The sequence below is a fragment of the Lygodium microphyllum genome, chromosome 21 (assembly GCF_053477565.2).
Source record: "Lygodium microphyllum isolate KBCC chromosome 21, Lygodium_microphyllum_v1.1.10, whole genome shotgun sequence".
NCBI classification, from domain to species: Eukaryota; Viridiplantae; Streptophyta; class Polypodiopsida; order Schizaeales; family Lygodiaceae; genus Lygodium; species Lygodium microphyllum.
Window position 1 is genome coordinate 114,697,876 of NC_141155.1, and position 60,948 is coordinate 114,758,823.

The 60,948-nt window shown below is 41.4% G+C and overlaps 1 protein-coding gene and 1 pseudogene across 1 annotated transcript; both read right to left on the bottom strand.

The window, feature by feature from the left end:
* Window positions 1-13,427: 13,427 nt before the first annotated feature.
* CAS (calcium sensing receptor) lies at window positions 13,428-39,197 on the bottom strand. The gene is made up of 6 exons (XM_087661611.1): window positions 38,667-39,197; window positions 38,293-38,538; window positions 37,560-37,764; window positions 37,297-37,438; window positions 37,025-37,156; window positions 13,428-13,891 (listed from the first exon to the last, which is right to left on the bottom strand). The coding sequence occupies exons 1-6, from the start codon at window positions 39,090-39,092 to the stop codon at window positions 13,618-13,620; spliced, it is 1,425 nt and encodes a 474-aa protein (XP_087517737.1). The 5' UTR covers window positions 39,093-39,197; the 3' UTR covers window positions 13,428-13,617.
* Window positions 24,681-26,433, bottom strand: LOC148018459 (MFS-type transporter clz9-like; annotated as a pseudogene).
* Window positions 39,198-60,948: the final 21,751 nt, after the last annotated feature.

Consider the following 60,948-nt stretch of genomic DNA (forward strand, 5'->3'; position numbering starts at 1 on the left):
TCAAAGAGCATAGACATAACTCAACAAAGTCCCATGGTCTCATTGAAGTAAGCTCAACTACATAAACCCAAAGATTTGCTCAAATGCAAAATATCCAAGTGGCACAAGTTACTCCCACTGGAACAAAATTGAATGCCAAATTAGCAATGCAAGCTCAATAGTTCCTAGGCATGATATCCAAGCATCCAAGATACATGAAGCATAATCTCCGAGCATAAAACCCAATAGAATCTTCAACCACATAACTACATAAGGCACTGAAGTAATAAAGGCATGTAACATATCCAAAATGAATATCACCAAGCTCAAAATCAAATATATAGCCCTCACAAATGTATTTTATAAGTGCCTCAAGAATACAAAATAAAGACATCATAACAAATTTTTGTAGATATAGTAAAATAGCAAAATTTAGACGACCAAAACATGCATGCCAAAGTTTTGCATCCAAAATGGCTTAAAAATCTGAAATTGCACATTCCATGGCTTCCATACATTTACCATAATTATTGAGCTTCTACAACCCATGATATAGTGAACTAGTGCAACAATTATATCAACATATGAGAGATCATGAACTGCTAATATGTCATCAATAAACTTGACAATCAAGCCAATCTTGTTAAGTGCAAAAATCGACAATAAATTCTACTTGATCCCTAGTAATATTCTTATAAAAAATTCCTAGAAAATGAGAGAGAGAGAGAGAGAGAGAGAGAGAAAGGGGGGAGAGTTATGTTATAAGGTTTGCAAAAGTTATGGCCTTCTTATATAATAAAAATATTTTATCAAATACAACAAGACTATTTGGTGTATGATATTGTCAATGTGGATGTGTTAGGGTACTAAATTTTGAGCATCTTCAGGCTTCATCAATACAAAGCATCTATATGTGTGAAAATATTGCCATTAGCATTAGTCAACACAATCTAGCCAACTCCTTTAATAGGATAAGAAGAGTTATTGGCCCATGTGATAGTAATCCCTTTGGGATAGGCTAAAGAGAAGTGTACAAATTGAGTTGAGAAGTAATATGTTTAGTGCACCACTATCAAAGTACCATACATTTGAATCCATAATAAACGTGTAAGAACCATGTAAAATTACAAAGGTCCTAAGCAAACATGGTATAGCTTATAATATTCTTACAACCATGGTGCTTCCGACAATTCATGATGGTATTGAATGTAGTGGTAATAGTAGCTTTATGGAAGAGTCATAGGGACTTTCTTGAGGCTTACACCCAATGGGATGACATGTGAAGAGGACGAGTCTAAATGGCCAATTTGTGGTAAATTAAAAGCCTAATGTTCAAGCCACAATGCCCATGGTCTTAGTAACATGAGCATGCCATTATTAGGGTTGAGTTGGTAGGATCCAATGCCCAAAAGGTCAAAGTGTTGATAATTGCGACCTATATAAATTACTGATAATGGCCATGACTCATTATCAATAAGTTGGAAGACCTCATCATGTATTCGCAATACATATGCTCTTAAGGACTTTTTACCCCAAAGCTCTTGTAGTCCAATTTGAATCCATATGGCCAATTGTTCACATGTGATGCCCAAGTGTTGGGTTGTTGGTGGGCGAGTAGGGGTTAAGGTAGGTTGTTTGAGCTTATGCTACTAGGGCTATAAGCTCACATGCCAATTAAGTACATGTTCTTTGTAGCCACATCACTAGCTCCCTGCACTTTGTGATCAAATTGGGTTGTCACTCTATTCATGTCAACATCTAGGGTGATTGAGGGCTTCATGGATTTGATTGCAGGGATTGAAGGCTCAAAGAGCCAAGCATAGCCCAATGATGAGAATCAAGGCAAAGAAAATGTATAGGAGATAGAAAGCTCAATAGTCAAAGCATAATACTTTACTAGATCAATTGTGAAAGTCAAAGCCCTAAAGGTCAACCTTCTATTGTGCTTGGTCAATCATGGCCATTTGATCAAGTTCAAGGGCAAAGGGCTCTGAGTCAAATTTTTTTTGTTGGGGGTAAAGGTGCATGTGTCTAATCACTCATGTATTCATTACATTGATAGTAATCACACAACTATATACTACTATAGGTGGCAGGTGCCCATCATTGTCACTTCATTCTTTATTATTTCAATGGCATTTGAATAAGGGAAGGCCGGTCATACATTGTGATTGTTGGAGTTTTCACATCTTGTGTCTCTTGCTCTTACTCTCTTGCTTTTTCCACCATAGCTCTCGCTTCTCTTTAGTTTGTTTTGACCCGTATCAATACCTACATTAGTTCATTTGCAGGGCAGCCATGGCTTCTTCCCTCAAGATACATGCTTGATGCTTAGCCTCTTTCTAGCTTGTTAGGATTCTTCCAAGCCTTGAGTAGTCTTATCTGAGCATTATTGAGTGCTCTCCCCACCCCATCTACTTTAGCAAATACACCAGCAACAATGTGATTTGTGGCTAATATTGTTGCCCCATTAATGCTCCATTTTACCTCATCTCTAGCTTGTCACACTCGCTCTTGGCCTTAGGCAATCAATTGGCATCATATTTGGCACCTTTGTGGCATGATATTGATGGAGCTTCTAAACCTCTGATGTTATTTGTTATATATGAGTAAACTTGTTGTTCACAGGTTTGGAACAACTTGCTCTCAGTGTTTAACACATATACATGCTCAGTTTGATGCCACTCTGGTGTTGGGATTCTTCAGAATACTTAAGTGATGTCTTGAGGTGCTATTGGATTGGATTTGAGCTTGCATTGGTTCAGATTTAGCAAATATTTCACTATTGTAATATAGCGGTAGCAAGCACTTGTCTACGAAGTTTTATGCCTATTGTTCTTGGATGTCATTCAGATGCTCCATTCAGTATGTTGATGTATGCCATTGATGGTCTACACTCGGATATGATATTGAAAGCTTTTGAACATATGATATTTTTCCTTTCTAAAAGATGGTTTAATTAGAGATATTTGCAAATTATAATTTGTAGATAGTGATGTTTATGGTCTAATTACAAACATTGTCTTTTGGTAACTACCTACACTTTGTGACTTTCATTGATGATTAATCCAAGCATACATGGATATATGCTTTGAAAGCTAAGCCTTAAGTGTTTTTTTTTCTTGAAGCATTTTATAAGCATGGCTGAAAATTTGCCAAGATGTAAAGTGGGCATTCTCTGCTTTGCTTAAGGGGGGGAGTATATGTCTAAGGAGTTTGATACATATCTGGCTAGATGTGGGATAAAACACCAATGTACAATGCTATACACCAAAACAAAATGGTGTTGTTGAGAGAAAGAATAGATCTCTTGTGGAGATGGCACAATACATGATAATAGGTAAAGCTATACTGCTACATACTTTCTAGTTTGGGACATAGTTTTGCGTGTAGATTGTGTACTTAAGAAGTCCCACCAAGGCATTGTAGTCTATCACTCCAAATGAGGCTTAGCATGGTACAAGGCTATATGTTGCTCACTTACATGTTTTTCATTGCCTGGCTTATACATTAGTACTAGTGCAACAATACAAAAGTTCAATGACAATGTTGTAAAATGTATCTTAGTTAGTTAAAATACTAAAAGCAAAGGTTATAAGTTATAACACTCACAAACTAAGTATATTTTAGTTAATTGTGATGTTGTCTTTGTGAATTCTTATAGATTGGCAAATGCCAGCAACCTCCATCTTCAATACAACCTATAATGCTTGTGATAAGGCTTCTTTTGACAAGTATAATCTTGTTTATGAAACTTCCAAATGCAATGGCAAGGCATTAGAGCTCAAAGGCCCAATGCAATGGTTGATGTCTGCAACCATATTGTTGTTTATAGTCTTCCCTCCTATCATAACCTTATTGTAGCCATGTTGTCTATCCTATTTTTCCATAATGGTTAATGTAAAGAAGGGAGAATGGCCTGAAGATGCTTATTGGCCACAATAGTAGCTAAAAGCTCGTAGAAATGGTTATTACCATGACTCTTCCCAATAGAAGCTATCAACAAGTCATGATCTTCTTCAAGTTGTAACATGGATGGTCCTCATTATTGCCCCAGGAAAGCACAGATTTCATTGGCTACTACAGGCTACGTGGATGCTTCTTCCACTCCTCCATGGTTATTGGAATGCTCCATAGGTTGCTAGGAAGCAAGATCAAGTGACCATTGGAGTGATGGAGGCCATGGTAGGGATATAGGCATGTAAGTCTCTCATAGATGCTTAAATAGAAGTCTAAGAAAGATGAGAAAGAAGAAGATGAAAGTCTACCTCCAAAAAGTAGTAAGACTTTTGGAATTCTTCAACCTCTTGTAGCCCCATTTTGTTAAATGTCTTTCAAATTTGCTTTGAATTTTGATCTTGACTTTCTAAAATGGAAGCGAGAATGACATTTTTGCCAAGTTTTTCTTGAAATGGTCTCAAATTTGACCATAGTCAATTGCAGAAGTCTACCCAACCCAAACTAGTCATTGTAACCAAGAATGTAACTTTGCTTACCTATCCTAACTAGTACCACCATATCTAAAGCTTGAAAATGACAATACACTTGGATTGTTGCTCTGATACCAATGTAATAAAGGGAGCATCAAACCATACAATACTTGCAAATAAACCAAAAAAGGATATATGGAACCATAATTAGATATCATTGACACATGACTAAGAAAAAAACCATAGCCATGAATCAAAAGGTACATAGGGATGTGAGATGGAAGATCAGCAACAATAAAGTCACCTCTTGCCATGGTGGGTTTAGATACTCACCTCTAGGTGGGACATGAACACACCCATGTTTTGGTGCAAGGAACCATGAAAGGTCCTTGAATCTTGAAAATGATCAAAATAATAAGAGATCCATATATTTGGCACACTTGCCCCTTTTATAGAAAACCCTAAATGATAACCCTACTTTTAAAGACTAAGGCTAATTATCCTTACATTACAATGAACCTCAAATGGGAATCCACAAGTCCTTGAAGAATCATGGAGCAGTTGGCTTTTGCGATCATACCAACTTGTTGATAGTTCATGAGCCGGCCTTTCTATACAAATGTGTGCACAATCTAGTGCCCCTTCGCAACAGTTAGGTAGTCCTTGTGCTACTGCATGCCTACCTTTAGAAGAGCCATCTTGTCAAGTGTGATCAGTCACCTAATGAAGTGATTCTAGAAAGGAAGTAATGTGTCAATAAAATAGTTGATTATTTTTTAGTTGGTTGAAATGTGACAACCAAACTGCTCAAAAATGACCTTGTACAAGCATCATGTTGCAAGATACATCAATGCAATTGCAACCTTTTGCTCAACTAGGAATTAGTGATCTCAAACTTTAAGGAAAATGGAATATTTCTTTCACAAAGGAATGGATGTAGCAATTGACATAGATGGTAGAATAATCCAAGTAGCAATTAGAATAAATATTGAAATTGAACATCCTCGTCAGCACACCAATTGGTGTAGTTGGGCCATCAATCCTACTCAAGGTTTAGTCCATCACATTCAAGGAATGGTGGTGACAATGTGGCACATGATTGACAAGAAGGAAGCAATAATCATTGTCGTGGAGTCCATGTCATCATTGGTTAGGAATAGGATTGTGTATGTGGAGAGGGGATTGTTTGCAAGCAGATAAGATCTTGAATACCTTGTAGCAACAACTGGAAATAATAAGGAATTGCATGACCTCAAATCCATTCAACTATACTGAATGAAGGGTGCCATAAAGTCAGAGGCATGCAACAAGACCAACTAGATTCGATCAAAGTTCTCATCAAGAGAGTGCACTTCAAAACAAGCATATGAAAAATCATGTTTAACTGTTTGAATCCTTTGTAGGAAATTCAAAGGGGATATTTGACCTTTGATTCCAATAGGAACAAAAATGCAATATAGAATGGTGAGAGGGACAGGGAGCATTCATGCTTGAAAATAGAGTATAACACTAGAAATACCATTTTAGAAGACGAGAGGAAGGTACATAAATGGTGTGCATGCATATGTTGCCCCTAGGCAACGAACACTATTTTTAAAAGAGGATGGTTCTAATAGGTAAATTTTGGGCCCTTTCATTGGCGCGATTTGTGGCATGTGAATCTTAAAAAATCATCCAAGCCACCTTTCTCCAAACTTTGCCCCATTTATTGTTGCAAAAGTGGCATAGCCTATGTCCAAAAGCACTCTTATATGTATGTGCAATGAAGTAGAGTTTTCACAACATTTAACACCTTTTGATCCACCACAATTCAGTCCTTGAGCTCATGTGCATAGCATATCAATCATCATTTGCAAATGGAGGCTTAGTTTTTACAAATTTCACTACAAACATTAGACTCAGGTATATGTGAATCCTTGTCATTCTCTCTCTCTCTCTCTCTCTCTCTCTCTCTCTCTCTCTCTCTCTCTCTCTCTCTCTCTCTCTCTCTCTCTCTCTCTCTCTCTCTCTATATATATATATATATATATATATATATATATATATATATATATATATATATATATATACACACACACACACACATATGGGTCTTGTATTGAAATTTGAAACCACCCCTAAAATCATTCAAGAAAGCTTGATATGGAGAATTATGTAGTGCCGTGTCTTATCCATTGATAGCGTCCATGTCTTTATATTCATATGCTATGTATCATTGTCTCTCACCTCTAATCATGGCTACAACGGTAGAGGAAGTCTCAAGAACTCTGTCTCATGTTCTAAGAGATGTAACAACAAGGTCGTCCCATACCATACCCCTTTGGCTTGTGCACCTGCGGCCTCGAGCTAGCCTTCAAGCACTCTTGCGCCCCAATTCAAGCTCAATATCAATAGTACTAATTCACCATCCTTTAGAATCCTCTCACTTACCCCCCCACCTAGTCTTCATTGACCCCTAGCCAGCTCCCAATAGGCAGACAAGAACTACCCCATCTTCCCTTCCCCTAACTCTCAAAATGATCTGACTAGCTACTCCATCCTAGGTAGCCCCTTCTCCATCTCCCACAGCAATGTGGCATCAAGTGGGAGTTCTCCGATGCCTTGGTCTTGAGCAGCCCTTTCACTATTGAGAAACACAGATCTTGAGCAAGGTTAGCTATGGCAGTTGGAATTCATGGACAAGAAGCATGATGACAAATGACTACACAAGACTCTTACGCAAGTGAATTAGGTTCCAAGATAGATTAGCTTGGACTCATAAACACAATATTGAGTAGACATGGGAAAGATTGAAAATACAAAGTACAAGAGCATTGCATTCAAATGATAGTCAAGTACATTGCTTTATAGTTGCGTGATTATAGTACTTTCCTTGCAACTTCTCCCAGGCTATTTCATGTCCCTTGCCCTATTGCTCCATACAAAGAGGCTATCATAGGAGTGTGATTGCATAAATCTCAACATCCACTACCCCGACTTCTATTGTTGTGGCCTCCTATAGTTGTCCTCCTTGTAGAGCTCAATAAAGAACAATGGTTCATGCATGAACTTCATCAACTAGGCCGTTTATCTGCTGGGTCAGCCCCATGATCTTGCCAATGTGTGTCAGTCTGGTATGGGAGCTTGAAGCTTGGGTTTCAGGGCCTTTTTCATGTCATCCAAATACCTCATGTGTAAAGGATAGTGGTGCTTATGATGGAGGCATTAGGCATACCTGCTCTTGTAATCACAACTTTACTTGTAATGGCTTTGCAAACAGGACTAGCCACTATCGAAAGGACACTAATTGCACAATATCTGACAAAAAGACCACAAGTGCAAACTTGTCACTATTTAGCTCTATATGACTAGTTAATCTTACGTTACATGATCTACCTCTATAGCTTGCTTGCAAGTAAAGCTCCACTTTCACACATGTTCTTCCAAGATAGCTTGCATGTGTGATGGGTATACATGTAGAAGGGTGGTTTGCCAACTTGAGTACCATTTATGCATTAATGATGGGAAAGCTATACACATGTCCTTTTTGCAGGAACTTCTTGCAAGCATGCATCATTTGTGGGTTGCTCAAGGAACATTATTCTACTTATAATTGGTTAGTTCTTTCTTTTGTGGGCACTGGTTGTTTGATTGGACATCTATTGCTTGCATCAAGTCGGTGTTAAGCACTAAAGGAAACCATAGTCCAATTGTATACTTGTAGTTTTTGTTGCACTTTGTCTTATAGCTAACACATTACCCTAATGGCATTCATGATGCATGAAGTGACTCTTTTACCCTAAAGTATAGGTGTGATTATTGGAACTTTTGTCATAATGCTTTGTGTTATTGATGGGACCTATTTATGATGAAGTGGTGCCAATGGTGAGAATCGGACCAAAAATAACTTAGATCATATTTTGGGGCTTCTATCTAGCCATAAAATCACAAAAGTCCTTACATACAAGGAGTTAGAGAAGGCCACCAAGCATTTTTCTTATAAACAGATTTTATGCAATGGAGCCTTTGTCACAATATATACATGGAAGCTTAATGATGGCTCACTAGTTGCTATGAAACAGATAAATTATTCGTATATGCAAGGGATTCTGTAGGTGGTCAATGCAATGAAGGTTTTGACAACAGTCAAGCATCCAAACTTAATGCACTTGTTGGCACGTTGCCTAGAGTATCAAGGCCCTCTTCTTGTGTATCAATTTGTGCCCAATGGTACACTATGTGACCATCTTCAAGAAAGAGGAGGAATTTCCTTGTCATGGGCTAGGGGAGGAGACTACCCAAGCCCTTGCTTACCTCCATTCATTTGGCCCTCCTATATTTCACAAGGATGTGAAGTCTAGTAACATACTTCTAGATCATGCTTTTACAGCAAAAGTTGCAAATTGTGGTCTATCTCAACTTATTCTAAGGTACCCCAAGATATTTGCACTGTAATTATCATTGGAACTTTCACCTTTTGATAAGAGTGATATGTATAGATTTGGAGTAGTGCTAGTGGAGCTAATCATTACCATTAAGCCAATTGTTTTCTCACGTGAAAAAGGTGAGATCAATTTGTCAACCCTTGCTCTCACAATGATAGGCCATGCGACTCTTGATTATATCATTGATGAGACTATAGGAGTTGGTAGCACACTCCAAATTAGGATCATGATTCAAGTGGTACCAAAGATTGCATTTCTGTCTTTCTTTGGATAAGAATGCATGACTACCATGAAAGAAGTTGCACATGTGTTGGAGAGTGTGAAAAATGGACTTTTGAACATCATAAGCAGTCTGTAAGAAAGATTTTGAGAAAGAAAAACTGGAGCTCAAGAAGGAAGAGTTCTATGTGAAGGTCCAGCTTGTATCATGTTCTTCAATGGAAGATGCATATGAAAGCAATGATAGTTTCGCATCTTTAACATGATTCAGATGGTTGTTGCACCCTAATGCTTTGGCTAGTGCGAAATGGCTTCCCCTAAATTATGTCAATTGTGCTTGAGAACTAGCATGGCATGTTAGCTCATCAAGATCTTCAAGACCAACAATTGCATACTCGGAATTGATTTTAGGCAAAGATCTTAAATTTTAATGCACTACAGCATAAATCATATGGGTCCCTCCATATCAGCCATGACAACCACACAAGTTTTGTTATGTGTGAGTTTTTATTTACTGATGTATATATAGTGTACTTTTTTGGTATTTACTTTTGTCATTCATTTTCAATCCAAGCCATACATGTGTATTTAGAATGAGTGTTGCCCACAGTTCTCAATGGAACCCTTCACACTTTTCTAGAGACCTTTTCTAGTACTACACAAGAAACTAACTTTTGTCAAAATTCACAAGGTGAAAGTGTTGCTCCCACATAGCCAAGTGTATCAAATTAATAAGGTTCCTACTAGTATGCTAACTGTGTGAATTTTGATTCAAGAAACTAGGTTTACAACTTGGTGGTAGGTTGAAATGGATTTAAAAATTAGAGAATCTCTACTATAGTTTGAAATAGGAGAGCAATCAAACAGAGGTGTTTATAATTTTCAATACAAGGCCTTAGAGCGACCTTCCTCGTAGAATGCAGACAAGGCCTTTAAAGTCCATTGAGACATCTTATTAAATTTTGATCAAGGGCTCATTTTTCTTCTTGAGAGACTTTAACTTTGAAAGATGCCTCGAGCATGTATCTTCCAACACACCAAGCAAGGGCTTCCTACAATCCATGATGCACAACCTTAAGGCTATTTGAGTCCTTGCTTCTTCCCAAATAGTGTGTAGTAAAAGGCTCAAAAAAACTCTTTTAGAACTTGCTAATACATCTATTTATGTTGCAGCAGTAATGCCATTCACAAAAAGATGGTTTCTTGAGACCCATCTACATTTTATTGACACATATTGGGCTACAATTAGTTCGTGTCTTTGCTTCGAGTTAGTGGAGTATGTAGATTTATTTATTGGTTCAATATGCAATTATTATAGCTCTGTTGGGTACACTCTACTCTTTAAAAAGACAAAGGCCATCATTGTTGATCCAGAGTGTGTTACCATAGGGAGTAGTCTAGCATTTGGTTGCATTTGCATGAAGGATTTCTTGAGCTCCCTCTCAAAGAAGGTGAGGCAAAACACAACAATGTATGATAACTTTGCACGCATACATGTTCCACTTGGGGTTCCATTGAGGGGCTCTCTAAAGGATCTATTGAGAGTAAACATTCTATTCACTCACATCCAGATGAATAGAATTTCATGTAAGTGAGGCATAAGGTTATCCCTTCTTAATTTGATTATGATGTTCATATTTGTCTCAGAAAATGATGAGTGGGGACACAACCATGATATCTAAAACTAGACTCTTTGTTTAACTATTAGATTTTGAAGCTACTAGATGGAGGTGGTTGGGTCAAGTTCTTACACCTTTGTGTAGTGTGTGGCTATAAGTATACTTGATAAGATTGTCTATTTGTGATTCAAATAAGAAGCATTAGGAATGGGAATGTTAAGCTCTTCTCAAATTTCTAACATCAAGATTTTTATATTACTGGGTAATTACATCTCATAGGGTGTGGAAGGGAACCAAACAAGCACCACTTGCTAGACGTGTAAGAAAATTGAATGCTTAAGAAGTCTCAATCACAAAACTCCAACCATTGGTTAAGATTTTGGTTCTATGTGAATCCTCTATTGAGCATTAAGTTTTACTACATGAGTTTGGTTAATTAGAGCTAGAGAGTTTTGCCAATGCAATTTAGAATATGTTTTCCTATTTTAACTATGGTGCTTGTGATTTTCACCATGTCACTATATGCATGAGTTCCAAATGCAATATGGATCCATAAGTTGGTTTGTAGGCATTGTATTAGGGTATGCCTAAACAACACCAAAGAATCACATCATAGCATGCATTGGAGATGGCAATTTCTAGGTAATCAATGTGCTCTCATGATTGAAATTGCGCATATTGGAAAACTCATTGTCCATCTTGATTGTAAAAATATTTGGGTAGGTCACATCGCAATATGTGTCATGGATGATTGGGTGGGGGGAGAAGAATATCGTCTTTCTCATTAATAATGGAGGGTATACTATTAAACTAGAAACTCATTATGGACCATATAATCTAATAAAGATTTGGGATTACACTACTACTCTATTGTTCCACATGCCTAGATAGCCCAATTTGACAAAAGGAGCAATTTGTTAAAACAAGGGCAAAAAACAAATTGATACTAATGCCTTTATACCACCTTCTCTACTTGCCTTCTCGTATGCTTTGTAGGGAGAAAATGCTTGCAAATGAGAGCTGTATTGATTGGCATGAATGTTACATATTTTTCATGATTTGCATGCTTCACAATATGTGTCTACCATATGATAGTGAGGATGATGAAGTATAGGAAGGCACTCAACTGATCTCAATGATCCTCTAGTTGAGAAACTCCTTGTACACTTTCCAAATGTAAGGTGGACATGCATCTTTCTCCCCAATAGCATGTGGAAAGACTATGCATGTCCCTTGGGCAATATGTAATTGTCCACGATTCTTATCATGTGGACTATGTAATTGTTCATCATTCTTATTGTACTTGAGTCTCAACAGCTTTATGTTGCATGTTGTTGTTACTTTCCTTGATAATTGACCTTCAGCTTAATAGTGGAATTAATTTTGATACCCACGTTGAATGAATTCAAAATGAGTGCTTCAATACTCATGCATTTTACATTTCTTGGGTGATGATACAAAATGGATTCCAATCCTTTCAACTTACACAACATAACATTGACTATCTTTTAGCTTTTTTGTTTCTTAGGTAGTGATACAACATTGCATGACACATTAAAATCGATTAGAACCATATACGCATCAACATTCACATGCTCCCATTCATGTCCTCAAAAACTATGCTTCATTGCCTTTTCCCCCCCTTAAAACAATTCCATGCTTTGGGAACAAATATGTCTACACATGGATGCTCTGTAATAATGCATGCTTTGCAAACATGAACCACTGGCAAAGATTTACAATTCCTAGCAACATTTCTGATAGTGCAGAATTCATCATCTTGCATACATTTTCCTCAACAACATACTACATGAGCGCTCGATATTAGAAAGTAGAAACAAATAAAAAGTCAAGTTTCTATTTGTAGTATGGTGCAATGGGCCCTTCTCATTAAAAGAAGAAGCTTTCTTTCTAAGGGTTAGCAACTTAGTGTTCTAAGGTACTTTGCGTTAGAGATAGAAATACTCATTTCCATCATTAGATAAACAATCCAAAGACAAATAGTTGAAGCACATGGGTCATCTTATGTAACATTTATCATGAATGCTATGTTTCCACACGGTGTATGACTGACAATTTTCTACAAGATGTGAATGATAGGGGGACAATAACAAATGTAATTGGGTTTGGGGTTACTGATTTGTCACGCATCATCTGTGTGTGTGTGTGTGTGTGTGTGTGTGTGTGTGTGTGTGTGTGTGTGTGTGTGCGCACACGTGTGCATGCACGTGCGGCGTGCGTGCGTGCGTGCGTGTGTGTGCGTGTGCGTGTGCGTGTGCGTGTGCGTGTGCGGTAATCTCATTTGTTTCCTACCATCATTATCAAGGGAAAAAATATTGGTAGACTTGAGTTATTTCAACAAGTAAACTACCTAAAGCTTTGTGTAATAGTCTCATTTGCTCTTGCACTTTGCACATCATTTCAAATGTGATAATGCCAAATCGAGTAATTATGGATAATACTTGTATTGACCTACACACTATAGCTTTCATGTAGTTTGAAGGCTTGTGCAAATACACTTTGTTGCCAATGAAGGTAAGATTCATAATTACTGTGAAAGCATCTTGTGCTTTAGACAATATATATATATTCAACATGCTATGCTAGGATAGTGATAAACATAAGCAAGCAAGCAAAATCAAACTACCTTGATATCTTTTGAACTAGGGAAAAAAGATCAAAAAGGTAATAATCGTGCATGCTAAAAAACTGAAAAACAACAAGGGAAAGCTCTTGTACGCACTAGTGTGGCCTGATTCACTACATGATGAATCAAATTAAATTAGAAAACTTGAAGGAACAAGAGAGGAAGAAGAAGAGAGTTTCTACAAAATTCATGGTGAGAGTGAGTTTTCAAGTTTCCAAATTACCTCAAAAAATTTGCAACCATTTTGTTGATGTGTCAGCAGAAAAGTAACTAAGAATAATGTTGTTGGAATGGATTCCTCAATCCCCACCTGGGAGTAGCCTATTGAATTTGGGTGTGATGTCTACTACATCTGAAGAAGAAGAAGACACGGTCTTGAAGAGTTTCTTGGTTCCGACGGGAATGATGCGAGAGGGTGAGAGAACCTCAGCTATCCCTGAGGCAAAGGAATCGGTCCCAAGGCGACTTTGTGTCCATCCTGTGGCTCCATCAAAGCCATCCTTCGCCACCCACGCCCGCTTCAAACCCAGACTCGACAAGGTCTTTGCCACCATCTTTGCCACGTCTCCATAACTGTTGGTTAATATCATAATAAGCACATGTTCTCAAAATAACCTCTCTCTCCCTCTCTCTCTCTCTCTCTCTCTCTCTCTCTCTCTCTCTCTCAATGGAGTAGACTAAAAGAAATGAGTGGCCATCAAGGTGTGCACCTATAAAATCTCAATGGAGCAGACTAAAAGAAATGAGTGGCCATCAAGGTGTGCACCTATAAAATTGATCCATCTAAGCAGTCTACCATACTCCTCTCTTTTTCATTTAAACTAACAAAGTGTGCCCCCCCCCTAAAGTGCACATCAAGGTGCACGTAAAAATTAATGCACATGAGTAGTCCCTGCAAGCACGCACATAGAGAGAGAGTATGATAGATAAAAGAGTGCAATCATTTTTTATGTTCAAATTCTATATGAAATATTGATTTTTATACCTAAAATAGAACGTACTGGAACTTTCAAGGCATAACAAAATTCCAACCAATATTTGAGAATTTCAACTAGTGCAAATACACTAAAATACCATATCTTGTTAGCATTAAAACGCAGCTCAAAAAAGAAATTTGGAAATCGGCAACTGGCTTTTCACATTGAAGAATAGTTCAAACACCAAATAAACAAGGTACCAAGCTAAGCTTTATTTTTAAACCACTTGATATGGATAATAGTGCCACAAAGAGCCATTTTCAAGGGGAAACCTAAGAACTTCTTCATAAAAGACCTTGAAGGCTTTCTCCTTACTAGGAAAGGCTCTAAGAAAAGCCAAAATATCACTATGAAAGAGTAGTCACTTACCCATCAAGGCAAAAAACTAAGGGGTCCTCCCAAAAAGTTTATCATTCTTGAATTTCCAAATCCCACAAATGATTGTTGCTAGAGACGTCCCATATATAACTTCATGGTCGTTTCAACCTTCTAGGCCTTCTCTCCAAAAATCACAAGCTTACAATCTAAACCTTCATCAAAGCCCGCTTCGCCTATCCATTTTTTAAGCTTCCTCTATACGTTATGGACTACATGACACTCCTAACATGTATCTTACAAACTCCACTTCTCTTTGATATAATAGGCACATTGCGAGGTTCCCATGACTTTAGGGAGCCTTTCTCCGGTCAACACTTTTTCATGATTACCCACCACAAAAGAAAATTAAGCTTTTAGGATGGAGTAGACTTTCAAACTCTCCTTGCTCTCCTAGCCCAAGTTCCAATTCTAGACCTAGGATGCCAAGCTCTCAAGAATGCACCTACACACTGAAAATGCTCCTGCGATCTCACACTAAAATCCTTATGTCCAAGAAATCTCAAAGTAAACCTCTAGTAGATTAGATACTAATTGCTTCTCAATTTAACTAATGGAAGAAGTGTTATCGATGGAGAACCACATTGTCACCTATTAACCATTGGAAAGGGGAAGGTCATTGATAATTTCTTTCTAAATAGGAAGATCAATTGTGTGCAGGAGCAAATTGATGATCAAGGCAAAGAGGAGAAGGGAAAGTGAACGCCCCTATTTAATTGGTTGCCTTAGATCAAAAGGACTAAGAGATGGAGCCATTGATGTTTATTACAACACAAGTGTTACTAAAAAGGGAGGCAATTATGTTGATGAAGACATGCCCAAATTTCATGAGCGCCATTAAGGAACTTACTATTACTATCAATATTTGTTATCTAGAAACAAACCAATTAGGCTTAAGTTTGCTAAGTATATGCCTATTGAAGAGAATCAACTTCTCCATAATTCAGGTTGAAGAGGACCTTCACATTTTCCACGTCAAGGAAGATATGGCTCATGTAGTCCCATAAATTCTTCCACTTGAGTATCCTCTATGATGACATACTGTGAATCAAGATTGGCTTTTCATCTACAGTCTCAGGAGAGGGTCAAAGGCAAATTTACTCGTCCATGTGATCTACATAAGAGAGGAATCACCCCTCCTTTCTTGGGGCCCCTTCCAAGAGCCTCCAAGATAATCTAATGCCATGCCATGGCAATCCTCTATGCCACATCTCATCATTGTATTCTAATCTTTTGACCTGAATCCAAGAGCCTCCAAGATAATCTATTGCCATGCCATGGCAATCCTCTATGCCACATCTCATCATTGTATTCTAATCTTTTAACCTAAAAAGATTATATCCATGTAAAACATGTTCCCTAGATCAATAACTTTCATCTTGACCTAGGATAGCCATCCTCTTAGTAGAATCGTCACGAGGTGGATAACTGCCATTCTTTTGAAGAGATTGAAGATCACAACTTTAGCCCTACATGCCAATTGGGAACACCCAATCCTCCATCTATCTTTAGAGAAGTGAGGGATAAAGCATGGTTAATAGAGAAGATTCCATTGAGAATAGCTCCTCAAATTTTCTTTCACAGACAAAAGCATATTGGTGAGGATGAATGAGTGTCCCCAAAAAAAACTTTATCATTGTGTCTAGGGCTTTAGCCATTATTTTATGACCTACAATAAGCATAGTTGGGACTACTTTGTAGGAGATCATGCTAAAGCTCCAGTACTAAAGGAAAAGGCCACACCTAAATAGGCAAAGGTATTTAAGGAATGGAACTAGACTACTCAAAAAGTTACATATTAGCTTTCCATCATTATTTTAAATTATATGATTGGGCATATGTAAGATGCAGATAGTCGTACATAAGCAAGGAATATGGTCCAACTAGTTGGTACAAATATTAGAGCTAAAAAGTTGGAATTGAAGTTTGAGCTAAATAATGTCAAGCATGGCAATTTATTTATTAATGATTATGCATTGAATATTAAGAGCATTGTTGAAGCTCTTAGATCTATTAGAGTGCATATTGATGATGATGATATAGTGTCTACATGTTTGAATGGCTTGGGTAAGCTTCTCATGATAACCTTCTAAAATCAGGGTTGCATCACCAACCAAAGATGATAGGTTTTTGGTGAAGGCTCTAGCAACATCATCATCATCTCTCAATAATCCCCCTCCTCATCTTCAATCATTAAGATAGTCTCTCGATCTTGGTTAACCTACAAGGACTTGATAACATAGAATTGTGCATGTCTCCCATTACGCCAAAAACCCTTTAGCTATACCTACAAAGCTTCAATTTTATATTTTCCAAATTGTCAAGGAAATGCTCCACTCCTTTGAGTAGCAAATGCAGATGCTCATCAATAGAAGAAATAGCAAGAGCAAGCATAAAACATTCTCTAAACTATAGGTTGAAGTAAAGCAACGCTCCCCTACTTCAAGATTGTTTCTTCCCATAGTTCTAAGCAGCTTTAGTGATTTCTAAAACATAGTTCATCTCGTTAGAGATGGGGTTACAATCTAATTATCTCACACTCAGTGGAGGGTCACAAAGCATTTGGTGATAGCTCTCCTTGGAAAAAGAGATATGAAACCTAAAGAGAGGTAGGCCATTATGATTAGAGTTACCTCCTAAAAGCCATAGGTACAAAGTATTGTCATATGTTCAAGACTATCAACCCAAAAAGTGGTCTCCATTGTACATTAGGAAGGATCCACCAAGCCCCGTTATTAAGATAGATTTTGTCTAGCCTAACAACTTTCCAAGCATTGTCTACATGCTTATTATGCCATGTAATTTGTGCCAATTCTCCCTTTCTTGCATAATTGTAGATCCTTCCTTATGAGAATAGCCTTGATCTAGCAAAGTCACATTCCAATCACCCACAAGGACAATGTTGACGTTTTAGAAGTCTGCTTCACAATATCTCTAGATCTTTTGGGGAATCTGGACCATAAACTAAAACTATAATTAATTAATGTGCCCATGTATTAATCATGATTGTAATGGTACTCCCATCACCTTTTACCAGCTATACATTTGGGCACATGTGTTCCTTCACTAGAAGCATTAAGGCCCTCCTTCCGCGTGTGCACTAGCCAAATAGCAAGCTTCAAGCTTTGATCACATTAAGCTTAACTACTTAAAGAGCAACTACATCAAGTTTCCTTGTCTGAACTATGTGTCTTCATGCACTTCTTCTAGCTTCTCCATCAAGCCCTCCTAACATTCCAACTAACTAGTGTGAGTTTGATCGTGAGTGTTTTATTTATAAATTTTAATCTTTTCTTCCTGACCATCATCTTCATTTAGAAAAGCAAGTAAATCTCCATTGATAAGTGGCTTATGAGAAAGCTTTCTAAACAATATCTTCTTCTTCTTTTCCCCTTGTGGCAAATTTAGGGCGAATGTTTTCTTTGTTGAGGTTATCTTGCTTTGCTAACCCTAAGCTTGCAAGCTTTGCCTTTGCTTTGATTTTGTGCATTGACAAGTCGTTCTTTGGGCTTAGGTGCATGATATTTTCTCTCACCATTAAATAAGGTATGTTGAATCCCATATTGAGGTTTCTCCTCTTTGTTTCCTTCTTCAACCTATTTAGCCTCCCTTTGAGTGTCCATCTATGGACAATCTCATGCAAAGTGGCCTCCTTTGAATGTGAAGCAAGTATTAGTGAAGGTAAAAAGTTTGACATCCACTAGGAGTTAGATCCCATTTGGGTCAAAGAGCTCCACCATATCTCAAATCCGTTCTCTTTTGTCCCATAGCACATAAATCTTCTTTTTGGCTCTAACAAGGCCATTGGGGCCTCCGATAAAAGAAATATAAAACGGTTTTCCTAAGGCCTCTTAAAGGATTCCCCATCCATTTCCATAAGAAGTCTTGAAAAGATAGCCCAAATCGAGCACTTTTCGGATTGCAATACTTATCCAACGTCGAAATTAGTATGCTATGTCATAGAACATACCAATTTCCCCTTAAAGCCAACATAAGAGCCATGAACAACATATTTTTCATCTTGGATAAAGGAGACAAATGTATATTGCATAACAGAGGTCTTCATACCATATATGGCCCAAAGCCACCAAGAAAATTCCTTGGCTGGAGGTTTTTCCCTGAAGTACATGAAGAGACTACAATGAGCATACTCAACATAACTTTGAAAGACATGATAGAGAGAAGGCAACCCATACCCAATCCACGCTCTAAGCACAATCTTACCATTGCTAGCTACAACTTTCTTCTTTTGAGTGAAGGCCTTTTGGTAAACACATAGAGATTTTTCCAACTCATGTGGATCATTAGAAGAGAACACCATAGTAGCATTGTCAAGTTCCATGTCCTTGTCATTCTTTGCTTCACTAAAGCTCTCTTGCACATCAATGCCATGAACACCATCATGGCCTCTCTCCCCCTTCCCCTCCACATATATGCATGAAATCATGGTGCCACATGTTAGGGTCGAGTTCATGGGGTTTAATACCCCTTGTATGGTAATCAAACACCAATTAGAACAAGTTGTGCAAGACATCTCCACTCTTCCACTAGTTCCAACTCTCACGGCATCAAGCTAAACTTAGGATCCTCTACTTAGGTGCCACTATGAAGAGGACTTATGGAATACTCCAATAGAAATGAGTACAAATCACACCAAAAGACTATTACATACAAGTGAACAACCTAGTGATGCAACCAAAACTTGAACCCACAACCTTGCAGTATGGTCGCAACCCCTAACTACTAAGACCTTACTATTAGAAAATTAGGTCTAATTCTTCATCTTGAACCTTTAGCATTATCTCACAACCCCTAACTACTATGACATTACTATTAGAAAATTAGGTCTAATTCTTCATATCGAACCTTTGGCATTATCTCATCTAAAGACTAATGCTCAATACTAAACCAATTTAATTGTGAAAATGAGGCTATCACCTCTAGGACATGAACCCTAATTCCTTCTACTTAAACTTCAACATCAATTCATCTAATGTGTACTACTCAACACAAAAGCTTAAACCATTGGCAATTGTGAACATTGCATAATATTTTTTTAAGTTCTATTAGGCAACAAATGTGGCTTTGCCCACACACATAGCCCATTTAACTAGATTTATGTGAGTAGAGAGAGAGAGAGAGAGAGAGAGAGAGAGTGTGTGTGTGTGTGTGTGTGTGTGTGTGTGAGTGCGCGCGCGCGTGCACTTACGTGCACCCTCTTTATCTCTCGCCAAGTGGGGCAGAGAAAGACTAAAGGGCAAATGCTATGATTAAATTAATGGCTAGCCTCCTTGAAACATTAGCAAGGCATTTGATATGTAACATGAGTTTACAAAAACAAGGTGCACCAAAAAGAGGATCATCAACATAAGTTGAGAAGGGTGTATATGCACAATGTCCAAGTAGCCCTTTTCAAAAGCCAATGAGCCTCTAGTTGTAATAAGTCAGATGGACCAACATCTTTTGTAGTAGGTTGAGAATTTTGTTAACAAAAAAAATGGATTTATAGGTCTTATGTCCCCATAGAGGTATTTATTATTGCATGTCAATTTGTGAACTTGTTCATTATGCTTCAAACAACCATGTTGTGTGTTGTATAGGCTATTTTTAGTACAGTTTCAAAAAGTTTCGATTTTGTTGAATGCGATAATTAGTGATGCTTGTTTCCAATTTGTGAATCTAAAATCTAAGTAGGGTAATAATGTCTCTTTGCATCTTGATACTTGTTGGTATTTCAAATGTTTTCAAGTCCTTATATGATGGAGATACCTATAAAATTTGTGGCTTACTCGCTCCAATGTGTAGTTCATGTCAAGCACTAGGAAAAATCATTGATTTGAACAAAAAAAAAAAGCAAAGACATGTTGCCTTGTTAGAACAACACACATGTACACTTAATGTGCACACACACACACACACATATTCATGGACTCAACATACCATCAATAGAATAAGCAATAACACTCGAGAAACTTTTCCTACCATCAAAAAGAAACATTATGCTCAATGTGCAGTAAATGTAAGATGTCTAGGATTATGTGAGATAAAGTACATTAAAGCTTAAAGCAATGAATATCGACTACAGTCAACATTATTGATAAATAGATAAATATGGATGTATCAAAAAAACATGTAGCTAAAAGTGGGTCAATATAGAATTATATGAGGATTTATGGGGGACCAACATCACATCATTCGGGATGAGTGTGTCCAAGAGGTTGGACTAGGAGATCTCAAAAAGCTAAACATGAAGGATAATAAGGTGAGTACAATTAGGGCTACTCCTTGCCATATCAATAAGGAGGCTAACATCTAATATGAGATGTTTTAGTAAAGGGCTCAAAAATCATAAAAGTGGCTTTACATTACAAGATTAGAATCTTCTTATATAGTAATAAAAGCTTTTAAGAAGGTTGCCATGTGGCAATTGTATAGGAATCCCTGAACCTCGAGGGAGCTATAACACATGGCACCCTCAATACCCCTTTTTTTGAAAATTTAACTTCATCAAATTTCTTCTAGAAAATTTTACTTCATCAAATTTCTTCTTTCTACCTATTTCTCAAAGTCTTGAATTGTAGGTAAAACCATAGGATATTCTTGGCAAGAACACAATGCATACACACTCTACCTCTACACATGCGATGTGTGCGTGTGCATGTGCACGTGCGTGCGTGCGTGCGTGCGTGCGTGCGTGCGTGCGTGCGTGCGTGCGTGCGTGCGTGCGTGTGTGTGTGTGTGTGTGTGTGTGTGTGTGTGTGTGTGCTTGCATTTATAGCCCACCCACATGGAGGCTAGACCTCACCATGGTACTTTTGACATGTCATTAGAATATTCCTAACCATTAGGTAACCAAATTTATTCCTAAAAACCATGGCGAAATTTTGTGTCAGAGACCCTTACTATAGTTTGACCTCCATGTATCCAACAATGTTTGGTGTCCCCTCACAAAAAGGCATTCTATTAACTATGTTTTGTTGCTTACATATGCACAAGTCATCCTCCCACATTTGCTTTTTGAGATCACTATGGTAAGCTCTTCGAAAGCTCATGTAAGGGCGGGTGTGATGGTGGATGGTGCCGTCCGGTGGCAGGGTGTGTGTGCTGGTGAGTGTGTGGTGAGGGTGGGGGGGGGGGGGGGTGTGTGTGTGTGTGTGTGTGTGTGTGTGTGTGTGTGTGTGTGTGTGTGTGTGTACTGGTAGGTAGGTTGGGTACGTGAATGGTGCGTGTGTGTCGTAGGTAGCCTGTGTGTGTGATGTTTGGGTGCTGGTGGTGGTTGGTCGCGTGTGTGTGTGTGTGTATGTTGTGTGTGTGTGTGTGTGTGTGTGTGTGGGTACGTGTGGGTAGGTGGTGGTTGATGTTTTCAGAGTTAGACTAGCATTATGATGTGCATGTAAGATTTTAATTTGGTATGGATAATGGACACTTACCTTTTTGCTTGACTCTCTCAAACTACATGTGCACAAACTCTCTTTGTTGATTTACTTACTATGGTTCATCCTCTCTCTTGTACCATGGTTGATCAGGAAGTTCATGTGTGAGCCTTATGAGTGATGGTAGCCAGCATGCTCGGCCAAGTGTGATGGTCGGTAGGAAGATGCAAACAATCCTATAGATCCGTGTCTCTTCCAAGAACACGATTATCTTTGAACAACGCATGGAGACATGCACATTCTCTCTCTTGCATTCCTCCTACAAGCTCCAATAGGCCAAGTATACCTCTCTCTCTCTCTCTCTCTCTCTCTCTCTCTCTCTCTCTCTCTCTCTCTCTCTCTCTCTCTCTCTCTCTCTCTCTCTCTCTCTCTCTCTCTCTCTCTCTCTCTCTCGCCCCCTGCTACACTGTGCCATTGGAAAGCCCCCACATACAAACGCCCTTGATTCCTCCACTTTACATGTAGTGCTGACAAAACTGTCGACTCACACTTGAGTGGCATCAATGTTGGAAGAAGGTGCCGCAAAGGAATGTCCGATGCGCAGTTTTTTTAGGAGAAGCAATTTTGATGACTTGCATGCAAGGAATCGAGAGGGGAGCTCTGAGGTGCCATCTTCAAGTGACACTACGAAAAGCTTAGCTTGGTAATGTCAAGGGTGTTGCAATGGGGCTCAACACTAATAGCATGGGCAATGTCACATGCATGGAGGTTTGAGACCATTTGCAATGAGAATCGTCTTGCAATAGGTATGGAGAATTGTGCCTTGAGCAGCAAGTCATGGCGCCTTGTTGACATATTGCTCTTCACGATTGGCAATATGAGGCTTCCCCCAATTTGCACATTGCTCCCCACATTGCTTTCTTCATGTTGTTCTCATTGTTTTAACCTTTGCTTGCCTGTGTTTGCCAATCTTTGAGCAAGCCCAATGGATTCAAACGAGCATCTCTCTGACAAAGTAGGTAATTTTGTGTTCTTTTTTGCCGTCCAGACAAGCAAAGGTGTTCCATTTAATGCTTTGATAACATTACTTAATATAGCAATCAATTCTGGGGATTAAATTGACTTAGTGAAGAAGTAAGCTTTCAACTTACCAAGCTCTAATAGAGAATTGGATGGGCATACGGAAATCTAATGTTAGTCATGGCAAGCTAATTACATTGAAAATGAAGAAAAAGCCCTGCTTGGAGGGGCTTAATCGTTTTTTATAAGATTCACAAACTTGCTTTGACAAGTTCAATTATTTGCCTTTCCCTGTGGGGTTTATGGTTAAGATTGTGGGTACGTGGATCCATCCTTTGGTTGATGCTGTTGAAAGGACAACATTGGAATTTCTATTTGTAGTTGATGACTAGGTCGACCCTTCAAGATGAAACATTCATTAATCATTACTTTATAAGACATATTTTAAGATTATGCATTGTAATTGGGGTGCACATATTATGCATTGTAATTATTGTGGACATATTTTGGGATCATTATGTGTACAACAGATTTACTTCAAGTTGGTGGTTAAGATCTCCAACTCTGTTTACTTTCTGTTGATCCTAATCAATTCAAAAAAGAAGTGTGACTTTGGAACAAGCCTAACCAGACCACTATGAAGGGGTGAAGGTGGTTTGTATGGGTGTTTTATTAGCATTGTTTGCCAATAATGGTTCATGTGAGATGACTCAATATGTGCCAGATGTCACACATAGTCATGGCTCTTCGTCCAAAATTGATCATCTGTACATCTATTTTGGTTTGTCATACCCTATTTGATGTCTTTGTTGTGATTTATGCTCAAGCCTTTTAACAATGAATTGGGTCATTGGGAATTGAAAGTAATTACGTGATAATCAAGGGGGATTTTTGTGTCAAACATGCCCATCTATTCCTACATTATAATGTTCACAGCTTGGTGTGCTGCAAGTGTGAAAATGTTCTGCAAACTTGAAGTGCCTTATATTCTATACTTTAGCATGTGGTGAATTCATTAAAGTATGAAGTATATGAAGTATGAAGCAATTAAGCAAATGGTGGACCACGTGATCCAACTGTTGCATCTAATACAAATGTGGAAGAAACAAATAACAAGTAAGACATGAGTCTGTACATGCTACCTCTTTATCATGTGGCCCTTTAATTTGGAAAGATGAGGTGTTGTATTAGCACTGATTGGATAGTAGATACAAAATGGGGGAGTTTTTGGGAGCTAGTGTAATATAAGATAGGATAGTCAATCCAGAAAGAGGGAAGAAGCTTCATGGATGCTACCTGTAGCAATGCTACACTTGCTATCTAGGAAGCCACATTGCATCAATTGTTAGCTCTTCGGTGGCGCATTGTTTTTGAGCTTCTCTAGGCACACTCTTCGAGCCATCTGATACTGAGGACCATCAATATGTAGCTACAAAGGGTCATCATCTAAACCTCCTGCAATGCCCCAACTACCAATTCTTCTACTTCCCATGCTCTTCTTACGAGTTTTGCCTCTCGTTGTGCCTCTCTTTGTCGTTTCCGTACCTCAGTTTGCTGCTACTACCAAGTTCTCTTTCTTCTTGCGCTCTCTCTCTCGAGTCTTTTCTTCTCCTTGGCCTTGGCAATATCTTCCTTTTTAGCAGTCTTTGCCTTCAAGCTCTCAATGTAATGATCTAATGTTAGAATAAGGCTATTGGTATAGTTCGCAAAATGCCTCCCTCGGCGCACGACTAACTAAAACCTATATTAGAGGCAATCGCAATATTTCTGGAATCCTTGTGGCATCATCTAAAGGACTTGGATCTCCTGGTTGTGTAGACTCATCTTCATTAGGCAACACTTCATTAGCCCCCAACCATGTCAATGCCTCTATATGGCTTGACCTTCTACATGCTCTTCCATTGGGGTGTTGGGAACTTGTGATGCAAGTTCCTCTGGCATCCCTTCTTCACTTAAAATAACATTCATGTGTTGGGAGGGCATCCCATTGAATTGTAGAGCTCTTGGAGTAAGAGGCCATATCCCAGTGGCCCTAAAACTAGCTATGATATTGCTTTCATTCCATGAAAGTTAGAAAGCCTTGGCTGCTATTGAAGCTAGGCCAACCTCAGATGCTTGAACACTTTGTGTCCTATGCTACCAAACTGCCCTTTCTTTACGAAAATGAGTCTTCAATGATTTGAACATAGTCATATCTAATGGTTGAAGCTTATGAGAAGTGTGGGCTCGCAACGAGATGATGTCAATACCCCATGAAGTAGCCTTCTCAACAACTGAAATAGAAACATGGCTGCCATTGCCATCAAGAATCAGCAAGTGCCTTTTTGCAAAGCCCATAGACTCATCAATACAATTGTGGAAATGATCCAACTATGCATGGAACAACTCCCCAATCATCCATACTTTCCTTTGCATGGCCATGACAGCTTCCTCTTCACATTCTTGGATATAATTACCACCAACCCTTTGTCCTTTGAAGATGTAGTATCCATGAATGGCATTACCAACAGCATTAACACAACATAAAATTGTCATCCATCCCATTCCCTAGAGTCTATGGTCATTCCATACATAGCTCTCATTCCTTCGCGTGCAAGTACCCTCATGCCTTTATCTCTAGAGCCTTGGAAGCCCGTCTCATATGCATTCCAAATGTTGCTTAGGGGGTAGTTGTGTAGATCATATAGTGTCTTCAAGTTATCATGGAAGGTCATTACAATTTCTAGCCGAAAACTAATGGCCCAAGATTGCTCCAAGGGCTCACTTACACAAAACACCAAATCCGGATGTCACTTGCGAAAGTGATCCCACTAGCTCTTCTCAAGGATGCCTGGACTGAATAATGTATGTCTAATTGACATATTTCAACAACTTTGAGCCTCACATCGAGGACGAAAACACCATGGCCTGAATCACATTTTTTGAAGCACCAATCAAGAAGAGCTCCCTCTTCTTCTACAGTTAACCTTGTAGTTTGCCCCTTTGCCTTCTTATTAGTCCTCCTCGCTTGCCAATTTAGGATTGCTAAGGCACATCCCACATCTAGAGCAACTTCCTAAGAGAAACCCTATCATGATCTCAGCAATTGCCCGAGCCATGTCTTCAATAGTCCATTGCTTGACCACTTTCTTTCTCCGTACCTCTATTGGTCGATCAATGGGGACTGATTGAGGAAGTGTTGATGAGAGGGGTTTTTGCTGAGCTCCTTTGGAGTGAGATTTCCTACATTGGACTTGTGGAGAAGAGGCTTGGCATCATTAGGTGGGATTGAACCTCCCCTTTAGGCGCCTACTACTTCGAATAATAGACTTTGTCATCTGCAAGAAATATACTAACACAAGACACATGACCTGTTGCATTCCAGCATGGAAAATATATCCATCACTACAAACCAACCTTATTAGAATATGTACCTTGTAAGGCAGAGAGTGACAATTACATCACATCCTTTAAAAGAGATGAATAATCCTTCACAGAGAATTTCTTCTTGGGTGGATGTGTCTTATTGTCTATAAACAAAGATTGCCTCTTAGAGGGAGAGATGCTTGCAGCTGGTGTGGAGGATGCTGAAGGGAGTGCACAAGGGGGAATTTTGTTGGTTGACTCAGCCTGGTCGTTAGCCTGAGGGTAGTATGGTGAGGATTTGCGATGGATGATGAGGAATGTGGATAGGAGATGGGCTATCACTTCGTTGATGAAGTGCGTTCCTTGGTCGCTGACCAATTCGATGGGGCACCCAAAACGCGAGATCACTTGTTCCCATAAAAACTTGGCAGTTGTCCTAGCGTCATTTTTCCGCGTGGCTCTCGCCTCCGCCCATTTGGTGAGGTAGTCCGTGGCTACCACTATATATCTAGCCTGTGAATATTGTGCCGCAGGGCTGATGGGTACTATGAAGTCAATATCCCACTTTTCGAAAGGTTGGCGAGCAACGACCGGGGTTAACTCCATCTGATCTTTACGGATTGGGACCCTCATCCGTTGGCAAGCATCGCAGTGTTTGACAAATGGTGAGGCATCCCGGAAGAGGGTGGGCCACCATAGTTGGGACTGCAACACCTTCCGTGCTGTCGTATCCCCGCTAAAGTGTCCTCCTGCAATGCCGTTGTGCGCCTCTGAGAGCACATCGTGCATCTCATGCTCACATACGCATCTACATAGCAAACCGTCTTGCCCCAGCCTATAGAGCTGGCCTGCAATCAACTGATAAGGCTGGATTTTCAGGATTAATCACCTAAGTCGTGCCCGTTCCATTGGTCGTTCGGGCAGCCCATGCTCGAGTATTTGGACTATGTCGTCTGCCCAATATGGTGTCAGGTCGGCTCTGAATAGGTCTTTTTCGCTGGACATGCGGAATAAGTGGATGTCTGGTAATTCGTCCACTATGCCTTGTCCAGCAGCTTCTCCTGTGGGTATTCGGGACAGATGGTCAGCCATGTAGTGTTGTTTTCCCTTCCGTACTACCACTGAGAAGTCGAACTCTAGGAGTAGGAGAAGCCATCGTGCTATACGTCCTGTAGCGCAAGGTTTGTTGACTAGGTAGAGCAGAGCTTGATGATCGACAAAGAAGGTGAAGGGGGTGGCAAGCAAGTAATGCTGGAACTTCTTCACGGCGAACACCATAGCTAATCCCTCCCTTTTTGTTGTCGAATAGTTCATCTCTGTTTCTGTGAGCTGCCTACTTGCAAAACTCACTGGGTAATCTAAGTTATGCTCACCCGGTTGGCACAGCACCGCCCCCACGGCGAACTTAGAAGCGTCGATGTGTACGTGGAACGGCATGGTCCAATCTGGGGGTCGTAGGATAGGCGCTGTCGTTAGGGCTTTTTTCAGTTCCTCGTAGGCTCGCTAGCAGGCTTCGGTCCACTCGAAGGCAATTAGCAGCTTGTACAATGGCCTAGCGATCAGCGCGTAGTTTAGTACAAACCGCCGGTAGTATCCTGTGTGCCCTAAGAAGCATTGAACCCCTCTATAATTACTTGGGGGTGGGAGGTCCACGATAACCTTGACCTTTGAGAAATCCGTGGCAATGCCGTTCTTGGACACCACGTGTCCTAGGATGCAACCGTGCTTTACCCAAAATTGATATTTCAGGGGGTTGAGAGAGAGACGATATAAACGGCACTGTTCAAAGACCACGCAGAGTTTTTCGAGATGCTGGTTCCAAGCCGAATGGACACACAGGTCATCGACGAAGACCTCCAACTCCTTGCGAAGCATATCCTTGAATATGGTGCACATGAGGCATTGAAAGGTGGCGGGGGCATTGGTTAGCCCGAATGGCATGACTACATAGGCAAAGACGCCCCACTCAGTGGCGAAGGCGGTCTTGTGCCTATCTGCAGGGTGCACTTGCACCTGGTTGTATCCCGAGAAGCCATCCAGGAAACTGTAGACTTCCTCACCTGCCACCCTCTCAAGCATGTGCTCAGTGTATGGTAAGGGGTAGTTGTCTCTCTTTGTCGCTGCGTTTACTTTCTTATAATTGACGCACACTCAAATCTTGCCGTTTTTCTTCATCACAATGACTATGGGTGATACCCAGTCCGTGTGCTCAATTTCGTAAATAAACCCGGCTCGCATTAACTTGTCAATTTCCTCCTTGACAGCATGGGCGTGCTTGGGATTCATGGGGTATGGTCGCTGCTTGACCGGCATTGCATCCGTCATCATGGGTATGTTGTGAGTCACCACACTCGGGTCCACCCCTCGTAGCTCGTCTAGGGACCAAGCAAACACGTCTCGGTACTCCTGCAAAAGAGTGATGAGGTTGGATTCTTCCTCCGTGGTCAGGTCCTCGGCAATGAACACCGGTCGGGGTGTTTCTCGTTCCAGGGCTAGGTTTATCTCCTTGACCTTGGCTGGCCCTTCGATGGGTTCGTGGATTTGCCCTTGGCGTTTGACACTTAGCAAAACCACCACCCTGTCCCCTTTTTTGAATTTCGAAAAGCGCTTAGGGAGGTCTCGCAGCTTTCGTTGTTCTTTCGCTCGCACGTCGTTGGAGCGCTCTATTTTATTCTGTCGTAGTCATCGGCGCCTCAGGTGGATGGGCAAATCTCCCCTGGTGCGTCTGGCCGTGGGTGGCCTAGGGATTTCCATGTCATCCTCCGAAGTAACTTCAGATTCAGAGTCGAATTCCTCATTTTCACTAGGGGAGGTGGTCTCTCCTGGCGGCCGCAGTTCGGAGGGCGACTCGATTCTAAGCAGGGCCGTCGCTTTTGGTTGGGTTAGGCCGGCCTGCTTAAAATCCACAGCCCCCATTAGTTCCAACCACGCACGATCGCATTTCGCACACATGACCCCTTGGTCCATCCAAAGGGCCGGCCTCGGCTGTGGTTTTACATCCGCTTGGATTTGTTCAATCTCTCGCCCTTCGGTATCATATTCTACCGTGTCCATCTCACCCTCACTTTCTTCATCGAAGGGTTGGCAATCTTCGTATTCGTCGCCAGAATCCGCCTCGCTAGACTGCGCATCGTTCTCCAAGGCCTGTTCTGCCTCATTTTGTTGGTCGGGGACCAGTGCCCAGTTGTATCTGAGATTTAGTTCGTGCACTCTGGTCCACTTCCATTCGGATTGTTCCAAGAGGTCTTGGAGCGGCTTGAGATTGGCGGCTACGTTGCGCTCTAGTCGGTTCGTTAGGTGTCCCAGTATCCCTTGAAGTTCTCTCCTATTGGTTGGTACCTGGAAGGCAACAGGTTTAGGTCCGTCATGGAGGCTTGCTACCATCATGTAGACAGGTGTGGGCTGTGTTTCTCCTGGCTTGCCAACTGTTTTGACAGCCTGCTCGTACGCTTCCTAATCTGAGAATGGCAAATCAAGCGTAGCGAGAACGTGCATCCAATCCCGCTCGTCCTCCAGGCAAGGGATATACTTCGTCAAGGACCTGCGGGGTTCCTTGTTCTGGTCGGTTCCTTTGAGTAGAGTGGAGATGGTATCTAGGTCGACTCTCTATTCTCACGGCGTCAGCTCGGTTGCCTAAGAAGATCAGGTTGTTACCCCAGTCTTCGATAACTCTGGCATTGCGCATCCAAGGTCGACCCAATAAGATGTCATAGTCTACTCCCTTCATGACGATGAAGTCGACAGAGAACTGGATTCTTGCAATCTTCACTGGCCAATTCTTCAAGACCCCGAATGGTCTTACTCGCATGCCATTTGCTAGTGTGACGTTAAATCGGGCAGTTTCGACGGGCGGGTTTCTCCACTTCTGTAGCACTGCATAGTTGAGCACACTAACTCCTGCACCTGTGTCCACGATCCCCCTTCTCGTTGTGTCCCCTAGGGCTAGGACTGGCAGGACTGCGTGCATTTCTGAGCCCTCCCAGAAGGCGTTGATGTGCAAGGACTTAGGGCTTGAGTGTAGCGTCAAACTCGGCAAGTGCGTTTTCGCATCCTGGTCTTGAGCATTTCCTGGCATTTGCTCGTGCGGGTTGTCGATCCACCGCTTAAGATCCTGCCACAGGGTCGAGTGCTGCCTGAACAGCTCTCCCAGCGCAACCGTTACAGGGGTGGTCACTAGTGTGGTTAGGAGATTGCTAAACCCCTGTCCTGCTCTGTGTTCAGACTGTCCAGGCCAATGGCCAGAGCTGTCATGTGGTTCTGTTACGTCTAGGCCTGGCCTTGTCCTTGTCGGTACTGCTTGTGGCATAGCCGCCTCGGCAGACTTAGGGTGGGGTAGCGATGATGATGCACTCATGTTGGAGAGGTCCTCAATCTCATCCTCCGTGATGGGCTCGACGTCCTTGAGGTGCTGTTGAGCCTCCCTCACCCATTCCTTTACCTTTTCTATGGCTTCCAATTGCCACCTGGGGTGTGGGTATTCCCCCACCTTAGCGCTCTCCGTTTGCGCAGTTCTAGGGGCTGAAGTTTCTGCCTTTGCGTCTGAGACTTTCTTGACGTGGGGCAAGGTCGTGATGCTGTCTGTTTTTAGTGCGACCTTAGCCTCTGAACTCTTCTTTTTCCGCCTACGGCTTTTCTTTCCTACAAAGACAGCGTCGAGGTTGCTAGGTCCTGGCAGAGAGACGCCGGCCTGCTTCGTTTGTGCTCGGGTCATCACTCGTAGAGGGATAGGTGTGGCCTCCCCATCGGGGTTTTCAACACCAAACAGTCCCAGCGGGACGGACGGCAAATTAGCCATCCCAGAAGGCGGCTTCCGCTTTGGGCAATCTATAAAAAGATGAGTGATTCCGCACTCTGCACACCTTTGGTCGGCTTTGTCCCTATTTTGCTGCTCTCTTTCTGGGCATCTTGACGAGACGTGGCCGGGATGTCCACGTGTCCAACAAGTGATTGGATCCGGTGGCTACCCTCCCATGCCTCTACCCCGTCCTCGTCTTAGTGCCATCACCGGTACTGGTCGATAATCCATGAGGATTGCATTGCCCTCGTCGTCATGCGAGACGTACGGGTATATGTAGGTTTCTTCGTCACTGGGCTCCTCTACGTAATGCACAGGAGCATCGCTCGGTGGGTGGGTCACATAGGGACTAGGCGGCCTAGGAATACCGGTAGGGTTTATGTCCAGCCTAGGGACCGCTGGCTTCGTGCCGTTAGGTGCTGGTAGGGCAAGAGGAGCTCCCCTTCCGTAGAATAGCTGTGGCCTGTTAGCCGAGTAGAGTTGGCCGTAGGGTTGCGCGTACGGCAGTCTTCGTGGTAGTCTGCAGTGTGCGGCATCATGGCCGAACCTTCCGCAATTGGTGCAGGGTCTCGACCTAGGGTCCTGACATTCTGCTGGCATGTGGTTTCCTCCGCAGTACACGCACTAGGTATGCTGACGCGTAGGTCGCCTTAACATGTCCTGTATTTTGGCCAGTTCTGTCTTGACCTCGGCCAAGCCATGGTCTGCCTCGACGGACTTTCCCCTATCGTGGGATGACGTGTTGGATCGCTCGTTAGAGGTTGGCGTTCGTTCTAAACTCTATGGGTTGACTTCTTTCGGGTTTGAGCTCTTGGAGCTCCACTCCCTCAGCTAGTCATCGACCCTAATGGCCTCCTCGAAAACTCTAGCCACCACGTCCCTTTGCAAGCTCGAGTTGCCCGCTAGTGCTTTGTACAGTTCTTCATCCCGAATCCCGCTGATGAACACGGTTGACACTGCCCTGTCGGTCGGTCTTTCGCCCTAGGGGATTCTCTTAAGGAGACTTCTAACGTGGGTGACGTAGTCGTGGATGCCCTCCTCCTTCTACTTGACGTTCATTAGACGCACTGGCAGGTTGTCAGAGTATCCGGGTTCGGCAAATCTCTTAACGAAGAGATCCTTGAGGTTATTGAAGTTGGCTCGTTCTACATTATCTAGACTTGTATACCACGTCCTACCCTTATCTCTTAAGCAAAGTCCGAATGCTTGCGAACGCTAGGTCTGGTCGTTGAGGCCATTGGCTTCGCAGACCTGCTCGAACTGCTCGACAAAGCTGTACAGGTCGTCCGGTGGTTGGTACTTGTCGAGTTGCTTGGCGACAATAGGTATTTTGGCCTGGCTCTTTGAGCCCTGGGTTACCCCTAGTCCTGTAAGTAGCGAGGTTGCTAGTGCAACGGCATTTTGTTCCGCCGCGGTGTTATCAAACAACCGTTTCATGAGGAGCTCGCCCAGCGTCAGGTCTCCCTCGAGTGCTCTCTCCTGGTCTGTTCGGTTTCGGCCAGCCAAGTTCAGCACTCGCTGCACCTCATGCAGCTCCATGCTTTGCCTTAGGCTCCTGGCTTGTTGGTCCCTATTATAGTATGATATGCCCTGCAACACCTTGCGGGCTAGCCTCCTCTCCTCCTCTAAGTCTGCAATAATTGCCTCCGCTGTCCTGCCATGGTGTTCGTACCGGGCGTGCGCATCGTAACTGCTCACCATTTGCTGTATGGCTTTCGGAAACGTGCTAACATCTAGCTCCCCCGCAAACCGATGATCTGGAACTCCCTCTGTCATGGTGAAATCCTCATGCCTGGTTGTCAGTCAAATCCTTGTCGTTGTTGCTCCTTGCTTGATCCTGCCCTGCGCTCTGTGCGTCTGTCACGCTTGGGTTTTCTCCTAGTGGTTTTGGCGATTTATCTGAGTGAGTTCTTTTTAATTTTTGAATGCAGTGCTCAACTTAGGGCCACTCGTAATTGTGTTATCCTTGTGCACTCGTGCTCAAACAAGCTTTCGACTTTCCTAAGTGATCTTCAAGTGCGAAAATTTGATCAAAGTGCTGTGAGTGCTTTCCCTGTGTCTTGCCCACTCTTGTTCGTTTTGGGCCTAACAGGCCTTACTACTCTATTTCTGGCCGCCTCATGGGTCACAGTGCCCCATGCTACTTCCTGTTGCGCACGTGGGGGGTGGACCACTGGGGAAGTGCCCTAGTGTGCTCCTAGATGGGTTAGGTTTTGTTCTGGGTTGACTCTGGGAATCGGACGTCCGATTTACCAGTGGTCCGATTGTGGGGATTGGACCAGGTATGTCCGGGCGAAGTGGGGGTCTTAGGGTCCGCGTGTCCGATTCTCAAGAATCGGTCGGGCAAGTGTGCGAGGCATCGGTCCGATTCTAGGAGGTCCGATCAGACATGGTCCGACTGGTGACGTGTATTACTCCGTCCAATTGGACCGGGTGGGTCCGAGTCGGGGCGTCCGAGTGGTCCGAGTGGTTGAGTCGGACGAGTTGGTCCGAGCGTCCGATTTTAACAAAAGGGACTGGTCGGTCCGAGTGCCACGTGGCATGTCCGATCGGACCAGTTAGTCCGAGTTAGTGATTGAACGGAAGGTCCGATCGGACGATTGTCCGTGTGTCCGATTCTGGGAATCGAACACTGGGCCGGCCTTCCGATTCCGCCGGTGTGATGGGTCGCGCACACCGATTTGCTCGATTTTCACTAGGTGTATTGTCCTATTGGTCATGCGATTACCCCGCGACAGAGTTGGAGTGGGGCAGACGAGATTGATTACCTGAAGTCGCCAAATGCAATGTCCTCCTAGCTCCAGTCGATCGGACAGCTGCCCAGCTCGCTCACTCTCTCACTCTCTGTCTCTTTCGCTCTCTATTGGTTGGAAATGGGGTCCTCCTGCCCCCCCCCCCAGAGTTTTATAATCTGCTAGTTCTGCCCTACACCCTCCAGGTTCCTTCCCTGGTGTTCCCGTGATTTCTCCCTTGTTTCACAGCAGCATCCCTCTGCCTCTTCGTGTGTGATTTCCTACTGCTAATCTATCCTAAACACATCCTGAATCGAAAACAAAACATTGAACCAATTTCTCCCTGTTTTCCAGTCATTAATAACCAGATTGTTCAAAAACACTTACCTGTTCTGAAGATCAAAAACACCAAACTTCCTACATATCTCCAGCTCCGTTTCAGGGTGAATGCCCTACTTCGGTGCTCGATATGGGGCGCGCGAGTGCTCGAGCTTGAATCCGTGGTCCCGGCAACGGAACCAAAATGTGGGAGCTTTCGCTCAACCGCCAAGACCCACGGACCGCTTATTGTTCAAGCGTTCCAAGCGAGCTCTCATGGCTATCTCTCACCTAGCCGACGCGCCGTCGATCCTACGAATGTAGTGAACTTACCTTGATGCTTGATCGAGTGCCCTCCTCTTTCTCACACTTTGGTAGCTCCACGATTCTTGATGCTAGCTCAAGCATCCTCAAGCCTCCTCCTTCACCAAGCCTCATCTTCCATAGCCGCGCACGCAAGAGAAGAGAAGAAAGGAGAAGAGGAGAAGGGGGGAGGAGATGGTGGAGAGCTTCACCCTCTTGATTCCTCACTCTCTCACGTGCTCACTCCCTCACACTCACACTCCCTCTCTCAAGAGCACACACAAGCAAGAGGAAGGAGAGAAGAAGAGAGGAAGAAGAAGACTAGTTTTGCCACACCAAAGAATGAGCTCTTCATTCACTTTTCAACTTTATATACAAAACCCTACTTCCCTTTTGGGCGGTCATTTCCTTTTTCCCTTTTTTACATGGCCGGTCATAGTCCAGGCAATTTTTTCCATTGTTCTTTTCTCTTCCTTGCTTTCTTTTCACTACCCTTCTATCTTTACAAATAGCACGGGTGAGAGCCTGGCACTCTTTTACAAGATTTTAGAGTGCGCTTTTTATGCACCTTTCCCTTTTTATGGTTGCCTTGGTCTTTAACGGTTGTCCTTGCGCTTTTGGGCTTTTCTCCTTCTTTTCCTTCCGTCGGGCTACCTTCTTTTCGCCTTTGCCCTACGTCTTCTCTACCTTCTTTCGCTCTTGTCGTGTTGGGGTTAACAATAACATTGTAGTACATGAGAAATAAAAGCAAGCAAATGCGAGCATTGAGTTTATCCCAATGTGTTTGAACCTTTTCCAACTCTACTTTCACACACTGAAAGAGAGTCTAGAATCGTCTCGTGAAAATACAACCTCCTAGGGCTAAGATTCGCTTGTCCTATTCTTTCTCCACCCGCCGGAGGCAATGAAAATGTAAAATATGCACTTGAAGACCAAATTACATGATAAATAATATTAAGAGTTATGCATGTATATGGCCCTTTATCCACTCGATGAAAAGAACATGCTGATAGATGTTCGTTGTGGCACTGCCATAGAGTCAACAATTTACTTTGCTTCATAAAAAAAGCAAGTGAGACAAATGTGTATTCACATTATTGGATTTTGGTGTAAAGGTACCTCCTTTTATGAACCACCATAACCTTTTTGGAGTTTTTTTAATTTAAAAAAACATGATGAATAATATTATGAAAGTCATGCAACAATTTAATTAGATTTATAAAAAAAAGCTAAATTGAGATGGATGTGCATTCACATTTTTGGATTTTGGTGTACATGAGCCTCTTTTCAATGGACCACCATGTTTGTGATGCCATATAGTGAAGACTTGCTTATTGGTATTAGAACTTCATACTCCATGAGTAAGGCTTCAAATGTTTGTGATGCCATATAGTGAAGACTTGCTTATTGGTATTAGAACTTCATACTCCATGAGTAAGGCTTCAAAGCTACAACTTGATACTAAGTACATGGGGCATCGTATTCTTCTATTGAGATAATTGATGTAAAGCTTTGGGAACTCTCACAATTGGTTGGTTTGTGCCTTGTCAACTCATGTGTGAGTCTACGCATGTAGAGGCTAGCACATTAATTGAGATATTTAGGTATTTTTATTTGTGTCACTTTATGGTAACATTGGGCATTTATTATTATTCGACCAACATTAAATGCTAGCCAACCTGATCATTTTGAGAACATATTTTTGTCTTATTTATGCAAGCTCTTCCTCCTCAATCAATTAGTCACTCATCATCACTTGTGGATCTTCTGTTGGGGAGAGAGGAGCCAATGCCACTAACATTAACTACCCCTTATGAGCCACCAAAACACGACACTTTTGTATAGACCTTCTTGCCATATGAAACATGCCTTAGAATATGGAATGACCTAACTATGAATGACACCAATGTGAAGCACCGACATAAAACTAGTGCAAAGCAACGTGAGAATCTAAACACAGAGTGCCTCATTCAAAGTAAGGTCAAAGTCATGATCAATCATTTGTACATAGGTAAAAATCATACTCAATCGAGAAGAACTTTATGATCCTGTTCATTTTGTCCAAGTTGAATATTTCATTCTACTATGCCACTACCCCGTCTTCCTTGGCTCTCTTTGCCTTTGCCTTGTCAAAATTTTTACTTGAATTTGTCTCATTTTGGTCTTACCAAGTGTTTGAACAAAAATCTAGCATCAACGTTAAATACTTATGCCTCTATGCAAGAGAAGCATAAAAATAAGGTAGTCCCAGCTTGCTATGACCACCTCAATCCATCAAGTTCTTTTAACCACCAATCCTCAAGTACTTAATCCACTGCCAAAGGAATAACATATACTACCACAACAATAGGTTGCAAGGTGTCACTTGCTGATCCTACTCATATGCATTGCACATGTTTTGGTCGGTTAAAAAGCGCAATCATCTAACACTTATTTCTACTTTTGTTGAGAAGGCGAAGAAGACTTACGAGTCAAGGATGATAACATTGGAACCTTTGCCGATTCTCTTGAGATAAGAAATCTTGAGCGCTGCGACGTCTGCCTCTACTTTCCTTGGGTTTCTGAGTTGCCCTCTCAACTTTCCCGAAAGTTCTTCGAGGCTGACGAAAACAAGAGTAATCCAGCACAAAATAACCAAGATACAAACAAACAAGAGAACACACATCGTTCTCACTCGTAATACTGTGAGCTTGAGGCATCTGGGTAGTAATGCGCGCATGGATGGATCAGAATGACTTACGGGATGGCTATGTATTTATTCTTTGCGTTTCGTGGTAGGCTCGGGATTCCGGACTTGGCCTTCTCCTTGTCTGTTCTCACGTCAATCAGGGTATAATCTGCCTGGCTAAGATAATCCAGCACTTGAGCCGCTGCCAGATCACCTGCAGATCAGCAAAGCGAGGCACGAACCCAAAAACCCAAGATAATCGGTGAATGCGAGATGCAACTCGAAAATCTAAATTTACGGAAGTTAGCCAACCTTAGAGGAGGAGGAGGATAGACCTTGGTAGCCTCGCGCGGCATACGCAACAGAGGACAGGATGGAGGGCGTGGCCAAATACAGTAGAAGCAAAGCGCCTGCTCCCCCAGCGATGAGGAGGGGATCGGCTGAGACAAGCGACTCGAACGTACTCGTCGCCACAGGCTTGGCACCCTCGATGACCTTGCTTGTCTGCTCCGCCGCCTCTCCAGCCACCACCGCAGCCGTCTGTGGTGAGTGCAAAAACGTTGGGTCACACAACCGGCACCATGGAAAGGCCGGTGCTATTTCTCCCAAACTTGGTGGAAGAGAGTTTGAAATTAGGCGGGATGTAGTGGGAAAAGACGATAGAAATTAGACATAGTTCATGTCGTTATCTCACAGAGGGAAATGGTTCAATTCAACTCAACTCAATTCCATATGTATGCAACCAACATGAATAGCCTACTATACAGCTTGTAAGTTAGCATTGCCCGTATGCGGAGAGTTCTTTGTTGTTGGTGTAATGTTTGATGTGCACTAGTGCAGCGCAAAGGAATTGATTTACATTACATCTATCTAGTTAACTAACGTTCGATGGATGTTATACGTGAGGCACTAGTTTTTTGGGTTCATTGCTTTCCTCTCTTGCCTAGCTATCCTCGCCATGCCTAGTTTTCACTGCTCACCCACAACAGAGACCAACGGGAATAGCTACACCACGGAGGCGCTTGTAGAGCAACCGATGCAAACCTAGGATTGACAAACCGGGAGTACCTTGGCAGCGTCCACCACTGGCTGCGTGTCAAGCCCGGCATTCTTCAAGGCCTTTTCTGCTTGTGTTGCAACATCGGATGCGATTGGGGCTGCGACCTGGACTGCTGCATCGGTGGCCTTCTGAACATAGGGCGCTGCTGCATCAACGGCAGGCTTGACAGTCGTGAAGAACTGCTCGATGAATTCCTTGGAGGTGCCATAGGCACTGCCTACTGCCCCTGTTACCGTCTGAATCACGTCTTGGACCTTAACAGAGAAGACCAGTTCTTAATTAGAACACCAACGACGTATAAGACAAATTTTGCTACTGTTTCTTTTCGGCTTCCTGATAGAATCTTGAGGGGCGTCGGATCAATTGATGAATCACAACCAACCTTGAGAAGGGCATTCGTGATGTCCTCCGCAGTGGCTGCTTGGGCAGGCTCCGAGGCTGAAGCGGCGGCCAAGCACACCAAAGCAGCCGAATTAGAGACACCAGAGAGGCGGCGGCGGCTGCTTGTACATGTTGCTTCATCGTTGTCGACGCATTGCGTAGCAGCAGCAGCAGCGGTGGTCAGGGAATTACTAGAGGGGCATCTAGTTACACAAGACGTCCTGCAACAATTTATACTGGAGGAGAGCAGAGATCGGTGTGGCCTTGGCTGTACGAGGACACTAGGTACCAATAACTTCTCCTTCTTCTGATCAGCAAACAAGCGGATCAAAGACGGGGAGGATAAAGGAGAAGAAGCAGCAGCATCAACAGAAGAAGAAGAAGAAAGAGGAGATGAGCAGGCATCGCGTACAAGGGGCAACGCCATTCTCTCTCTCTCTCTCTCTCGTGACGGATGGATGAATTGGCTCCGAAAGGAATACCTACGTCTGCAAGCGTATTCTGAACCACATATCCATTTGCCTCCGAATTCTTTTGGTTCTGGTAGCACCCCAACGTTCTCCCTCGGATTTGGGAGGGCCAAGGACAAGATAGCCCTCCAAACTCACCTAATGAGGTCGGTTACACACTCCTCTCAAGGGGCAGGTAAAAAGGTCAATCGTGACATGATTGTGCCTGTTATTTAGAGCCACACCACACGTAGGTAAAGGCCTCGACTAGGCCCCTTTTTCCCAAGTCAAACCTCATAGCCATGAGCAATGCAATAAATATTGGTCAACAGTTTTATCTACAATCTCTGTCGGTCAAAATGGATTCTCTCGAGCTCTCGCGAGTCGCTCTCTCTCTCTCTCTCTCTTTCATGGATGCCTTTTTCAAACTCCCCCCATCGTCGTCCTACATTGCCTCTAGGCTCTCCCTCTCCAGGGTTTTTTTTTTTGGGTTGCAGAGCCCTTCTAGAGGCATTTTGACCTTCAAGAGAAGGTAAATAATTTTAAAACCTTGTTATCCAAGGGCAAGGAAAAAAATTTGCCCCTCCTAGAAAAGGGCATGATTTTACAAGCCTTGCTATAGAAGAGCAGCTTTTTTAAAAAAATTAATATATTTATATATTTATATATATTTAGGGTATACATCCACCTCCAGGCTAAATTCTAAAAGGCTAAAAGCCCTAAATTCTAAACCTAAAGCCTAAAGGCTTCTAAAAGATTGACAGCGACTTGTCAGTCGTGACTCGTGAGTCATACCTAGTACCTACAGACTGCAATGTGAGTCGTGACTCATATGGCATGCCTCCGGCGCCTGCGCCCTCTAGGCTCCAAGCTCATGCCTTCAAGCTCTTGTTGCCGTGAGTCATAATGTGTGACCCGTCTATCGAGTCGTCAAGGGCCATTGAAATTTTCCAGGTATGAGCATTGAGGTAGCGTTGGTTAGCATGTATTTTAAATATACTGAGCCTGAGCGGCGAGCCTGCAAGCCATGGCCCACTAGTCATCTGGGTAGCTACTAGCTTGGTAGGCTATAGCCTGTAGCCAGTCCGCCAGCGGCCCCGTCAGTCTTCCAAGCTCCAATTAGCTTGCTGGCGGTTGTAGAAAGCAGGCTGCAGGACTCAGGAGGGGCCCGGGGGAGGCGAGTTGGGACCGGTTAAGGCATTGAGTGCCACGTGGCAAAGCAGCTCGCGCGGTGCCGGTGTGGACTCTGGAGTCTGGACAGTGGGTGGTCCGCAAGTAGTGGCAGCTTGGCACTGTGCCAATGTGCAGTGGGTAGTCACGACTCACCAGTGGGCAATGGGGCTGCGGGCACCAGGCAGCCGGCTTGAACCATGGCCCACCAGACTCCCTCCCGAGTCCCCCTCTTAAGGCTTAAACACAGTCACGACTCATCACAATCCTCAAATATTCCTGCCTGTACAATCATTCTAACTTCCAACTTCCAAGGTCTTAGCCTTTAGCCTTTAGGTGATGAGAAACTGCAATAACAGGTTTACTCCCACACGCCTCCCAAAAACTTCCGAGTTCCAACCCCATTAAGTGTTCTTCTTCTCGAGCTTTAGTCCACCTCTTGACCTACTACGCAATATTCCAATTTCCAAAGCTTCACACCAGTAGGCTTATGTAATGTTGGTACTAGGTAGCACAAAAGGTCATTTTTTTCTGAATACTTATGTAATATGAAGTATATCATATATATATATATATATATATGATGTACAATGTAGATACTTTAGTCATGCAATAGACTGTTGTTACATTTGAGTAGTTATTAGACAATGCTTATATGAATTCATGGAGAAATATAACATTGTTAATTGTCCTTATTAACTAATGCCTATGGATTTGATGTGGTTTGAAAAGGTTCAGTGGAGCATCATTGTGGACAAGTTGAAGAGTACTGACTTAATCCATTGTAGATCTAGGGTGAAAGTTTACTATCTTCCAAGTCATTTAGAATTCACTGCTGGTGAGTCATCAAACTTCAACAAATTCATTCAAGGTTAAATATTTAAATGAGGTTAAGGTAGTCTTGATTAAACCTAGTTGAAAAATAAGGCATGTATTTCAAGGTTATGGCTAGAATGGATACTAGATTGGTTAAGTGCGCCATGGTCCATATGGATGTGGAAAGTTTCTAAGTCCTTAGAACTAAGGAGCTGTAGATCACTTTCTAGGATTGTTAGAGAGAGTGGAAAGTTTTTATACATATTGTTGGATGTTTAAGCTCATGATATTATTGTTGTTGACAGCCATTAGCTACATTTGGGATTATGGCCTTTTCAACAAGAATTGGTCGTCCCAAAAAGAATTCTCAACAATTAAGCCTCTCAATGGCTTTTATGAGAAAGAGAAAGTTAGGAGATGACGTGCCTACTAGTAGTGTGGACATTGATGTTCCACATGCAAGCTCTTACACATGTACCCTTCCGACAAGGAATGTGAGGTTAGAAGATGAGGAAGATGACAATGGCATGATGGAACAAAATGTAAATGTGATGCAAAATATACAAGAAATCAGAGAACAATATGAGACACATGTGGATGCAGTTTTGGACTATGAAGGATCCATTGCAAAAAAAGTAAAGGGCCAGTGTATGTATCAAGAACATTGGAAATTATACTTTCCATGGAGCTCTACCATACATGATGCAGATGGAAAACAAAGAATCCGATGTAAGATGTGCACGCATTTTAAGATGAGTTTGGTAATGTTAGTAGCACAGTTCTTCAACGACCATCATTGGAGGTGCATGAAAAATCTAAAGAACATTTGAAAGCAAAGTTCTTATGGGCAGAGAAAGAGCAAAGAACAACTTTACCCCTTGATACACATATGCAGATCATGGATCAAGCAGAGGTGGATAAAAGGGTTGCACGGATCAAGGTGCTACTCCAAGTCATGTACTTCATTGCTATTAGGAATAAACCACTTTCTGACTTTCAGAAGAATGTTGAAGAATTAGTGTTTTTTGGGGCACCATATGTTCCTAGTCAAGCAAGCTATGCATCATATCTTTCTTCAAGTTCAGCTCATATGTTTTTGGAGGCATGCTGCAAATACTTGCATGAAAAGGTAAAGGCAGAGATTAGTGAAAGCCCTTTTTATTCACTAATGGTGGATGAAAGCACAGATGTGTCTAATGATCACCACATGATCATATGTATCACATATTTATGTGATAAGGGAAATGGACATGTATGCAATAGATTTGTTGCATTGTTAAAGACACAAAATGGAACAGCACAAGGATTGTGTGATGGCCTTTCAGAGTTCTTACAAAGCTTTGGTTTACCAAAGTCAAAGCTTGTAGGATTTTTGACTGATGGATATAGTGTAATGGTTGGGTAAGAAAATGGTCTAGTTACCCGATTTGCTCGAGAGGTACCATACGTAGTTGGGGTCCATTGTATAGCACATAGAGATGCATTGGCTTTTAAGGATGCATTATCTACATTACCTATCTTTGAGGTAGTAGAAGCAGCAGCTCGAAAGTCTTACAAATGGTTCAATAGTTCTTATAAGAGGAATGTAGAATTGAAAGATTTAGCTACTGAATTTGAGCTACCAGTTCATGAGATTTTGAAGGTGCATAGATTCGCTAGCTCTCTAGAGGACAAGTGGTGAAAAGGCTTGTAACACTTATGCCGATTCTATTGCACATATGGATGAGGGAAAGTGTAGAGTTATATACACTTTTCACCTCATTTAAAATTCAATTTTTCCTTCATTTATTAGCTGATGTGCTACACTATTTAAATCTTTTGAATAAAAAATTCCAAGTTGAGCAAGTAGACATTACTCCTATAGGAACTGAGCTTATGGTTACTATAGATATCCTTGAGGCACGCTTCTTATTGGGGGACTTTGGTCATGGGACACAATATCTCACAAAGTTTTATCAATAGGTCAAAGATGGATATGTGTACTTTTCAATCAACAATGTAGGAGCTATGGAAAGGCACCGTCTTCATAACAACCAATTGGGACCTAAGGATAATTGTGTGCAATTGGTGACTTGGGATAGCTGCATTCAAATTGGCAAGCAATTTGTACAAAAGGTTATATTTGCACTATATGCAAGGTTTACCGATATAAAGTTGTTTGAGGCTGCAAAGATATTTAGTCCAAAGGATTATCCACATCATGTTCGTGGATGCTTTACAATGGGTGCAATATGGATAGATGCCTTATTAGAAAATTTTGGGACACTTGTTGATGTTGATGCATGCAAGCTTGAGTATGGAGACTTCATGGTGAAGTTAAAAAGAACATGTCCAAGGCAAAGTATGCATGCTGCTTGGCAATTATGTGGGCATGATATTGAGTTTGATCAAGTCTTTGCAGAGATGAAAAAGTTATGGCGTGCATGCTTGGTCATTGTTGCAAGCATGGTTGATTGTGAGAGAGGTTTTTCCAAAATGAATCATATCAAGTCCAATGATCGCAATAGATTGTCACTCGAGAGCTTGAATCAACTCATGTTCCTTTCATACAATGGTGCTAAGGACCCGACAAATGTTGATTGGGATGCCATCTATGCTACATGGGATGGATTGAAAGCTCATCGCAATGCTAATGTGGTAGCAACATAGTTGATATAAGAAAGTTTAAGTAATGGTGTGCTTTGATTGTATTACTATTTCATTCGAGACTATGGATGATTGTAGAGCTATCTTGCTGCCTTTCTAGACTATCTCAATTGATTGAGCTTCAGCCTAAACATGGCATTGCAATTTTATTTTTGGTTTTGGCATTATAAAATTTTTAATTCTTAAGTAAGTACTCATATCACATATGTTATACTAAGTTTTGAATATTCTATCATCATATCATATCAGTATTAGATTTTGGTAAATTAATGGACATGAAAAACCAACCAAATGGCTTATATAAATGTTATAGTTATTATTTTTTTTTTCTCAAATACTATTCTATTAGCTGGAAATGCAAATTTTAGAATACATGTCTATCGAAGGTCAAAATTTTGAAAAAGCCCTTCCACAAGAAAGGCACTTGTTCACGAGCCCTTCTATGGAAAAAACCTAGGGGACTTTCAAAAATGAACATTGTCCCTCTCTTTACCTAGGCATAGCCATCACTATCGTGTCCCCCTCGTGTAGCTTCATTTTGTGTTGTTCACCATGGTCTTCGTTGTATCTCTCTCACTTGCCAATGACCTAAGAGCTTGAAATCTGCCAAAATATACACATTGTCGCATAAATGCTCTCTCTGGTTTTCCCTTGCTTTGTTAATAATATTGACTCTACTCTCAAAATTGGACATGTAGATTTGTTTGAAATTCTTAGGTATAACATCTATCTCCAAGTTCATCCTATGGAAAACGTTGATGGCTTGTCTCTATTTTCTCTTACATCTAGCAACTCGTTGATTGTTGAAAACCTAGATTGAGTGCCTCTTGATATGTAGCTCTCATCCAAGGCTCATAATACAAGCTTTACATTGTTAGTGCTACTCTAAACTCTGATCACTTTGTTGGCAATTCTTTAGAGAGCTCTTGATTTTTATCTAACCATAGAATGTTGATACATTGGAAAAAGAAGAAAGTGATAATGATGAACATGTCATTATGTAGCACTTCCCATCAATGTGGTGTGTTGCTAGCACTACCAAGCGATGTCATTCCTAAGATCCATTCATATCTTAGTATATGAAACCAAGTTTCTCAATCAATTGGCAGATGTTGGGCTAAATGAATAACAGTCGCAACATTGGATAGACCTCTATTCTTTTAGAAGTCACAACTCACTTCGGTGACAATCTTTTGCCATGTCTCTCAACACTCCGATCTAACTAACTATGCATCCTTCCTTGAACCCATGAAAGCAAGAACACAATACTAGCTTCGAGTTGTAGCGAGCTCACCAACTTACCTTCTTGCATTGTAACTGGAAAGCTGAAGGCTCAAAATTGATTCTACAACCTAAGCAATACAATCCAATGTCGTTGCTCCTTCACATCCACCACTAAGCACACCAACGGGTTAGGAGGCTACTACTAGAGAAGAAGAGAAAAGTAAGATGATGACAAAGAGCTTCACCTTTCCTCAATCCCTCATTCAACACACCTCTCACTCACTCTTAACAATGGAAGTAAGATTATTGAATAGTTGCACTGACAAAGCTTCTACAACATGGATGCACCAAAAGGATAAATACAACTTAGACCTTCCACCCTTGTATAGACACAAATTAGGGTTAGGATATCAAGTCATTTCTCTAGGGTGGTGCACTGTTTTAGGGTTCAAGATTGTACCCCTTTTGCGTTTTAGGGTTTGCATCCCACTTTGTATTTTTAGGATTTACACCTCATTTTGTACCCCTTTTGCATTTTAGGGTTTGCACCCCACTTTGAGTTTTTAGGACTTGCACCTCACTTTGTGTTTTTAGGATTTGCACCCCTTTTGTATTTTAGGGTTTCCACAGCTGTGAATTAGAGTTTGCACCCTCTCCTGGGCATTCTATCCACTTTTTTGTGGCCTCTAGGCTAGTCAATATTCATTGTATGCCCCTAGCCTATACTAATATAATGACAAATACGAGTGCATATCCCACACAACAGTTGTGAGTGCAACAAAGTGCGACAAATACAATGCATAAGATATAGTATTAAGACTTTACTAATCTCTATTCTTTTATTGGATAGGATCTTTGCATTGAGTTCAATCAAATTGTGACACTTCTCTCTGTAGTATAGTAACATTTCTCTATTAGCCTCACTTTTTTTGAGAGGCTTTATACATATTTATCTTTTTATAATGTTAATTTATTTAGCATGTTTTTTTAAAACATTTCTCAATCTTTCAATGTACTTTCCAATTTCTCCCTTGCTACAAATCATTGATTTTTTATAAAATGTTTTAGCCAAATACAAGAACCTTCGTTCCTCAAGCTCTTTCACATATCATCGTTCGTAGTAGTACAATGCATAATTTGCTATGCTATATGTTTTTTAAGCCTACTACTTAGATGAACCTAATGTTTTGCCTTTTTTGAATGCATTTTGAGATTCTAAATGCTTTGCACTTCACATACATTAGAATTGTTTCATTTTGAGGTATATCATTCTAAATGTTGTCACATTTCAATTTGTGTTACTAGTGCTTTCATGGTCCAAATCTATGTTTTCATTGTGAATTTGCAATTGTATTTTTGTCCTTCACTTCGTTGATGCATATGAATATGTACTACGAGTAAGGAAGCATGTATATGATGGTTTTAATATCTGAGAAAGAGTTCAAACACATTTATGCATACTCTTTCAATCAAAGGGCCAAGCTACAACAATGTAACTAAAGTGCTTATGTAGGGGTGATACCAATTGAACCAAACATAGAACAATCATTTTGGAGCATGATGGTTGACCATCACTACTACACAAACATCAAAATCTACTCATGTATCCTCTTCAAGAAAGTTCCCACCCCCAAAATGTTCTCTTCTCATTGTATGCTTTAAAATAAAGTCATTGAGGTGCAAAATTTTTTTACCATGACAATGGTCATTTGTGCATGAAGCGCAAGAAGGAATATCTCAAAGGTACCATGGGTGGTTGTTGGGTGAGGAGTTGGTTCATAATCTTTTTGCCACCAAACTATGTGCTAGTTTGATGTCGTTTACGCTTAAACACTTAATCATGATGATGAAATCCTCGAACTTGGTTTTTACATACACTCTCCTTACATAGTGGTTATAGGGTTCACAATCTTCTTATTAGAAGGATTTTTGTTTCAAGGCCTTTTCAATCTGCAAGAATCATAAGCTTGCCGCTTTCTCTCTCCCATACCCATACACTTTCCTTCAAAGTACTTCCATGTCCCCCATCTTATAATCTATTCTCAAAATCTCACAAATTTTAAAGGTGGACAATGTATTATTGTGTGCTATGTAACCATGCATTCATTTTTCTATTCTTAGAATTAAGAGAATACCCAAATATCTATTTCAATTGCCACATAACACAAAAGGACTAAAAATCTGTAAAGCATAAAAGGAAAAATATTTCTAGTAGATGTGCAAGATGAGTGAAGAGAAATGATGAGTAAGAACATGATAGACCTCTACTCACCTTAATCACCACTTAATCTCATCTAATCACATTAACAAGCCATGTGCCACAATCATAGCCAACACCAAGCCCCCATGCAACTAGATCAATGGAGCCTACTAGAACAGCTCCTTGGATGCAATAAGAGCAAGGTGAGGCTATGGAGGAGGAGAGCACCAACAACAACCTAGATCAAAACCTAAGTGGCATTCATAAAAGAAAACGAGATGATTCTATAGAGGGACCCCAAGCTAAAATGCTAGAGGATTCTCAGAGAGGTGAAGCAAGCACCAAGCTATGCTCCCTCGATTCAGAAGAGGATCTCCACCTTAGGTTGGAGGCCCACCCTACCGAAGTCCTTGAGATCCTCATTGATACTCTTAGACAGAATATGGAAGATAGCCCAGAAAGTCTAGCCAAGAAAGTCACCCTTGACGCAACCAAGGTTTATGGTAATGTCCTCAAGTTTAAGAGGGCAATGTTGGTCTTTTTCATCGACCGATCCCTAAAAGCGATGGACATCGCAATGTGGTTCAACACAATTCTAGAGGGGGCAACAACTCAATGGAGCAAATCTATTAAGATGGTGGAGGCTCTTTCAAAGTGGTCTTTAACAAAGAAGCAACTGTTCAAAAGGTCCTCCATAGAGGTATCCTATTCTGGGGCCAAGAAAGTCACCCTTCACACAACTAAGGTTTGTGGCAATGTCCTCAAGTTTAGCAAGAGGGCAATGTTGGTCTCTTTCATTGACCAATCCCTGAAGGTAATGGACATTGCAATGTGGTTCAATACAATTCTGGAGGGCAACAACTCAATGGAGCAAATCTATTATGACGGTCGAGGTTCTTTCAAAGTGGACTTTAATAAAGAAGCAGTTGTTCAGGTCCTCGATAGAGGTATCCTATTTTGCGGCCTAGAGCTTGTCTATATCATGCCTTGGAAGCCAATTGAGACCAACAAGGACTCACTCAGACAACAATGTGGATCCAGTATGACCAAATATTCCCAAACCTCCCACCTAACTATGGAATTTTCTTTTAAACATCACCAATGACTTCAACAAAACTCTATATGTCCCCCCCTCTCATAAGCCCAAATAGGAACAGGGTTTTCCTCATGTGGAATACAGAGGAGCAAAAACCTAAAATCATCAAGCTAGATATCCTCAAGGCAAGAGGTCAAACACTCCAAAAGCAAGGCACAAATGGATAAGCACAAGGGCATGCACCAAACCAACAATGATTCCAGCCCATTGAGAGTTAGAAATTTCTAGAGTAAATTAGAGACCCCTCACCCACAACAAAACTTGAGCCAATGTCTTTACCCCCCTTCACATATATAACTCTTAAGGCCACCCATGGTACTGGGCTTGATTGGACTAGTGATTATGTTCTGACAATGGCACGTGGCTCCCATCAATTGTTACCTCCAACATAGACCAAATTTGCCTCTTATCAACCATCTACTTGTCCTCCTTGAGTTGGGGTTTGCATAGGCATGTCAACTTGAGGGGAAGCACAAAGCCTTGATCGCCAACCCCCACCTCTACAAGTAGAACACATTCTCCTACCTAGTGCAAGGCACTACCATTAAATTATCTTATGATATAAGAAACTCTCACCTTGATCCTTGGTATACTTTTACTAATACAATATAGCACTGCATTTCTCTACATGCCTCCTAGTTGTGCAACGTGGAAAGGTAAGACCTGGAATTGACCAATAGCACCATACTAGAATCCGCATTGAAGAAAACACCAAGTCCACACACGCACTTGATCCTAGTGACATCACCTAGGCAAGGCAAGCTCAGATCATTTGCAAAGTGGCCCACCTATGTGAACTTAAGATTCCCTTTATGTTGGGTAGCAATGCACAGGCACGTGGTGGCAAAGGGAAAGCTAATTACCAAATTCTCCATCAGAAGAGGAGTCATGCAAAGCTGCCCTCTTAGTCCCCCGATGTTTGCTTTGGCAAGTCACCCCTTATTTGTCGTGCTCAAGGAAGCAACCAAGAATAAGGAGCTCATCACAATCAACATTAAAGGGAAGCATCTCCTTGGGCAAGGCTTCACTGATGATTTGCTCATGATGCTCGAGGCCTCTAGGCTTCTCCTTCAACATCACCAAATTTGTGCTTATTAGTGTCACAAAGGATGACTTGACTCAGCTAGGGTGGAAAGGGAAGGTGATCAGGAGAGGGCAAGTTTACAAATACCTACAATTTTCCATGGGCTCGGACGTCACTGAAAAGGACATGTCTAGCTAGATACTTAATAGGATCATGGCAAAACTTAGCTATTGGTCCTCCACTTCATGGCCAATACACATGAAGCTCAAGATACTCCAAACATTCACCTTCCCTGCGCTTAGATTCTACATCCCTCTCACTCAATAGAAGGGCCAAATTGTAAAACAATGGGACTCACTCATCAAGAAATTTATATAGGGCAAACCTGACAAAAATAGGTATGTGGCACCAATAGCCATGGAAACTCTCAATTGAGACTTACCATTTGGAGGGCTAAGCCTTCTAGAAGTCCAAACAGAAACAAAAACTTTTAGGGCCAAGCTCCTTCTCAAAACCTGGCAGGAAGATGTGCCTTGGGCCACTATGCTAGCTGGGCTTTTGGAACATGGGCATTGTGGATTACGCCGCTCTTGGTGTCTCATGAGCCACAATATACTAGCCACCAAGCAATAACATGCATCAAGGGCAATGAATGTACTTCTGATTTGGTTTCCTCATGGGCGAAATTGTTTCAAGAGATCCTTTTGGGAGCATGCAAGAGACTCAATTGAAAAGGAAGATATTGTCTTCTGGTCTTGGGGCCTTCACTTCTCCACTAGCCAAGGTCATTGGAAGAAGGGCTATGCATCTTAGTAGGAAGGAGTGCTACAAAGGTTCACACTAGCTCAATGAAGAAGGAAGACTACTTGCATTTGAGGATGTGAAGCTCATGAAAAATCTCACACGACAAATAGGATAGCCTAGGATGTGGCCATTTGGGCCTTTTGCTCATCAGACTACCATGGACAATCGTCCTAAGTAACCTTGTTATGAGGAGGTAAAGGACAGCCAACAGGCTTAACATCTTGCAAATGAAATCACTCAAGGACCTTCTGGATGTACTCCTATGACAAGATGATCCCCTTAGAGTGATCGCGTGTAGTGCGCATCCCAAGAATGTGTGAGACCTGTCCCATGTCCTTCATCTCAAAGCTCTTCTTGAGCTGACCTTTCAAGGCATCCAACTCATCATGAGCACTCCCATAAATCAACATATCGTCCACATAGAGGATCAAAATCACAAGGCTACCATCACGAGTCTTCCTCATGTATAAATAGGATCCATATCACTATAGGAATATCCTTGTGAATGCATAAAAGCATCAAACTTGTGGTACCATTCCCTAGGTGCTTGCTTAAGGCCATAAAAACTCTTTTGCAATTTGCACACTGGGTGTTCCCTACCATGTTCTATAAAGCCCTTAGGCTAATCCATGTAAATCTCATCACACAAGTCCCCATGAAGAAAAGTCATCTTGATATCCATATGATAAAGATCCAAGTCAAGCTGAGCAACCAAAGCCAGTACCAAGAGTAGGATAGTCATCTTCACAGCATGAGAAAATACTTCATCAAAGTCTGCACCATGTTCCTGCTTGAAGCCCTTAGCAACCAATCTGGACTTGTAGCCCGGCTTGGGGCATCCAGGGGATTAGTTGTTGCAGCAAGCTATCAAGCTACCTGCATAGTAACGAGAGGTTCATCCTAAAAGGTCACCCGACGTACCTCAACGATATGCTCAAGCTACTTATGCATTTTCTCCTCATGAAAAACAACATCATGGTTGTGAATAACATTTTGAGCTTGCCAATCCCATAGGTGATAACCAATTAATCTCACATGCATCTGATTAACCAAGAAAGATGCATTTCCTAGACTCAGGATCCAACTTACTGCGCTTGTCCTTGGGTATATGAAAATAAGCCTCACAAACAAAGACACCCAAATAACCATATGAGGGAGGTTTTCTAAACCATACCTCCTCTACAACTTGATAATCAAGAGCTATACATGGGGACCAATTTATCAAGTTACAGCACTAGTAATTGCCTCAACCCAAAAATATAGTGGTAAGTCTACTTAGCTAAGCATACTCCGAACTCGCTTCTGAATTGTCATATTCATGCATTAAGCCATACCATTATGGGGTGGGGTGTATGGGATGATCAAGTGACACTTAATATCTCCCTCATCACAAAACTGCTCAAAGGCTTTAGAGACATACTCATCCCCTTATCTGACCTTAGGGATTTTAGCCTATACCCAAACTAGTTCTCAACCAAAGCAAGCCAACGATGAAATGTGACCAAGACTTTCAATTCTTGCTTAATAGGATATGCTCAGAACTTATGTGTATAGTCACCAATGAAAGTAACAAAATATTTCACACAACCTAACAACTTATAGGGCATTGGACCATATACATCCAAATGAACAAGAGCCAATGGCTCACCCATATATGTCATACCAGACTTTTTATGCATATTACATATTTGCCTACCATATAAACAATGACCACAAGACTCAAAGCACTTATAGTCAAGGGACAGAAGATGCTGCAAAAACGGATAAGCATTTTCATTCCTTTCAAGGACATATACCCAAGGTGACGATGCAACAAAGATACATGTGGAACTACATCCACTCCAAAAATATAGTCAATTGACCCAAATATAAGCAAGGGATAGAAAGTATTGGACTTAGCACCATGTGCAATGACAAGATTCCCATAGGTAATATTCCATGAGGAATCACCAAAAGAAACTACATAACCTAACATCATTCAAGGTGCCAAACAGAGATAAGGCTCTTCATGATGAGAGATGAGACATGACATACATCATGAAGAAACATGCAACTTGAACCAAACTATGAATGGACATCAATACCCAAATGGATGGATCTAGTCAAAATGTGATAAGAGTGAAACCACTCTCTACGAGGAGTCACATGAAGATAATTCCTTGAATCTATCAGCCAACACTGAGTATACCCTAACAAAGCATTAGTTAGCTATGAAGTATCAACAGAAGAAGCTTCAAGTATAAAATCATCATCAAAATCGGTTTGCACAACATTAATTGCGTAAATCTTATCACTAGACTTGCTAGGGACAATACTATGATCATCATTTTTGTCATGTACTTTACCCTTGCCCTTTTCTTTGCGCTTGTCTTTGCACATTTTATGGCATTGTGGTTGAATATGCCCTACTTTTCCACAGTAATGACAAGTCAACGAGGACTTATGGCCACGAGACTTACTACAAGACTATCCATGTGACTAAGAGCAAGACTGTTGAGAGCCTCTCCCACATTGGTCATTACCGCTCCTACCATTATTGCCTCTAACTATCAAAGCATGAGAGGTGCAGGAAGCATCGACATTCTTTTTGTTAACCTCTTCAATCAAGAGTATACCGTATACATCCTGCAACAACTATAACCCATCATTAGGTATGTTAACACACATAGTAATGCAAAAGGTATCCCATGATTCAAGCAATGTAACTAAGAGAAACAAGGGAAGAAGAGTGCCTTTGAATTCAATCCCCTGTGAAGACATATAATTGATCATGGAATGAAACTCATTTAAGTTATCTAATATAGAAGTGCCTTGCTTCATGCAAAGGGTCATGATTTGCTTCAACTAATACATCTAAGAAGCAGGGCTCTATTTGTCAGCCATTGTGAATCTTTTTCCATAATTCCCATTCGGACTACCCATCAGAGACAACATTATAGAACACCTACTTAGAGAGGAATAACATGATGGTAGACTTACATAGCTCATCTAATTTAGCCCAATCATCTATATCAATAAGTTCAGGCTTGACATCCTTATGTTTCAAGGGCCTAACATGTATTTTCTATACTAAAACTTGCCAGGTTTGAGCCTTTTAATAGCTATAGTTGGTGCCATCCAACTTGCCAATATCAAAGATAGCACTATTAGTCAAGCCATTTGCCATAATAAAGTTAAACAAGTATACAAACTATCAAAGATAGCTCTTGTAAATACTACAAACAACCCTAAAACCACTACCAAATCAAGTTGAGAACAAGGGGTACTCACCAAGTAATGAACTATCCATAATACTCAATACAAAGAAACGTCAAATAACGGTGACTACTCACATAAATAGTGCAGTAAACTACAATTATTGTATACTAAAGATGCAGTACATTAGTAATAAGAAATCAATGCAGAAGAGGGGGAATCACTGATACAAGACAAACTACAACTACCATAGGGAATAGCTCCAACTAGCAACAATGAGTGAATATACGACTGGAACCAAGAACTATCAAAGAATCAGTGTGTCAAATTGAGATACATCCCATAGACATAACCATCATGCATAGAGTGGATCTCATGAGTAATTGAAGAGACCAACTAAAGGTACAACAACAGATTGAGCAATGTAACGAAAGCTTAGTACATAACCAACCAAGAGATAGGTGCTGGCTCCAAAAGTAATATCAGATCAATCCACTAAACATCAATTGCATACATAGAGTATAAGAAGAGCATGTAAATGTCACAAAGTCCCACAATCTCACTATAAGACCCTCAAGATCCATTGCATAACCAAATGCTCAATGTAACATCCAATTGTTGAGTAGCAACTCCCACTAGAATAAAAGTCAAATGTCAAACAAGCAAACAAAGCTCAAAATATCATGTGGAAGGCATCCATACATCCAAGATCCAAGTAACTTGCAAAGCTCTTATTGGAGCATCAAATAGCCACACATAACAATGAATGACAACCAATGTCAAGATTCAAAGCTCCAATCCCAGCTTAAAAGGTAATCCAAATGTATAACCAAGCATATAACATGAACCATAAGCATCGGTACATCAACCCAAGTAGTCAGTAAGTACCTAGGAGCAATAGGTATGTATTTTGCTAATTAAATGAGCTTCATCCCTGCAAAAGAGTGCTCAAATCAATCCCATAGCATTCCTATACATTGGTATAGAGGGGGCAACAAACAGGTGCAAATCACACTAATGTTGTTGATATTGCTACCCATAGTAGGGCTTAGACAATGATGAATGACCTCTAGGCAAGGTCCTAGATCAAGCCTCAAGACGAGGGTGGAGCTCAATGCATACCTTGGGGTGAAGAATCCATGGCTGCTCTTGAAAATGTGAATTGAAGCTTTTCTCCATAAACTGAAGCAATATTGAGTGGAGCTCCTCAATGCCGGTGCAATGGCTTTGATAGCAATTGAAAGGAGTGAGCCCTAAAGTGAAAGTAGAGAGTGGAAGTGAGAGCTATGGTGGAAGGAGTAAGAGCAAGAGAGAGAGAGACACACACAATGTGGAAACTCCAATAGTCACAATGTGTGATCGGTTTTCCCTTTATTCAAATACCACTAAAAGAATAAAGAATGATGTGACAGTGATGGACGCTTGCCACCTGCATTGTATAGGTGTGCGGATATGTGGGTATTATTAGTGTAACTAATACACGGGTGGCTAGGCATAGGTACTTTTTACCCCCAACATGATGTTGGCACTTGATGCCTAGTGGGCTTATCTAACTTTTGTTTTGAGCGAGCACCTATCTTTGTCATATTGTTGTCAATGATGTTTTCATCTTACATGGCTATGGCTATTGTATTGACCTTTGTTATCATTTCTCAATCAATTGTATCTTTGGCAAGTTTCTTCCATTCTCTATGAGATCTACTATGTGCATGATGGTTATACTTATGGGATGTATCTTAGTCTGACGACGCAGTTCTCATTGTTGGTTGCATAATCACTCACTACTAATTGCAGTTCTTCCCTAGTAGTTGTAGTTTGTATTTTATCAGTAAAAGCTCACACTTGACTTTAATTTCTTACTATTGTACTCTATTTTCAACATGCTATAATTATAGTTCTCTACACTATTTACGAGAGCAGCTACCTTGTCTTGACAATTTATTGTCTAAATTTGTAGACATCTCATAATTTTGTCAATACCTCTTGTTTTCTGCTTGAATTAGCAATGGTTTTGGGGATGTTTTATAGGGTATCATGGTAGCTCATTTTTCCTTTCTATGCACTTGCTTGGTCTCATTATGGCTAGTGGTTCTCATGACAATGCTACAAGCACAAGGAAAAGAGAAAAAGTAAAGTGGAGGAAAAGAATGATGATTGTAGCATTGTGCCTAGCAAGTCTAGCAATAAGTTTGAGGAGATTAATGTGGTGTAGCATGATGTATCTAATGATCTTTTATCGGTAGTCTCTTCTTTGGATGCTTCCCAATTGACTCATGCTTTATCAAGATATATAGTCAATGTTGTGAAGGGGATGCAATGGCACTGAGAAGGAGAAGAGGAAGATGCGAGATAGAAGAGCACACACAATGTAGGTGGTGTCGAAAAGTGTGTAGATAGCCTTATTGCACTATCATAAATATATGAATAAAGAATATGGGCGGTCATTGTACACAAGTAGGCCCAAGGGCCTTTTACCCCAACAACCTCCCACTAAAAGGCCAATGGACCAAGGAGCAAAAAAACAAAGAAAAATAAAAAGAGACAAGGTGAGGAATCATGACATCTCACCCAACACCTGATCGAAAAGCGAGCTGTGCAATAAGCGGGAACCTCTGTGAAAGAAGAGTCAAGCATCCTTGAGTCCATGACATCTAGGAGACAAGCAATCCTGCAGCTCCATACAGCGGAGCAATCCAAGAATGCTTCTTATGAAGCAAGTACAACTCATGAGTGCAAGGTTGTAATGCATAAGCATCAAAGTAGCGCATAGCATCAACATGTCGCATAGGAGACAGTCGAGAGCACATAGACTCTCCAAAGTCAATCATAAAAGAAGGGCCAGCATCCTAGACACATGTCAGACGGGGTCTCAAGATAGTATGCAACCTCAGCAAAGCGGAAGACCGACATATGACTGTAGCATCAACCATAAAGCGCACTGAACGCGCATCAAGAGGCTTGAGAGATGTCTACATCTCATAAAAGACAGCATGACGATTGCATATAACCTATTGGGCATCCAAATCCCATAACCTATAAGCCTGAAAGTTACCATCTTCATAACCAAGGAGGATACATCTGCATGGCATAGGCATATCTGGCATACATACAAATGCCTGGCAGCCAAACATCCTCAAGTAATCATAGGAGGGTCTTATGCCACTCCATGCCTCGTGTGGTGTAATACCATCCAAACTCAGACATGGCGTCCTATTAAGCAAGTAGATTGTCGACATAAGGGCCTCAACCCAAAAGCCATAAGATAACCCAGTTTATGGTAAGCATAAAAGCAACCTTTGCCTGTAAAGTTAGGCACATGCCATGAGCAATCCCATAATACCATGGGTATAATAAATCAATGCCAGATTACTAACAATAGGATTGAAAGCTGGGAGAGATAGCATGACTCTCATAATCCATCTGCAAGCACCTAGACCTGCAACTAGTAGAATCTATAAACCTGTAAAACATAACTATGGCATCCTCAATCCATACCAAGGAAAAAGCCCAACCACGATGGGTAGCATGATCCACAAAGGTCACAAAATATAATGCTCCACCAAGTAACTGGGAAGGCATAGCTCCATATACTGCACAATGGACAAGATCTAGAGGATCATGCCTCTCACGATCACCATGAGCCAAAAGGGTTTTGTAAGGACCATAAGTACAATCAGGGCGAGCATCAATATCTACATGTGACAAAGGATGCAGCAATGAGCCTAAGAACGAGACAAGATCTACATCTCTCTGTGGTGCATATGGCCTAAGCAATAATGCCATAACAATGCATGTGGTATCCGGATAACTGCAACCATAGAATCTCCCACATGAGAGACATGCAGTGGGTAATGAGAACCAACTCTAGAACCTCTGGCCAAAACCAAGCAACCACGACAGATCTTCCATGACCCATCCTAAAGAGAAACATCATATCCTGCATTATGCAATTGATCTATAGAAATCAAGCTCTTACTGAGCATGGGAACATGTAAAATATCCCTGAGCATAAGAGAAGTCCCATCAGGCAAAGCTAGGTGTATATCCTGGTGTATATCCCCTGTACCAACAATAGCATAAGAGTGCTCAAGGCCCAAATCAATGCATCCGTCAACCTCTGTGTAAGAAGAGAACCATGCTCTATGAGGGGTAACAGAACAAGATTCCATAGAGTCCAAAAGCCAATCAAACACATAGGCCTGATCTCACTGAGCAAGTAAGCTGTAGGGAAACAAGATGATAGGAGTACATGCTCAAGTGCATCATCATGGGTAACTGCATGTACCTCACCACTAGTAAGAGTGGTAACACATCCTGCGTCTATTGTATCTCTGACTCTCTGCTCATGTCGAGTCCATCTCTGTCTCTACTGCTCTCTAATCCATCTAAAGCATTTTCTTTGAACATGCCCAAGCTTCCCACAATGGAAGCAAACAACGTCTTAAGTACAAAAACCTATAGAAGATGACAAGGAATCCAAGTCATCATGAATAGGGCTACACACATCCAAGGAACTCAAAGAGTCTAGGGCTATCCCAACATAGGAAACCTGCTCATCAAGACAACTGTCAGTAGAAGCACAAGTGGTAGAAGCATGCTACTACAAGTACTCTTCCATCCTCACTGGAAAGGGAAGCACAGAAGCATCAACTAGGGATGTAGAAGCTCCCACATGAAAAAGACTCGGAGCTAAGTGCATGACATAACCAACTACAATAGTGTAAAAGCCAAGACATTTGTCAAAAGAGAATATGGTATTTAGCCATGAAATCAGCCCATAACCATAATGGCAAACATGACTCTGCATTACATTAGACCACATAGTAGCATCCAAGTTAATGCAAGATCGATAAGTGGCATAAGATCCTGCAATGGTCAAGCTCCAGGAGAAGCCCAAGTATCTATACAAAAACATCCAAATAAGTGGCTCTGTAAAGTACATGACAGTAGATAAAGTGCATAGCCTGGTAAGCATCAAGAGCAACTACTCTCTGACCTGTAGGGGCAAAAGCAACCCAACTAGCATAACCCACAAAAAACCAAGCATCAATGAGCAATGAAAGCTCAATAACCAACTACCAAGACAATGAAGCAAGCGCTGCTCAAACATGTATTTACATCCAAGTAAATCCAAGATTCATAATCAGGGCATTAAGGACCAAATAGTATCCAAGCTGCATAAGTGATAAGCTGACCAAATGCAAACTGCTCCACAAAATTCTCAAATGCAAGTCGATTCAAGCCCAAACATCTGCCATACTACACTCGAACCCAAAAGCATTCACATCAAACATTAGTCCCATAATGGGTAGCATGAGGCATAAATCTTATCAAGCGAAATGTCAGCTGCAAAGAAAATGATAATGAACCAAGAATTGAGCTCTAATCTTTGCTCAAGAAGCATCTAGGAGCATAAACATCAAAGTGGCATCATCCAAATACATCAACATATCATCCCAAGTAGTCAGGAGCACCTGTAGACCATAGGCATAACCAAATTGGAGGTAAAATAACCTATCAACCAAGGTAGCATAAATCCCAACCAACAACAAAGTGTCTGCATCCAAATCAAGGCTCAATAGCTCTCAAATAGCATATCCATGCATAAACCATGATGACCAAGCATCAATACATCCAACAGGACACCCAAATGTCAACAAAGAGCATTATGTATAAGCCATCCCTGATAAAACATTGCTGCCCAAACAATGTACAGTAGTAAATCCCTACATAAATCGAGCTCTCGAAGCTCAAACCAAGTCCCAAAGCATCTCAAAACATTGGGTAAACATCCCCAAAGAATCTAGGCATCAAATACCAAGCCTCGGGAGCATCACATAAGCTAAGAGCATGACATTTTCTTATTGTAAACTCAGATCTATTGTAAAAAATTCTATGGTCAGAATTTGGTAGATCTGACATCACCATTGTGTTTGGAGCATGCCAAAACCCCAAGTTAGACTCTTACATTGCCTAAATCGGGTTCTCGATGTTCGAGACATGAGAAAAAATGGGATTTTTGAGCCAGATTTTGAAATAGACCCAAAAAAATGTGAGCTACTACTATGGGGCCTGCTGGTTATGCTAAGGATAAGGGGACAAATGGGGGCATAGAAGGTGCCCAATGAAGCCAAGAAACACCTACAAAGAGCCTATGAGGGCTGGAGAGAGATGGGAGATGAAATCTTACCTTGGGGGGAAGAAGCCATGGCTAGCATTGAAGCTCCATGCTCTAGGTCTTCAATCTGGGCTGAAGTAATGCCGGGCCAAGCTCCATGATCAAGCTCTGATACTAGTTGAAGGGGATGCAATGGCAGTAGAGAAGGAGAAGAGAAAGATGCGGGAGAAAAGAGCACACATAATGTAGGTGCTGTCCAAAAGTGTGTAGATAGTCTTATTGCAGGGATTTGGTCATATGGGCGATCACTGTATACGGGCAGGCCCAAGGGCCTTTTACCCCAACATGTTGGTTGATAGATTCAGGGGCTCCTTTCATGTGACCCCTCATAGAGAGCAATCTCACTTCTATTGCAATATGACTAGATCTGTCCATTTGGATAATGACTTAGCATTGGAGATAGTTGGTATTGGTCATGTCTAGCTACAATCTGGTTCAGGTAGCACTTTCATTCTTCATGATGTACGTCACGTACCAACTCTCAAAAATAGTATTATCTCTATTAGCACCTTGGATAATGCAAGTTATGTTGTCTCTTTTGGTGATTTCTCACGAAAGATTATCCATGGGAATCTTGTTATTGCATGTGGTGCTAAGTCTAGTACCTTTTATCCCTCGCTTATATCTAGGTAAGTTGACCATGTTTTGGTTGTAGCTATAGTTTCACATGTATCTCTTTGGCATCGTCACCTTAGATCAATGCCTTTGAAGGGAATGAAAATGCTTACCAATTTGCAATATCTTCCACCCCTAAACTATAAGTGTTTTGAGTCTTGCGATCATTGTTTATATGGCAGACAAACACTAGTACACATAAGAAATCTGGCATGAAGCGCATGGGTGAGTCTTTAGCTCTTGTTCATTTGGATATATGTGGTCCCATGACCTATCACTCGCCTTAGGTGGTGTGAAGTACTTTGTCAAATTCATTGATGATTACTCACATAAGGTCTAGGCTTATCCTATTAAGTAGAAATTGGTTATCTTGTCTATCTTTTAGTGTTGGCTTGCTCTTGTTGAAAATTAGTCTAGGTATAGACTGAAATGCCTAAGGTCATATAATGGGGGTGAGTATGTCTCGAAAGCTTTTGAGTAATTTTATTATGAGTAAGGTATTAAGTGTCAATTGGCTACCCTTACACCCCTCCCTGAGATGGTATTGCCAAACACATGAACTAGATGATTCAAGAGAGAGTCCTTAGCTAGGCAAGCTTACCACAATGCTTTTGGACTAAGGCAATTAATACTGCCATACACAATTAACTAGTCCTCTTGTAGTGCTATTTATTGCCAATTTGTAGAGGAGGTATGGACTAGGAAACCTCCATCATATGCTCATTTGCATGTCTTTAGTTATGAGGCATTCTATGCCATGTTTCCAAGGACAAGTGCAATAAACTAGATCCTAAATCTGTGAAATGCATCTTTCTTGGTTACAGAGATGCATATGAGATGGGCTATCGTTGATAGAATCTGCATGC

Coding starts and splice junctions, on each gene's coding strand:
- CAS (XM_087661611.1), bottom strand. CDS start 39,092: ATGGCGTTGCCCCTTGTACGCGATGCCTGCTCATCTCCTCTTTCTTCT. Junction 37,439..37,559: donor TGCCGCGCGAGGCTACCAAG/GTCTATCCTCCT, acceptor GCTGATCTGCAG/GTGATCTGGCAGCGGCTCAA. Junction 37,157..37,296: donor AATAAATACATAGCCATCCC/GTAAGTCATTCT, acceptor TGTTTTCGTCAG/CCTCGAAGAACTTTCGGGAA.